Raw genomic sequence first — 72089 nt, 5'->3', positions numbered from 1 at the left:
CTTGAGTGAGTCTTGAACCAATTAACTTTGGGCTCAAGCTAACAATCATTTCAGGCTGGCTAGTCTAAAACTACTGAATAAAGAGCCAACTTTAGCATCTTTGATTTTCATTTTACTGGATCATAATGTAATAGTGCTGTGGTCTATAATTATCTTTTCACAGGGACGGGAAATATTGGGTGTGATCTTACCTGCCATTCACGCCACGATTGCGCTGCAGCGAGGTTGGAGAACTTGGCGGCCAGTCAAATCGCTGTTCACTGCAGCTGAATGAGAAAATCCCACTGGCGTGAACGGCCATTGTTTTAAAGAACAAGAATAATGGGTGGAATCTTCTGACCATTCATGTCAGAGGGATTTTTGAATGGTGGTTTGGCTGAGCGCCAAATTCTCCGTCCTGGCTTGCAGTGGCAGAATGGCACAAATGGCTCATCAGATCATGCCCTATGTATGGTCTGTATCTTAAACACATGCATATCTTCTGAGCTGTAAAATAGTGACAAAATAATGTCTCCCAGTAATCATTCCACCACAAATGTTTATCTAAAAAATACTCAAGTTAATCTCTGTTTATTTGTGTTTTTTTCTCTCTCCCTTTCAGTCTCTCTCAGTAAATAATCTTTACATTTTATCTCAGCTGGGATTTATTACAGATTCTTAGAGTTCGATGTCAAGACACTTTTTACCACACACTTTCCCTTGTGACAGCATGTGGGCTGTAAATCTGGGAACATCTGTTTTTCCTGACTTTTCGTAGAAGAGGGGGCTGGAGGGGGGCATTCCTTCGAGCTCCTGGTACTTGCATTTCCAGCTAATGACTGCTGAGACCACAGTACAGGAAAATGTCCCTCAAGGTCAACTGGACATCCTGCTGGCTCCTTGTTTGGTCCTGGATGTTTTCTGCATACTAACTTTTCCGAGTGAAAACTGCATGTTTTTTTAATATAAATATTTCAGTAAGGCAACAATGTCGTTGCCAGTAACAGCCTCATGAACACCTAGTGAGAATAAGCACTGCTCTGGATTCCAAACACAAATTACATAATTTAAGTCAGTTTAGTAAAACAAACAACCAAATGTGGCCCACGTTCTGGACATTTTCTGATGTGGCTGTCTAATTTTTACTCATTATATTAAAAAAATGCAAAGTTAAACATAATGCCCGAATGTTCATGAGAATATTTTTAGGTTATTACAATCCCTTTTGTGGGGTCGTAAACCAAAAAAATTAAATTTACCAAATGACCCCCAAAGAAACAATTGCCAACAGACTTCCACTTTCTGCAGTTTTTTCTTTAACACAAATCAGAAGCAACGCAAATTAGACATGAATAAATGGGTGAATCAATACAACAAAGTAACATCTTACGCAACCAGAAGCGACCACATCACTCCCTCACAAAAGTGGTACTATGCAGCTACACAGTTCCACAATATACCCTTCTTTATTCTCACGACTAGGTCCAGAGTCCCATATCTGACAACAGCTTTCACTTCCAGTTTCACAGATTATAATTATTGTCAGCGCGGCACACTTCTATAAACTCGCTCTCCCTTTGAGTCACCACAATCCTGATAGTATAGCTTTCCAGAGTTCAACTAACCAACCAATAAAGTGTTGGTTCATGGTCTGGCTGATTCTGAGAAAACACCCAGCAGCATCGCCAAGCTACTTTCATAGCTTTCCAAGTTTTAGACCTTTTTAGCCAGTTTGCATGGAACTTCTGGAGCCCGGCCTCCTTTTTTGCCAAGCAGAAAAGTTGATCTCTTCTTGAGAGTGATTTTCTTCTTCCCCTGAGAAGTATCCTTGGCTCCTCTTTCTGTCTCTATCCACTTTCTCTTTGTGTCTGCATCTGTGTACTGATCACCTATACCTTACTTCTTCTCTGTTTGTAGCTCTCCTTTGTGTCTGCAGCTCTCCCTTATATCTAGCTACACACCATCAGTATCTGAACTTTCTTCCTGTTAGCATTGTTTCCAGGTCAAGGATTATATGTCACATGGACCAATATTTCTTATTATCCTTTAGTAATTTATCCCTTTGCAACTGATACAAACCCTGCAAAAGTTCATTTTCAAACACACATAAAACAATTATAGATTCCACAGACAAAGAACAATACAGCACAGGAAACAGGCCCTTCGGCCCTACAGGACCACGCCGCCCATTTTAACATTCAGACATTGTAAAGAAATTACAATTTTTCCTTCCTGTTCTCTTTCTGGGTCAAAGATCATTACATCAGTTATGGTCATTTTAGTAACTGTTGTATACCCTATAAATGACAGAGGTAATAGCAGCACAGTGACACAATGGTTAACACCGCTGCCTCATAGCGCCAGGCACCAGGGTTCAACTCCTGGCTTGGGTCACTGTCGGTGTGGAGTTTGCACGTTCTTCCGATGTCAGCGTGGGTTTCCTCTGGATGCTCCAGTTTCCTCCCACAGTCCAAAGATGTGTTTGTTAGGTTCTCTGACCATGGTAAATTCTCCTTCAGTGTACCAGAACAAATGTCAGAGTTTGGCAACTAGGGGATTTTTACAGTAACTTCATTGCAGTGTTAATATAAGCCTACTTGTGACTAATAAATAAACTTTAAGAGTTAATAGTAGTTTGCTTAATTATAAGTTTTTTATTAAAAATAATGCAATTAGGGCATTATATGAATTTTATCTTAGTTTGAGAAAATGTTCTATTACTTGTTTTTATCCAACATGATGTAGCAAAGAGGTGGTTTTGTGGTGCAGTGGCAGTGTTCCTCTCTCTGAGCCAGATGTTTTGGATTCAAGTCCCATAACTGCTCTTGATGGCCAGAGAGGTTGTGTCCATAACGTGGTAAAACAGGCTGATTGTCAGTCTGTCAATCCTTCCAATAAGCCTGATGGCAACCAGGAAGAGTGAGGATGGTTTCCTGGTCAGCCAGACTGCAGAAAGCATAATCATTGACCAATCCAATGGAAGTCTATGGTTGCCAAGGGCATGGTACCTGGAGGAAGAGGAGTATCTCGAGAAGATGGAAGAGGTTTTCAATTTACCAGTGGTCTGGCAAAATATATGCACCCATTGTGGGTAGATCCCTGAGTCAACCAGCCTTCTATCCATTGACTCTGTCGACACTTCCCGCTGCTTCGAAAAAGCAGTCAACATAATCAAAGGCGCTTGCATACCACACATTCTCTCTTCCACCTTCTTCTGTTGGGAAAAAAATACAAGCCTGAGATCACGTACCAACTGACTCAAGAACAGCTTCTTCCCTTTGGCCATCAAATTTTTGAATGGACCCACCTTATATTAAGTTGGTTGTTTTCTACATCCTAGCTATGACTGTAACACTATCTTCTGCATCAATTCTTTCCCTCTCCCCTATGTACTCCATGGACTGTATGCTTTGTTTAGTGTAATGCGCAAGAAACAATACTCTTCACTGTATCCTAATACATGTGACAATAATAAATCAGATCAAAAATAAGGTTGGGGGTTTAAGTCCCACTTGAGGTCTTGAACACAAGTATCTAGGCTAGCACTCGCACTGTCCTGCAGGAATGCTACACTGTCAGAGGTGCTGTCCTTTTGATGAAATGTTAAGCCTAGGCCCTGTCTGCCTTCAATGGTGAGCGTAAAAAATCCCATAGTAATATTTTGAAGAAAAACTTGGCAGGTTTTGCCGGTGTCCTGGCCAATATTTGTCCCTCAAACAATAACATAAAGCATTGGTGGGGGGATTATCTGGACTCCCCACAATGTGTTTCTCACTGCGGGAGGCAGTGTGCCATTTGCTGGTAGTGGGATCTTCTGGTCCTTCCGCTGCTGCTGAGATTTCCCATTGACTGCACCCCATGTCACTGAGAAATCCATGGCGGAATTGTGTTGTCAGTGTGACCAGAAAATCACATCGGCATGAACAGCCGGAGAATTCCACCCATTTTCTATTCATTATCAGATTGTTGTTGGTGGAGACTTACTGTGCACAAATTGGTTGTCACATTTCCCATACCACAATAGTGGCTACACTTCAAAAAGTGCTTCATTGGATGTAAATTGCTATGGATTTCCAGTGATCATGCTGTAGAAATAGAAGCCTTTTTTTTAATAGTTGTGCGCTTGCATTCAGTACTCTATTCATCTAGTGTTGACTGCATGTTCAATGTTCTGGTAGTTTAGAGTTTCTGATGTTCCCTGTTTGACCTTACAATTTGACAACCTCCTCACGGCCCTCATTAATTACAATGGCAGAGTAAGGAAAATTAATCTGGATTTTCAATAAAAGTGTAAATGACATAAGATAGTGGACCTTTCATGCTTCCAAATTTAAACCTCATTGATCAATGCAACTTAAAGCTCTCAGCTGACAATTGTGATAGGGCTCCCTGATTTCACAACACTGTGGGATTCGGATAGCCTGAACAGAAATCAGGTTACAGGCAGATGCTTTTTTTGTGTTTTTTAATTCATTCATGGAATGTGGGTATCGTCGGCTGGGCCAGGATTTGTTGCCCATCCCTAATTGCCCTTGAACTGGATGGCTTGCTAGGCCATTTCTGAGGGCATTTAATAGTTAACTAAGAGTTAGTTATGTGGATCTGGAGTCACAGGTAGGCCAGACCAGGTAAGGGCGGCAGATTTCCTTCCCTAAAGGATCCAGATGGTGTAAGACTGTGAATATCTCTGGATAACAAAGCATGTCATTGTGACCAATATTATCCCAACTCCATTTCAGTAACATCAGGGATTCTCCGGCCACGTGCTTCCAAAAGCTGGAAACTCCAGCCCAAGGTCAATGGACCTTTACATGGTCTGCTGGATTTTTTGTTCTGCCCACTATGATGCCCGCGGCAGGTGGCTTGAGAGATTTGCGGCTGAGATCTTAGATTCTTATTGTATGGAAGCCTATTACCGTGCTGTCAGAGACAACATTTAAAGACTCTGTACCAGGCACAGTTTGAATTTGAATGAGAAATTGATCAACCCAGTTATTGTGCTTGACATAATGAGAAATGACTGCTGGGGAATTTAACTACTTTCCATCTTTTCAGTTTCGATATCCAATATCCTGAGGGGGGGGGGGGCGGTGAAATTAACTCAGATTAAATTAAGAGAAAATCTCCCTATGCACAACTGCAGTAATGTGTCTAAGTATTTCCGTTGTGCCAAAGGGACTTCTATTTTTCTTACTTCCCGCATCAGCAATATTTGTTTTCTCATCATGGTGAGTATGTTTCACAAACTGGGTGGTGCCTGACCAAATACATTTCACTGAGGATACAAAGCAGGTTTTCGTCCCAGCAGGCTGCATGTTGAATGCACATTGCCCAGATGAAAGGGTAACATTCTGGGGGATCGAGCAATGGGGGACATTCTTGCCTCCAGTGGCCTTGATGTCCTCCATTATATTAACTCAGTCCCTGAGAATAAAAACTAGGATGTTACTTGCATCAAAACTATAGCTTCCTGTCTGCTCTCTACTTTATCCAGGCTGATGATCAGGGTCATAATGTTACCAGGCATTTGCTGTGTCTCCTGAATAACAGCTACCCCATTGTTACTCTGATGCCTATGGTGCTCTGTGAACTATGGCTCACTAATTATTTACTTTGTGCAAATCAAATCACAAAATTCAGATGAGTTTGAATTCTGTTTTCTGTTCAACACACAGAAATTTTGAACTATTACGAACAGTGAGCCAACAAAACAAAGAACAACAAAGAACAAAGAACAACCCAGCATGGGAAACAGGCCCTTCGGCCCAACGAGCCCATGCCGCCGCATCATCCTACACCTATTCTACCCTGCGTGTCTACGAATGGAACCCCTGACTTAGCCAGATTCAGGGGAGAATAGTGTCAATTTGGTAAACCAATCAGCCTAAGAGCACATCTTTGGGGTGTGGGAGGAAACCGGAGCGCCCGGAGGAAACCCACGCAACCACAGGGAGAATGCACAAACTCCCACAGACACAGGCCCAAATCCATGTATCTGCACAGCTAGCTCTGCTAGTCACTGAGCTGTTGCGGCGCCCGTCTACCGGTCCAGGATCAAGCACACACACCGACACGAAGTACTAGGCCACTCCCGGAACCTCCAAGAGCAGCCCACGCACGACCCACCGTGTGCATGCCCCTCGTTTGACACGAGGTGGACCGACCCTGTGGAATAAAAAGACAAAAACGTTGACATACAAGTCTGCATTTCCGGTGTCTCCCGAGGCTCTGACCTTATTTAATAGCCCCTACTATAACCCTCCATCCTCGTTTCGCTCATGTGCCTATCTGAGTAAACCTTAAACGAGTCCAATGTTCCCACCTCCACCACCCTACTCGGTAGCGCGTTCCATACCCCCACGACCCTCTGCGTGAAGAACCTTCCTCTCACATCCAAATTATACCTCCCCCCGCTCACTCTTAGTTCATGACCTCTCGTAATTGTACCCAGTCTAGGGAGCAGTCTCTCACTATTGACTCTATCTATTCCCTTCAGTATCTTATATACCTCTATCATGTCTCCCCTCAATCTCCGACTTTCCAAGGAGAAATGTCCCAGTTTCTCCAACCTTTCCTCGTAACTCAGTCCCTCCATGCCAGGCAACATCCTGGTAAACCTCCTCTGCACCCTCTCTAGAGTCTCCACGTCCTTCCGGTAGTAAGGTGACCAGAACTGGATGCAGTACTCCAAATGCGGTCTAACCAACGTTCTGTACAACTGAAGCATTAGACGGCAGCTTTTATACTCTATACCCCTTCCTATAAAGGCTAGCATTCCATAAGCTTTCCTCACAACCTTCTCCACTTGTGTCGCAACCTTCATAGACTTGTGAACCTGCACTCCCAGGTCCCTCTGTATTTCTATACTCCTAATCGGTCTACCTTTTATCACATAGCTCCTCTCTGCATTATTCCTTCCAAAATGCATCACCTCACATTTGTCAGGATTAAACTCCATCTGCCACCTATCTGCCCAATGCACCAACCTATCTATATCCTGTTGTATCACCTGACATTCCACTTCAGTATCCGCCAACCCTGCCATCTTGGTGTCATCCTTAGGTATTCCAACTCCTATCAGAAATTTTGACTTGATTTGATTTATTATTGTCACGTGTATTAGCATACAGTGAAAAGTACTGTTTTTTGTGCACTATACAGACAAAGCGTACAGTTCATAAAGAAGAAAAGGAGAGAGGGCAAAACATAGTGTTACAGTCACAGCTAGGGTGTAGAGAAAGAACAGTTTACTGCGAGGTGGGTCCATTCAAAAATCTGGTGACAGCAGGGAACAAGCTATTCTTGAGTCGGCTGGTACATGACCTCAGATGCATTAGAAATCTCAATGTGTCATATTATAATTACAATCACAGAAGAATCATGGAATTCCTACAGCACAGAAGGAGGCCATTCAGCCCATTGAGCATGCACTGACAACAATCCCACCTAGTCCCTATACCCATAACCCCATGTATCTATCATTCTAATCCCGCTGACACTAACAAGCGCTTTACCATAGCCATTCAACCTAACCCACACATCTTTGGACTGTGGGAGGAAATTGGAGCACCAAGAGGAAACAAACACAGACGCAGGCAGAACATGCAAACTCCACATAGTCACCCGAGGCCAGAATTGAACCTGGATTCCTGGCACAGTGAGGCAGCAGCGCTAACCACTGCGCCACCGTGTTACCTACATTAGAAATAGAACCTTGACAGTAACTGTGGAATTGGGTAGCAGGAGGAGCTGAAATGGAGGTTGAGTTTTTGACGTGTATAATCAAACATTGAATTCTCAGCCGAGTACTAATTTCTATTGAAGGCAATTAAATAAAAACAAAGGCGAAGATACACTCTTTCATTTAGTGCTGATGATTTTACTGCAAAGTGCAAACAAGGCGAAGAGCTCTGCTTAGGGTTAAAGGACATCCAATGGTAACAGCATTGGTGTATCTAGGAAATTTGCCAATTGAATCAATGCAGTCACCACAGTCTCTTGTACCTGGCTGAAAATAATGAAAAAGATTCCTTGCAGGGCTACGGAGAGAAGGCAGGAAAGTTAACCATGATCTAATTGAATGGCAGAAAAGACTCAAAGGGCTAAATGACCTATTCCTGTTCCTATTTCTTATGGTCTTATAACTCTGTCAGCCAGAGCATTATAGTAAGCCCTCATTTTAAGGTGCTTCAATTTAAGTGGATTCACGGTAAAGTAGTGTTTGTTTCAGGTGCCATTTCCTTGTTCAATTGTAGATCTCCGTTATAATGTTTTCTCCTGTTTCGCATGTCATCATGTCTTATGCATCATCGCGTCTTGTGCACCATCAGGTCCCGCTGGGTTGGAAACATTTCATTGTAATGTGGTCCTGTATTTGAGGCAACATTGATTTCAAAAAGTAACAAAAGCATAAAGTTTCAGGTGAGAGGTAAATCACTTTTAAAGTTGGTTGTTCTTCAAACAAAAATTTGAAGGATTTAAATTTGACTTTTAAATCACTTTTAAACATGAGTGGTAATAGTATGGCTGCTGCTGCGAAGAAATCAAGGAAAGTCATCAGCCTCATAGTGAAATTGGATGTTTTAAAACATCTTGAGGCTGGGGAAGGATCAGTCAGATAGTTCCAGACTGCTTTGTTTCTTCCTAAGGTGCAACAACCAAGTCTTCTCCAAACCAACATGCCCAGTATAGACACTCTAAATCACTCAAAATCACCTCCAATGAAACATTTTAAGGATGTCCTCAAAGTATCCCCAATGAGGTAATGTTTCTCCCCATCCCATCGAGACAGAGTGGAAGCGAATCATCCTTGAACATGAGGCACTATCTGAAAGAGAGTGAGCGAGAGAGACTGCTCAGTGTTATCCAATTTGATTTTATACATTTATTTTATATTTAGTGACTGATCTTACTTTGCAAGTTATTTCAACTCAGAATGCACAGGTATGTTAGACCATTCTAACTTGTACGTCGTTTTTTTTCCAGGTGACAAATGTCAAGAAGGACCTAACTCCAGCTTTAGCATTGATTCCTATGATTCACTTAACATGCTGATTTTCAGGAATGTAACCATCATGAATAGTGAGGACCTACTGTGCACAATCAATTTACCGTTTACGTAAATTCTTCTAAATTCTTCTATTCTTCAGCTTTTCCTGAAGGTAGTGTTAATGGTAAGTGTGAAACAGCAAAATAAATGCCGGGACACCGTGCTGAGCTGCTCCTCTGCTACATTATTTATTTATTTGTGGGACATGAGCATCGCTGGCTGGCCAGCATTTATTGGCCATCCCTATTTGCCCTTGGAGGGTAGCTGAGAGTCAACCAAATTGCTGTGACTCTGGAGTCACATATAGGCCAGACCGGGTAAGGACAGCAGATTTCCTTCCCTAAAGCACAATAGTGAACCAGATGGGTTTTTCCAACAATCAACAATGCTTTCACGGTCATCAGTAGATTCCTAATTCCAGATTCTTTTTATTGAATTACAATTCCTCCATCTATCATGGCGGGATTCGAACTCGAGTCCCCAGGATATTGGCTGACTTTCTGGATTAACAATAATACCACTAGCCCATCACTTCCCCAGGATTTCGCAGTGGTGTTAGACCTAGCATTTTTTTTCCCCAAGCCTTCCTATTTCAAATCAAGTGAAAATCTTTGAATCCCGCACAGCGAAGACACGGGGGTGAACTTTCATTCTCAAGGTGGGTAATGTGAGTTGGGAGAATTCCCAGCTTAGTCCATCTGCCTCAGGAGAAAGTGACTACAAGGACTGGATTTTCATTGTGTGGGGAACAGGATGCATTCTGCATTCGGGCATGCTGATCCAGGAAAAAGTTCAGAGGCAGCCACAGGAGCTGCCAGCTGCTATTTGAAAGATCTGCCTCAGTGCTATGAGTCATTGTTCCAGTTATAATAAAAAGAGAATGGACTTTCAACCCTCATCCCTTATATCTCCTCACGCTCGACATACTCCCCATGTCACCTCATGCATATAGCAAGTCCCTATGTCACCCAATGGCCCCATGTAAAGTAATGACCCTCCAAACAATCCTTGGGGCCCCTCCTGCCCTCATTCCAAGCAACTGACCATCCATGCCCATTCTATGCCTAGTCTCAACCAAGAATACATAATGAGACTTGGCTGAGAGTCCAGAAATCCATTAGTTTGAAACACCTAAGCACCAGGGAAAACATTGCTTGATTAACAGTTCTGGCTCAGATAAATAATTGATACTTTCCACTTTCTTTAAGCAAAAAACCCTTTTTACGACAGCTCATTGAAAGTGTTAATCATCCACATCCTTTAAAATATCAATAATTGAAACCGCAAGCACATTCTACCTCAATAGAATGGAACATACCCCAGTGCAATGGAACATACCTTAGCATAAGGGATGGGGGATGTGGGGGGCATACTTTGTCATGGGAGAGGTGGCACAATGAGGACTTTTTGAACTTGCCATTCCAAAGTTTCCTTTTGCAGATTATGGTTTATGACATCTTTGAGGTGCAGTGAGCCTTTGAAAAGCTGGCCAACTCCATGCAAGTTGCAGAGGACTAGGACATGCTTGCCTGCAATAAAGCAGTGGGGTTGGATTGTGACCCATACCCGTCTACACTCTTCAATAGCACTATTGAAAATCAGAAATTCCAGGGAGAGGGCCAGGGAATCCTGAAATTGGAAACCTGGTAGCACTTTTAAAGTCATCCTGATGAAAATCAGCCTCATGCTTTCCCTAGATATGTAAAATGATACTTCTTAGGTAAGCCACCAGGGGTGACACAGTGGTACAGTGGTTAGTACTGTTGCCTCACAGCGGCAGGGACCCAAGTTCAATTCCTGGCTCAGGTCAATGTCTGTGTGGAGTCTGCACATTCTCCCCGTGTCTGCATGGGTTTCATCCCACAGTCCAAAAGATGCCTTGGTTAAGTGCATTGGTCATGCTAAATTCTCCCTCAGTGCACCCAAACAGGTGCTACAGTGTAGCCACTAGGGGATTTTCACTGCAAATTCATTGAAGTGTTAATGTAAGTCTACTTGCGACACTAATAAATAAGCATTTCAAACAAACCTGAACAGTGAATGCAAAATTGTTTTTCAATGCCGTTAGGGAGGGAATTCCAGGACTGCGAAGGAATGGCAATATATTTCTGCTTTGTCCTGTTTGGCGTCAAGCTACTTGAATATTGTTGAAGCTGCACCCATCCAGGCAAGTGGGGAGTATTCCACTCGCTACTTGTAGACCCCACGTGTTCTTGTTATTCTACATTATTCTACTATTAATTTGTACTGCAGCTTTCAGAGATGGATCAGTTTATTTTCTGACTTGATTTACTTAAGGACTGTATAATAGAGGCCAAGTAGCAATTGATCACCCGCAGGGATTGCACACCTATATGTAAATCATATGTTATATTGTCTTCTTTGTTAATTTTCATGCAAGATTTATATCATAGAATCCCTACAGTGCAGAAGGAGACCATTCAGCCCATCAAGCCTGCACCGACAACAATTCCACCAAGACCCTATCCCCCTATATTTATTCTGCTAATCCCCCTAGCACTAAAGGGCAATTTACCAGGGCCAATCAACCTAACCCTCACATCTGTGGATTGTGGAAGGAAACCGGAGCACCTGGAGGAAACCCACGCAGACACGGACAAAATGTGCAAACTCCACACACACAGTCACTCGTAGCTGGAATTGAACCCTGGTCCCTGGCGCTGTGAGGCAGCAGTGCTGACCACTGTGCCACCATGCCACCCATGCTCTTTTGTGAGGCTACTTACAAACATGGGTTATGGTTTATTGAGCAAATCTGTATTTTACAAAAGCATGTATAATTTCACTCTGTGGACAGTGAAAATCTTCCCTTTTGGTGTCAAATCCATTGGTGCAGTTACCCTGGTGATGCTTTACCTGCTGATGGAGCTGTTGTTAATTAGTCGTGTAAAAAAAAACACTGCGAATGAATCTCAATTTCCAGACCAATTGCTTTAGGCAAGAACCTTCCAGCTCAGCAGTGGCTCATTAAAACTGTGTGACAAGGGCATAAAGCCACAAGACTGGACATTTTACTGTGTGTGAAAGCCACATGAAATGAATGACAGGTGCATTACCACGAATCAAACACAGAAACGCACGCTAATTTAAGCTACATTTTTGTTTTATATTCTGCTCTGCATACTTACTGTGATAAAGGTCCATTATCCTTGCAACAGAATTACAAGGGCTAACCCAAACCTATACTAGTTCCCACTTCTGGAAATTTAGCACATAAGCTGAATTAACAGTCAGGCGCAAGTCAAGAGTCTGATGGAATACTTGTCTGGATGGGTGCAGCTTCAATAACACTCAAGAAGCTTAACACCACCCAGGACAAAGCAGAAATATATTGCCATTCTTTAGCAGTCCTGGAATTCCCTCCCTAACAGCATTGTGGATCAACCCCACAGCACATGGACTGCAGCGATTCAAGAAAGCAGCCCATCACCACCTTCTCGAGGGCAACTAGGGATGAGCAATAAATGCTGGCCAGCCAGTGACGCCCATGTCCCACGAATAAGTAAAAGAAACAGTCAAGGGTCAGTGTTCTAGGCCCCAGTTGGCTGATGACAGAAGAACATAAGAACATAAGAAATAGGAGCAGGAGTAGGCCATCTGGCCCTTCGAGCCTGCCCTGCCATTCAATAAGATCATGGCTGATCTGTCATGGCTCAGTTCCACTTTCCCGCTTTCTCCCCATTACCCTTAATCCCCTCTCTTATCAAAAACCCATCAACCCGCGTCTTAAAAATATTTAGCGAGGCAGCCTCCACCAAGCTGGTGAGATGCATAAATCTGTGCTGCCATGACCGTTTGTCAGCTTTACTCCACTCCGGAATTATTTTCCCTGAAAATTGTATGGGGGCAGGGGGAGGGGACAGCAGGATTACCCACCTGCAAGTGCCCAGGCAGGTTCTGAGGCCCTCTCCCACCCAAGGATGTAAACCCATCAATATAGGGGGAGAATATGGTGGGAAATTCAGAAATTGCTTTCTGCCGGTGTGAGATCTTCCACCGGTGCCCACCATGGCAGGTTGGAAAACCTACTGGAAGCTGGTATGGGTCTAATTTACGTTCCTGTTAATGGGATGCAGGTGAAGGCCCAGCCCTTCAATCTAGATTGTCCACATCGAGCACAACGAGATGAAACATGCTTGGAGCAAAGTGGCATTCGGGTATCAGGATCCAACTGAACAATGCCTGGGGCTGACTCTGGAGTTCAGGATGGAGGTCGCGGGAAGCATCTTCAATTGAGCCTTCCAGTCTTGGTGTCTTGGTGAAGGTTCACCTACCAGCCTCAAAATGTTCCTAGAGATCCATCTTCTGTTTCAGGAGGCCCCTCTCCCAACCCTAGGGTGCTCCCAAAGATCCATTTTTATTTTCAGATGGCCCATCTTCTTTCTTCAATAGTGGGTCAGTAATGTTGGGCACCTCCTCAATATGCCACCCAGAAAGAATGGTGGGCTACGTGCCATCAGGCTTGTCACGCCACGGAGTTCAGCACGAAAACACTCCGAACCCGCCACATGACTTAGTCCCAAAAATGGGAGAAATCCGCATAGTGACTTGAACTTTCACATCCTGGTTTATTGCAAACCCTACTCAGAAGAAAGTGGCCTGCATGGTCTGATTTTAGTTTCAGTGGTGGAGGGTGGGTTTTAATGGAGTCGAGCCCACCTACCCCACAAACAATGTGGAGGCAGCCAGAGGGGCTGTTGGATGTGGAGGCAGGTTGTCAGAAAGGCCAGCCTTTTATACTCCAACATTTTGTCCTAGCTCTTAAAAAGGGTCCCAGTTCACACCTCACACTCCCTCATTTCCACACACTCCCATGGTCAACTTGTATCCTCCCTAACCACACCCATGACCCCCCCCATTACTCCTGATATATGTCACTTTATCCACCCAAATGGCCCTTTATAGTCCCAATACCAACCTAAAGCTAAGTGATGCCAACCCATGTCCCCTCACCCACTACCCTTTGCCCTTATGTTCTCCATGCAAACACACCCAATATCCACCATTTTCAGGCCTCCCTATTCATTCTCAGATAAAAAAATAAAGTTCTAAGTTGCTATTGACAATGTCATTATTTAAAAGTGACTCTTTCACTGATAGAAACCCATTCACTACATATAATTTCCTTCAACTACTTAATCCGTCAGAAAAACAAGCAATTAAACTTATAACTCCATGTTAAAGAATTTATAATTACTTGGAGCTGTCACTCAAACTCTGAACTGACAGGCACCCCAGCGTGATAATGATAGGCTGTGGAATCAGTCATGCAGCACAAATCTTTTAACAATAACGCTCAGACTTATTTCAAGAGACAGTGAAATAGCAAGAGCTATTTTGTGTAAACTACAGGCTTTTTTTTAATTTAAAAGCAAAGAGATGTAAATGCCTTGTCAGCTTGGTAGTTTCAGTGAGTTTATCCACTTTTAATGCATATTCATACCTGCTTTTAACAATCCAAAAAGCACTTGACCTCTTCCAAAGGTGTTCATGAATTTATCCAAAGAGATATTTAACTCCTCAAATGGGAATCCAGCTCTCCAAGAAACTCTGGTAAATTTAGAACTTCTCTTGAAAAGTGTAAAGTGCACAAGTCATGTTTTGAACATCCCACTAATGGAAATTGGAGCTGTTTGAATGGAGCTGTGCTTTTGTATATGCAACTGTCTCTGTGAATGATGGTTGTGTAAATTGCCCCTGTTCCTCTTTGCTTGGCAAGCCTAGTGGATATTGGGTTTGGGGGCATGATCAGAGCTCCAGTGTCATTTTGGCTCAGCAGGAGGCCCCCGCACCAGTCTAAAAATTCAGGCCAATGTCTCATATTTGGATAGGTCCTGCAGACATCAGTGGACGTCTGCTACTTTTCTCAGGTGGCCATTCTTCACATGTTCCTCGGCTATGAGTGTGAGCAGGCTAGTCAACTATGCTAGCCAGATAGCTCAATTGATGCTCACAAGCATGCACTTTCCAGCAAGGATCGCTGACTCAGATCTGAAGAACTGCTTGATTTTAAACAAAGGTTGACATTTTCAAAGATTACAGCAAAACTGGTTTTGCATCTGTTTACAAGGAATATTACAACTCCCAAATTGAACGCTCAATTGTTCTTGATGGAACTATCACAAGTTGTGATGCAGGGCTGGGAACAGCCTTACAATCCATCTAGAAAAGCTCCAGGCGAACATTGAGACATATGAGAATTCATTCCTTTAAATGGGCTCTAACATTAACATTCTCTTTTAAATGATTCCAAAGACTTTCTAATTCTGAAACACTTCGCTATTATTCAGTTGAATGGAGGCATTGAAAACATTGTGGGGGCAGGGGGAAGGTTGATGGGGTGTTGTGGGGGGGATGCAGTTGTAGATTTCCTCTATGGGCACCAATTGGTCATGATATCAGCCTGATCAATGGAACAGTCAGGAGGGCAAACCATTTTGAGCTTCTGGCCTCACTAACACATTGTGAGTGTTAAGTTGAGATTACACTACAGCTCTCCCATTACCTGTGCTGGAGAATCATCTGGTTCTAGCATGCAACCAGCCAACAGATAAGGTTAATTGAGGTTGGGCAGGTTTTCTGCTCCTGGCCACGTGAAAATCACTTTAATGTTTATCCTTTAGGTTCCCAAGGGGAAAGTGCACTTGGCTATGGGTCTGTTCCTATATCACCACAAAAACTGCAATTGAATCATGCAACATATCTATGAAAACAATCCCTTGTTTTCTTGAATGGCAGACAATTAAATACGCAAGGTCTCCACCTTGATTTCCCTCCACCAATTGTCCATGTTTCGGTTGAGAAACAGGAGGCCAACAGTAGGATATTACAGCCACCACCCCCACAGCCACTCCACTCCATACCACATGTGCAGAACGGTAATACATTTGATCTTTGATAACTTATAATTACAATGTCAAACGAAAAATTGATCTGAAACAGCATTTTATGTAATTGGGTTAAATTAGTAGATTATAAATTAAATTGCAACAATTGCTTGTAAGAGGATTTAATTTAATGGAAATTGTTTTTAAAGGGCTTTTCTATTACATTAGGAATGCTTAGACTCAACATCATTGAGAGTAAAAGTAATGAACAAATATCTGCCCAAGTGCCAGCCATATGTTCCTCAGACTCCAGATACGTACCTTGTCTTCCAAAGGGTCTGTTTAACATATAAAAAATCCATAATTGTAGGAATGTTCCAACTCTGCAAAAACGTAGAAAGCAACAGGAAATGAAAAAGCAGTAGATATTGTGCAGACCCCTATCCCCCGGAGCTGATGCTGCCACCAAAGTGCTCTACGCTGCTGGCTGATTTACACCCACTCATATAGATTTTATAGCACACCCTCCATTCTCTGGAGAATGGATTTACTTATTATAGGCTTTTCAGACCCTCTGCTCTCCCATCTGCCTGCTGTAATTTGTACTTTTTTTTGTCTTTAGTAGAATCATAAAACACTCCAGTTTATTGGAAAGATTGTTTAGTAATAAAATTCAAACTACACTTTAATGTGAATTTCTACCCAAACTACCACTGCCCCCACTCTACCCCCTCCTCTTTTACTTCCCTGTGCATGTGTACTTAATTATCAACTGGTAATTAAATGTTAAAATTGTTTTTTGGTTATAAGGATATCAGCGTGCATTTTAGTGAAGTTGAATCTGATGAACACTTGCAAGTCCAACTGGTGTGTGATTTTCCTTCCTCCTGGTAACTCACTCTACCCCAAACGATTTCCTCCGAGGCCAGTGGTGTTACATTTCCCTAGGTACTCCAGCGGTCTTGCACGAGTTACCTCATCTTCTTCTTATTAAAGTTGTTTCCCCTCCATCATGTTGCAGACTACTAATTCCTGTTAAATCACAGTTTTCCAGTCGAGAGACATGCAAAGAGAGTGAAGAATCTGGAGGTAATCCCACAAAGTGACTTTGTTCTTGCGCAAGTCATTCTAACCATGACTTTTGAAAAAAATGAAAACAGTGCTTAGAAGAGAGAAATTTCCGTAAAGGTGATTTAAGAAAGATCAAATCTGAAGATGCTCATTATTGGTTTCCATGAACATTTTTAATATCAAGCATACAGCAATTTGGCAACTTGAGGCTTTAGCTAAGATACTTACTGTGCTCAACCACAATTTACATCTACATAATTCTTCTAATGTGGGAAAATGGTCCAAAGTGCTTCGGGAACATAAATCAGAGAAACATTGACACCATCCGACCCATAGGAAGAGTCATCAGGGCAGGTGATTGAAAGCATGATCAGAGGGTCAGTAAAATGAAAGAGATTGTCATCAACTTCAGGAAGCATAGTAGAAAACATGCCCCTGTGTACATCAACAGGAACAAAGTAGAAATGGTCGAGAGCTTCAAGTTTTTAGGTGTCCAGATCACCAACAACCTGTCCTGGTCCCCTCAGGCCGACTCTATAGCTAAGAAAGCCCCCCAACATCTCTACTTTCTCGGAAGACTAAGGAAGTTTGGCACATTAGCTACGACTCTCACAAACTTTTACAGATGCACCATTGAAAGCATTCTTTCTAGTTGTATCACAGCTTGGTATGGCTCTTGCTTTGCCCAAGACTGTGAGAAACTACAAAAGGTCATGAATGTAGCCCAATTCATCACACAAACCAGTTTCCCATCCACTGATTCTGTCTACACTTCCCACTGCCTCAGAAAAGCAGCCAGCATAATTAAGGATCCCACACACTCCAGACATACTCTCCTCCATCGTGAAAAAGATACAAAAGTCAGAGGTCACATACCAACCAACTCAAGAACAGCTTCTTCCCTGTTGCCATCAGACCTATCTCGCAATAAGTTGATCTTTCTCTACACCCTAGATATGACTGTAACACTCCATTCTGCACTCTCTCATCTCCCTCTCTATGAACGTAATGCTTTGTCTGTATAGCACGCAAGAAACAATACTTTTCACTGTATGCTAATTCATGTGATAATAAATCAAATCAAATCAAATCAGCATACTATAGAAGGTCTTAAAAGATGAGAGAGGCTGGAGAGACAGAGGTTTAAGAAAGGAACCCCAGAGCTTAAAGCTGAAGGTGTAGTCATCAATAGTGGGTGAAACATTGTTGGAAGAGCTTTTGGCAGCGCTTCCCCCAAACCTTTTCCTGATGTGATTTGATTTATATGCCTCAGAATTGGTTTAACCCCAGTGTGAAAATCTAGGGGGGCAAGAGAATTGGTCAACAGGGGATGATGTACCCTTCAGTTGTTGAGCAATCAGGGATTGGAGGAGGTGGAGGGGCAGCATCGAAACAAATCAAATCGGCAAGATAATATCCTTGACTATTTAATTATTAAAGTACAAATTATCTTTAAATCTTTAAAAACCATGGGCAGGATATTTCAGCCGCGATCGCCCCAAAAACCAGAAAATCCCGCCAAGGCCAACAGACCTTTCCATGGTCTGTCCCTCGCACGCTATGATTCCCGTGTGGGTGGAACGGAAAAATTAGTCCCCATGGGTTTTGAAATTTAAAATATTTTATGAAAATCTTATCTTACTCATTGAGACACATGGACATGCACAGTGTGATAGAGTTTCTCAAAGTCTTGCAAAATGGTTGATAGTGCAAGTCTAATCTCCAATGTAGCACCCATGCTCAATTAATACCTATATTTGATGTAGTGCTAAAAAGATTGGGCATATACAAGGCAGACACTAGGATATGTGTGTGAAGCTTGTTCATCTCCCACTCCTCACAGGGAAAGAAAATAGACTGCGTGCATCATGCGACCTCAGAGCAGGGCCAAGGACTTTCCCAACCAAGTCTACATTCCAAGGCTATCATAATGGCCTCAGTGCTCACAACACCAAACTCTCATCCCGCGACCCCCTTTGTGATCCACAACTGACCTTGATTACTTAAAGGGTTATGAGTTGGAGACACTTGATAGGGAACAGTGACATCAAGGAAATATTTGTGCACAAGAGTAAGAATTTGAATATTGAGTGTTCAGTGGGATGAGACCCTGTGCAGACCAACAAGCAAAGGCCAGCGATCAGATTTATACTGGGTGGAAATAGGCGGCATGGTGGTACAGTGGTTAGCACTGTTGCCTCACAGCACCAGGAAGCTGGGTTCGATTCCCGGCTTGGTTCACTGTTTGTGGAGTTTATACATTCTCCCCGTGTCTGTGTGAGTTTCCTCCAGGTGCTCCAGTTTTCTCCCATAGTCCAAAGGTGTGCAGGTTAGGTGAAGTGGCCATGCGAAGTTGACTCTAGGGTCAAGGGGACTAGCTAGGGTAAATGCATGGGATTATGGGGATAGGGCCTAGATGGAATTGTGGTCCATACAGACTTGAATGGCCTCCTTCTGCGCTGTAGGATTTTATGATTCTAAATGAGACGTTGACTAGTAGAGCATTGGAATAATCAAATCTTATTCAAAGGACAGGTAAAAATACCTTCACAAAGATTACACACTTCCCAATGGGACCACGTAGAGGAGAAACTATGATAAATAATCGACAAATAATAAAAGCATTATTTTGAAAACTATATGTTTCAGAAATATGCTGCAGATATGAGTGCATATTAGGCATAGTCAGTAACTGAATTGTGTGCAAGCAAGCCAATTCCAAATATTTCATCATAATTGGATCTGCCTGGGGGATATGTTTCATGTTTCTCATGTTTGTGACATATTTTCAGTTCATACAATATTTACAAGCTTGAAAGTAGCATTAAAAATCATTTTTAAAAACAATAAAGATTTGCCTTGAGGAGGCTATTTTTACTGTAGCCTCATAAACATCATTTTCCTTCTGAAGAAATGTTCAGAGCCCACATGACTAAGACTTTGAGCAGAAATGGGAAACTATCATCTTTGCTCACTCAGATTTTTCACTGGACCCGGCGAATTTCAATCATTTCCACCATCTCCCGGGAGAGTGTCAGGAAGTGGCGACACGCTCAGAGAAATACTGGATGCTGCAAGTAAAGACTGAAAGAGATACATTTCCACAGGCAGGAAATTCTCAGGTCAGTACAGAGTCTGCTGCCAGAACAAAGCAAGGGAATTAAGTGGAAGATGTAGCACCATTTAAAGCAAAACAATGGTGATTGGAAGGCAGCATTTTCCTAGCCAAATCCTGAGAGGTTACACTCTGTTGTTGCAGTATGAGATTGAGCTCCAATAACCAATCTTGACAAAATTAATTGTACTTGCTGGGTACATCATAGCCCTGCAAATTCCACCACCTGGAGTCCACGCAGGCAGCAGTCACTGGTTTCATGTAAGTTGTTGGTTTGTGATTGACAGCTTTAGTGAGGATTGGAACCAATCAGGTATGTGTAGTGTACGCTTTCTATGTATAACACTATGAAGTGAACCATTTTCCCATAGTTGGAATACATATCAGATATAGGGCCCGATTTTACCACTGCGTCACGCCAGTTTTCAAGCATGAAAACGTGGTAAAGTGGGTGTGAGGCCATTAACATGCTCCGCACCCACATCCGTGCAGATTGCTACTTTACCGAAACCCAGGAATGGCAGCGATCCGCTTTGCACCCAAAATGGGCGCAACGGCAATTTAAATGGCATTTGCATTCATTTAAATTGAATTAATGAACTGTCCCCCCAGCTTTATCAGAATTTCCCTCTTTATCATCGCGTTTGCTGATCTGGAACCGCACCGTGACGGACCTACTAGATAAAAGTCTGAATTGGGCACTCCAGTCGCTGAAGAGTGCATTCAGAGCTTCTAATGGATCAGTGGTGGAGGGGAAGGGAGGCGGGTCAGATCATTCTCTGGGGGGGAGGGAGGGAGGCCAGATCATTGTCTGGTTGGGGGGGGGGGGGGGGGGGGAGGTGAGGAGGAGGAGGAGGAGGCGGGTCAGATCATTCTCTGGTGGGGAGGGAGGGAGGCTCAATTGTAGTCTGTGGGGGAAGGGAGGTGGGGGTGGGGGGGAGGTGAGGAGGAGGAGGAGGCAGGTCAGATCATTCTCTGGTGGGGAGGGAGGGAGGCCAGATCATTGTCTGGTTGGGGGTGGGGGGGGGGCTGTGGGGGGGAGGTGAGGAGGAGGAGGAGGCAGGTCAGATCATTCTCTGGTGGGGAGGGAGGGAGGCCCGATTGTAGTCTGTGGGGGAAGGGAGGAGGAGACGGATCAGAAGTTCCTCTGGGGGGATGGTGAGTGAGGCCACACCATTCTCTGTGGGACGGTGAATGAGGCCAGATCGTTGTCTTGGAGGGTGGGGGGCTGTAGTGAGTGAGGCCAGATTGTTATCTGGGGAGGGGCGGGGAGCAGGGAGGCAGGTAAGATGTATCTCTGGTGGGAGGAGGTGGGGGGGCAGATGGGTCTCGGTGGTGGGGGGGGGATGGTGGTCAGATGGATCTCTAGTGGGGGAGGTCAGATGGATCTGTGATGGGGATGTGGGGGAGGTCAGGGGGGTTCCAATCTGTGGGGAGTAGAGAGGCAGGGATGGTGATCAGTCTGATTAGCGGGGGGGGAGGAGTGGATAAGGAGGACGGTGATGTGTGTGGGTAGTGGGGGGGTGGATAAGGAGGACAGCGATGTATGTGGGTAGTGGGGGGGTGGATAAGGAGGACAGCGATGTATGTGCGTAGTGAGGGGGTGGATAAGGAGGACAGCGATGTATGTGGGTAGTGGGGTGGGCGGATAAGGGGGACAGCAATGTATGTGGGGGCCATTGCTCCTGCTTTTCACTCCCGGGCTACTTTCTCTGCTTTCTGAAGCCCGGGAGCGATCTGACATGGGCGCACTTTTTCAATTTTTTGTCTAACTGCTCATGCACAGTTCAGAGCTCCAATTGTTTTGGATGTGCTAAGCCCTGCCCACAGCGTGAATGGGACTGGTGATTTTTTTCAGGCTAAATGTGTATGGGGCTACCTGAAAGCAGATTTCTAAGTCGGATCTGTATTACACCCTGATTCAGCACTTAGAATGAAAATGATAAAATCGGGCCCTTAGATTCTTAAACATACAGGCCAAGATTTTCAGCCACCCACCCATAACCACCATAATTTGCATAAGCCTGATTTACATACAGTTCAACATTTTTAACACGCCGTCCCTCCAAACAACCTTGTCAGATAGTAACTCACGTTAACATGGTTTACAGCAGGTTCACCCAGATGTGAACCTGTCGTTGAGATGGCCCTCAGGAACGCAAAGGTGTGTATAGCCCCCGGGGAAAATGGCAATGCCCCCTGGCGCTGCTCCATGGCAGAGATTGGCATGACCAGGTTGGCCCCATGCCCATGCCACCCTGGTGGTGCCAATGTATGCCAATGCAAATCTCATGGGGGGGGGGGTTCATTTATATGTGGTGATGAGGCAGAGGGGAGCAGGGGATGTCGGCGATGGGGGGTGTCGGGTGGAGGGGGGGGCAGAGTCGGGTGCTGGCTCCAACTGTGAAGGGGGAGAAAGGGGGGAAAGGGACCGATGGTCAGGGAGAAGGAGCCAATGGTGAGGGGCGGGGGTGAGGGGCTGATGCCGGGAGTGTGGGAAAGGGGCTGATGATCGGTGGGGGAGGGGGATTTCAGAGTTGAATGCCAGCTCCGATAGGAGTAGTGCGAGAGGGGAGCCCCTGAGACCTCAGTGGTGGGTTGGAGGGTGAAGGGGAGGTTACTTTTTGGCCTGATCAAAATGCCCTTTAAAGATGGCACCCTGTTGAGACCTCTCTGCAGCCAGCATGAAACATGTCCCCTTGATCTTTTTGGCAGAGTTTCATAAGATCTGGAGAGAAATAGGCCAGTTTCCTCGGCAGAAACAACATTGCCATGTTTTGGTAAGATTTCATCTCATCTCCCAACGGCTGGGAGGTTTGGAAAAGTCTACTGGCATCACATAAAGAGCAATTAAATGCATTCCACTTCTGCGCTTAAGATCTACTTCCATTATGAAGAGTCAGGACAAAATCCCTAACGTTGATTTTCTTGACTAGTGCCACATACCTGATACGCTGAGCATGCTCATTAGAGCTCGGCTTTGCTCGATCAGCAATGTGGTTCGGACAAAGCATTCCCGCGATCCAAAGGCGGCATTTTACAGCCAACTGAGCAGAGGGAGTTACATCACAGGGCGTCCAAAACATAGATACAAAGATGTTCTGAAAGTCAATCTCAGGGCCTGCAGACTGGACCCCACCACCCTAAGGAAAAAACAAAATGTTGAAGCCTCTCTCTCTCAGCATTCTCATCATTTCAGGAGAACAGAGTCAAGTGCCTATAGGACAAGCAAGAATACATTAATTCCCAAAACCACGGCCTTCACTCACCCCTCCAACAGTGATTTAAATGTAATATTTGCAATTGATTCTGCACACAAAGATTTGACTTGTGAGATGACGCCAAATAGATGGAGAACATACATCTGTCCAAGCAATGGGAGGATCCATCAAGCAGTAAATACATTTCCACATTTAATGTGTATCATTTCAATTGATGTTACACAATTGTAAAAGTGTAACGTATTAATGGTTTTTACTGTAAAACAAGTTAAATGCATTAAATATGGTTGCTAGTGTGTCACTGTAAATCATTTCTGTTAAGGGAAATCTCTCTAATATACCTCCTGACAGTTTAAGTTACAAACTGAGACCTCTCAGAGACATTGCTGTCCACAACCACCCTGCTGCTCTGGCAGTGAAGTCAAACAATAAATTTATGGCCATACATGAGTGCACCTTCTTTATAGAGAAAATATTGCTCTGATCATCTCTTATTCCACAACAGAAATTACAGGGATATTTCTGGAGCCTCCTCCTCCAGTGATGTATTATTGCCCACCACCTATCCTGACTGGATGTGGCAGGACTGCAAATCTCAGATCTCATCTGTTAGTTGTGCGATCACTTAGTGCTGCCTAGTGCTGCTTCCACTGTGTGCAAGTAGTCCTGTGCTGTAACTGCACCAAGATAGCACCTCAGTTTTCAGGTGTATCTGATGCTGCTCCTGGCATGCCCTCCTGCTCTCTCCGTTGAACCACAGCTGAACCACTGGCTGAATGGTTATAGTCGAGTGGGGGAATATGCCGGGCCATGAGGTTACAGATTGTGATTGAATACAATTCTGCTGCAGCTGATGGCCCACAGCGCCTCATGGATGCTAGATATGAGTTGCTAGGCAAGTTGGAAATCTATCCCATTTAACATGGTGGTAATGCCACACAACACAATGGAAGATAATCTCAATGTGAAGATAAGATTTTGTCTCCACAAGGTTTGTGTGATGGTCACTCCTACCGATACTGTTAAGGACTGAAGCATCGATGAGATGTAGATTGGTGAGGGTGAGGTCAAGTAGGTTTTCCCTCTTGGTTTCCTCACCACTTGCCACAGTCTCAGTCTAGCTGCTGTCTCATTTCAGATATTGCCAGCTGCTAGCATGCACCTGATGAAGCACTCACCCGATGAAGGAGCAGCGCTCTGAAAGCTTGTGATTCCTGTTGGACTTTAACCTGGTGTTGTGAGACTTCTTATTGTGCCCACCCCAGTCCAACACCGGCATGTCCACACCATCCTCTGTCCATTGCAGCACCGTCACTGCAAAGAGTGAAGAACTGTCGGATATCAGATTGTCCAGCAGCTCTCTAAAGCAGGATACCCTCCTGAGTGAGGGTCAAAAGTCCAGCCTGCAACTACTTAACATTCATTTTAAATATGTCAATGAGGTCACAAATTAACTTCTAAATTCAAGGGAATACAAGACTATGGAATAAATTTTAAATCAGTTATATTGTGATCAATGGCTTCTCTGCCTGTTGAACATTGTAAATGTTGTTACACCGGGTATTTGATGTTTTGTTCTGAACACTCCAATTCTGATAACTAACTGGTGCTTTTTTCTGAGTAACACACAGGAAAATGGCTGTTTACATCTGCTTACATTTCTGCTGATAATTACAAAGTTTGCTTGTAAATACATTACATTCCAGTTTTCAACAAGGTTTTCAGATGTGTAAATAGCTGACTAACTGTGATGCTGGATGCTTCCATGAAGGCATCCCAGTCACAATACGTCATGCTTTTGGTAATTTTGCCTGAAATTAAGTAGCAAAGGTGATGAAGCCTTGAAGGAGTGAAATGCATAGTAGGAATATTAAAGAATCATAGTCAGTAACTGGAGTAAAATGGATCCACCTGAAGTAGAAGACAAGTGATTGAATTAACATTTCCACCTGACAATCAAGTGACTGAAAATCTTGTGCTAGCAGTGTTCCGAAATTCATGATTCCAGATAAACCTGCTGGACTTTAACCTGATGTTGTGAGACTTCTTACTGGAAAAATGCAAACGGTGCCTGAGAACAAGCATGGGAACCAGAGGTCCAGACAACTTCAAGGATTCTCAGGGGACAGGGAGGGTGGGGACAGCCTGGGAGGTGGGAGGCGGATGTGAAAGGAGCGATCAGAATGTCAGGAGAAAGGCCTGGGAGACGAAGGTCTGAACACCTCTGGATCTTAAAGGGGATGGGTCTGACTTCAGAAGGAGGCTTCTGATGGAGGTCCCTACCACTCCCCACCCCATCCCCACTTCTTGCCCGAGATGTAACAACAGATTTTTGGCCTTCCCCCACACAAGTCCAAACCTCCTACCAGCCAATAAGTGACCTCTGACGGGCCTCAGCTGCGCAAACAGCGAGCTTCCTATCTGAGCCCCTGCCCATCCCAGTATAAAGTTGAAATGGGGAGAATCTGGGGGATTCCTTCAATTCCACGCTCCATTGCGCCCTCCCACACCGCCTAATACCCCACCAGTCAGGGAGCGTAGAATTCTGATCCTTATTTCCTTGTTTGGCTGAGGGTTGTGCACAGGAGTGGGGAGCGGGGACAATATATTGGAGTCATTTTGGAATAAGATGGCTTTAAGATGATACGCTTGACAATAAAAGAAACTTGAGCCAGAAGCCAATGACATTCCAGCGCACTGTTGATAATTGTTCAGCCAGCCCAGTTTACTAAATAAGTCTGGAGCTGCACGCTTGCCATTAGGAATGGCAATTCTCCCACTTAGCCCCAGATAACTCTAACTCAGGATAGCCTTAGCTGAACAAGCAGCAGGCAACTTACCAGCGAGCTGTATGTCCTTGTGGCTCATTTGGTAGCACTCTCACTTCTGAGCTGCAAGTTTCAAGTCCCACTCCAACACAGACATTTAGGCTGACACTCCACTGAAGGAGTGTCTCTTTACTGGAGATGCTACTTTTCAAATGAGGCATTTAAGACCTGAGGCCCACCTGACCTCAAGAGGAAAGCAGCAGCAGGTGTCCCGGGCAGTATTTATCATTCAACGAACATCACAAAAATAGATCATCTGGTCATTATCACAATTGTTATCTGTGATAGCTTGCTGTGTACAAATTTGCTGCCTGTTTCCTACACTCCAACAGTGACAGCACTTCAGAAAGTAGTCCATTGGCTGTGAAGATAATGAGTGATTGTGAAAAGCATTCCTCAATGCAAGCCTTTCTTTCTTTGCCAATCTGCATCAAAAAATTATTGATTTAGTTGTGTTTGGGCAGCAGTGATGAAATTCTAGCCTGTGTGGTTTTGTAACAGGTTGACTTGAAGAGTTTTTAAGATGGCGATGGAGTTACCTTTATTTCATACATTGGCTGAACAAAAAAAAATCATTATTTAAAAGCTCTACTTCCCCACAGAATGAAACCTGCATTCTTCTGCTTCCATCAGCCAGTATATTGGTTCTTGGTACTTCATAAATCTGTTTTGTTAATGATTCTTTCCTACTAACCTTGGTAATCTCTGTTGTGCATTGCAAGGCAGACAGGATGCTTGGTGTGGTAAAACAATTAGTAAAATGCCTGGGAGACCTCAAAGCATTCCTAATAGGGGCAATGAGAGCAGAAGCCAAAAGCTGGGCAACTGTTTTCTTAACTAACTGGCAAGTGCTGCCCCTGTGGTGGCCTGTTGTGAATCCCAGCATGATTCTGATGCTGGGTCATTCTGTTGACAAGTAGAAGCAAACAGCATGTGCACTCTGAATACGTTATCAGCATGAAGAGTGGTTTTGAACATCTGATGGAGCATGGGGGTCCACAAGCTAAACTTTAACCTCAGTCTTATTTTAATGATCACTTGACCAAGTGGTGCTGTTAAGCCTGCTTTCTAGCAAATGCATCAGGGTTACAGGTTGTGGATAATCAGATGCTTCAGTTTTGAAAGTCAGGGGTTTCTGCTTGCAGGCTAATGAGTTGTAAAGCCAATGTGAAATCCACGTCAATGAACCTGACTTGCCCCACCTTGAAAACTACACTTGAGTCATATGTTATTTTCATCAGGCTTTTCCCCTTTCAGAAATGTCCACCTAAAAGTAAAGTTTATTTATTAGTGTCACATGTAGACTTACATTAACACTATAATGAAGTTACTGTGAAAATCCCCTAATTGCCACACTCCGGCGCCTGTTCAGGTACACTGAGGGAGAATTTAACATGGCCAATGCGCCCAGCGTGCACACCTTTGGACTGTTGGAGGAAACCGGAGCACCCGGAGGAAACACAACAGACGTGCATCTGAATATTTCTCTGTAACTGGGAATATCAGATCTGACAGGAAAAGGGTAAATAGTTGGCAATTATTTCATCTAATTCTCAGAATCGCAACATGCTGACATGTTTGAAAGTATTTCAGTAATATCCATTACTTTCTCTCACTTGCATGCATTGTGCTCTCACCTTTGGAACATTGTGTACCTCCAGGATCCTATTGTGAGGGTGGGTGGGGGGGAGAGTTTGAAAACAACTCCTCTTTGAGTTTTGGAGGACAGGTTTAAGTTTTATTTACATCATTTAATTGGGAATGAAGCACATGAGTTAGGAGAAGGGGCAAAAGTAACTGGAGGAAAGATAGATTCTCTCAAAACCTGGGGGAAAAGGACCAGTGCAGAAAGTTCAGACATTAGCTATAAGCTTATTTCCAGGACTTCTGACCCCTGTAAGCAGTCACAGAAGTCATAGAATTGTAGAGTAGGGTCATAGGGTGCGATCTCACCAGCAGTTAATGCCACGTTCCCATTGCAGCAATGTCGGAGAACTTGGTGCCCAGCCAAATTTCTATTCACTGTGACAGGATGGGATAGTCATGCCAGCATGAACAGCCATAACATTCCAACCATAGAATGTTTACAGCACAAAAGAAGGCCTCTTGGCCTATTGGGCCTATGTCAGCTCTCTACAAAAGAAATTTAGCTAGTTTCATGCTCCACCCTTTACCGGCAGCCCTGAAAATGTTATCCCCTCGAATGCTTATCCAATTTCCTTTTGAAAGCTAAGATTTAATTTGCCTTCACCGCCCGTACAGGAAATGTGTTCCAGATCATAACCACTTGCTGCATTTAAATGATTTTCCCATTCCCACTTTTAATCCTTTTGCCAATTCTTTGAATCTGTGACTTCGTTCTTCTGCCATTGGAATTTTTTTTCTCTATCCTCTCTATCTAGTTCCTCATGATTCTGAACACCTCTCTCAAATCTCCGACTTATTCTGCTCTAACGACAGCACTCTAGCTCTTCCAATCTTTTCCATGTTATACTTTAATTTTGATCATGCAAAACGGAACTAAAAGGAACATGTTACACGTTTAGAAAGTGTTGAATAAATTTTGTGAAGCCCATACAAACAAGTTGGCAGAATTTTTCTGGCTATTCATGCCAGAAGAATTCTCTGGTCCCGCTGAAGTGAACGGAGATTTGGCTGAGTGCCAAATTCTCCGTCCTCATTTGCAGTGATGGAAGGGCATGAACAGCTGGAAAATTCCAGCTGTTAATTAATTTCAACTGTCGGTAGAGGCCTGAGTAAAACGTTAAGAAACATTATGCAACACTTCAAATAATAAAGATTTGTTTTCCACGGAGAAACGCAGAATAGAGTGGAACAATCACACTGAACTCTCTGCCAATTACAACTTTATAAGAGGTAGATCGCTCTCTGTTTAAGAAGTGGATTGAGGGAGTTTGTCTTTCCAATGTTCACTAGATATGTGAATGTACCTGGTCTTATTTCAACAACTCCAATCACATAAATCTCCTTATCACTTGGGTGGCTTTTCACTATGACCCTCTGAATGTCACTGATCTCTGTGAGTTTTATGCTTTGTGTATCATAACTTACCTTTACTTTGTCTTGCTTTTCTCTTATTTTGCTATTGATGTCAGGCCTAAGAAAACTAAACCTTGTTCAAATGTGTTTTTAAACACTAATCCATAAGATGAGGAAACTATTCTAGACTGCAAGTCTATGAAGGCAAGGTGGAACAGTGGTTGGCACTGCTGCCTCACAGTGCCACAGACCCGGGTTTCATTCCCGGCTTGGGTTATTGTCCATGAGGAGTCTGCACATCCTCCCCATGTCTACGTGGGTTTCCTCCAGTTTCCTCCCGCAGTCCAAAAAACATGCTGGCGATGTGCATTGGCCATGCTAAATTCTCCCTCAATTTACCTGTATAGGCAACAAGTGAATTTTCACGTCATTGCAGTGTTAATATAAGCCTACTTGTGACATGAATAAAAAAAAACCTTATTTTTTAGCCTTTGTTAAAGTGAAACATGGAAATTATTGCCTAGTGTCACTTAGCAAACACTTCTGTGAAGGCAGTTTCACAATCTGTACACTTCTCTCTACAACATTGTTCAACATTGAATGATCATGGTGATATTAGACTATGTCTGACTCAGCAATATTTCAAAGCCTTCTGATGTAAATGGTGGGACAATATCTGACACCAACACTTCTGGCAACAAATAAATTGCAAAACAACTTGTCAAAGCCTCAACAGTTTTAACACGTGTGCCATTGGACATAGACTCAGCATTTACTCACTTGTCAAAGTTATCGAACAAACCAAACTACTCTCTGCCCTTCAAAGGAATCAGCAAGTACTCATTTCCATAATTTTCTTGTGATTGGCCATGAAAGGAATCTTGATCAGGTTACTTCTCATTCTGAGACACACTTCACAGACTTTCACATTCTTAATTCCTGTTTTTTTTTAATCTACCTAGTTCTTTACTCACCACTTCTAACTTTGCATAACACATCTTACAAAACGTTTGGTGTACATTGTCCTTTATCTTGATTTTGGCCTTGTGATGCCTAATTTTATCATTTGGTCCTCCTTGCTCAAAGTCTACTTTTGGCTCTCTTAGCACTTGCTGAATGACACAGCGGATGCTCTGACTGATCCCTACTGTAAGTCACTTGACCAAGTTTAACAGTATCTTCTGAAGCCAATCCCTTTCCAAACTTTGTTCCCTCCTAATACCATCAATGACAAATAAAATGCTACAGCATCATACTGCAGCCTAAAGCGAACTTCACCGAGCACTGGAACATTGTTATTGGAATCGCCAATCAGTTTCACACCAGTTTTACATGAGGGAATGTGACTTAGTGACTTCTTGTAGCCACCTTCTGGGATAACAAACACAGCTGCAGCTTTATCAGATAATGGAAGTACATTGTGAATCTGACTTTCATTTCTACAGTGCGCGCTGGAATTTTATCTTCAGCCCTATTACTCTCATCTCCCATGTGGGGTTTTTCTTGCTTTCTGACTGAGTACAATTGATCTTCCTGCTTGATTACACCAACTTCTGTTTCCACATCAATTAAATGCACATTCAAGGATTTCTAGACTCCTAAACTAGCTTTAAATCAATCACAACCTTGACCTGGCTGCAACCTAGAGTTTCACCATGACCTGGAGCATTAATGTTTTGTCTATTGCTATGTGTTGTCTGGATATGATTAACTTTTTTCATTTTGAATAGAATTGGAGGCATTTAAATAGTTGATAGCAACCACGGCAACGGTAACATGTCCATTTCTGATTCTGAGACTGTGAACTTGGCTGCTGTGGTCCGGACCTCCATGAAATGCAGTGGCCTTCCCCTGCCATCTCAGGAAAAGAACCTCCCTTGAATCTGCAGCTATCTTTCTGCCATTTATATTGCTCTAGCTTTATCACAGACATCCTTCTACCCTGGTTTACTACCTTTGCTCAAAAGCTAGGCCAGCTGGATTTTATTTTTCTTTAGGCCACCTACAGACATATCCCTAAGTTCATGTCATACCCACAATGATGAGAGAGTTTCTTAAAATTTGAGAATGTATCCTGCAGCAGTCTCAATTGGCCACTGTTTACTTCTGCAATTCCCAGTGAAATCTCGTTCTTAGCCGTGCCATAATGAGTCTGAGGTAGGCTCCAGAAATCAATAGAGTCCAATTACAAGTAGGTAAAGTGGTTTTTGACCCACCGATGCCAATGGTGGCTTTTTCCATTGTATTGAGTGGGACTGCGATTAAAAGTTGCTGAGGCAGGAATTTCAGATTGGATTGCTGGCTTGTCCGATTTACCCACTCAGCCGTGACCTCAGGCCATCAGTAATCTGGGCATCATATTTAATGCTAGCACTCTGGAAGTGATAGGAAGCTCCCAGTGAGTTCTGGAAGACTAGTCTTCAGTTCGTTTGATGCCTGACCAATATAAAACCTATACCCACCTCACACCACATGATAGAGTGATGGCATCCTGTGCTCTCCGCACAAGGGCAGGCACTAGCCTAACCTGCACTCCCAGGCTGAGCTGTATGCTTGAACAGGGTTAATGTTCCATGCCTATATAGTTATACTGTTATAGTGCTCACAGCACAACCCTCAATGAATGATCCATGCCCACCTGTCACAAGAGGATGCTCAAACTTGTCCAGTTGCCCAATTGTTCTGTGACCCCATAAGACTTGGTTGACTATGACATCTGCATGCAGATGTTCCCAGTTAACACTGAAGGAGCAATTATTAGCACTGTTCAGTAATTAGTGTTTTTTGAGTGGGCATGATAACTTCGGAAATCAGACTCCAAGCAATGCAATGGAACGGATATTGGACTGTCTCAGCTGTGGAAGGATGCTCAATCTCAAAATGCTTTGCCAATTGCATGGTCAAATTGTCCTTCCTCGCACCCTCAGCCACCCACACCATAACTCCTGCCCTGGCAGCTCCAGCAGCAATGAAGAAACCGCTGAGCAGACTTATTCCTTAGCCTTCACACACTGAATCCATGGAGCTGCTTTCTTGCATTGGGATCTTTACAAGCACTGAACGAAGTTCCACACACTCACCTCTGCGTTCCCCTGGAAGTTCAGTTCACCAGGCATACACCTTTTGATGACAAGTGTGCATCAGGCCAATCTGAAATCCTGCTGAAGTGGGATTTAAATTTGACGTGGAAGAATGATTCTGACATATGGCCACAATAATGAGAGGCAATTCTTTTGTAATGAACGAATCAGTCAATGATCAGAATGGTAGGATGATTAGGCAGGTGAGGTAAGGAGTGAATGGGTAGGATGGGTGAGACAGTAGGCAGGTGAGTGCTAGGTGGCTAGGGTGGCCCTGGGCATATTTCCCAGTGGTCTAAATCCCAGACACGGGTTAGGCTTGGAGCTAGGGTTAGGATTAGGGTTAGAGTCCCCTAGCCCCATCAGTGATGAGAAATGCGGCCCCGCATTGATGGAGATGGGGGACAAATATGTCCGGGGTTCATACCACTGGGAAATATGTCCAGGGCCAGCTTAGCCACCAAGCACCCCACCTGCCTACTGTCTCACCCACCCAGCCATTCACTCCCTGACTTCATCCATCTATTCATCCTACCACCCTGATTATTCACTGATTCTTCCATTCATCCATTTATTATCATTATGACATTTAAGCTCAAATACTGTAGCCAAACCGTGAGAAAATTAGCTGAGTCCTCTCTCTTCTTCCTAAATTTACAGCTTTATGGAGGTTTCAGAGGGGTGCAGCATTTTGCAATTCCTGCAAAGCCAGGCTCACAAGACCCAGCCAGAAATGCAGAACGGGGTTGGGAGGGAGGCGGGGGTGGTGGGGAGGGGGGGAGGTGGGGGGGGCAGCAATCCAATGATAACAGCCACTCCACAAAGGTCTGGGCTAGTATCAAAAGCATCTGGCCCCATTATGGAGAAGAAAACATTTACTTTATCCTCATCTCCTATTTTATTTGCTTGCAACCAAATGTGCAACCTTCATTCCTAATTATACCAGTCCTCTTTGTTAGGGTTGAATTCCTTAGTTATTCCCAAATATGCGGTCAATGCTATTTTTTCAATCACATGCCGTGCTGACTCATTGTGTACCTGAACACAGTATGCACATGGAGCTATCTTTCAAATTGCTCAAACGTCCTCCAAATCAAGTTTAGGAGTTCCAAAAAAATGCCACAATGTGCTTCTGTCCTTATTGTCCCAAATGAAATGCAAAAGAAAATTGTGTCCCCGCCTCATCATCTTCTTCCAGTTGTGTATTGCACTGAGCAAAGATTAACATGTGGTCTCACAGCTGGCAGCCATTATTGAACTAACTTTATTTACACTTCCCCACAAAGACAGGGCAAAAGAACAAATTGCTCAGATCTTGCAAACACAACAATATTTACATTCCAATTCATGTCACTATCATACCCACCATCAACTTAACTCCCAGATGTTGAGAGGTGTTGAATGTGCTTTTCTTTAATTCACTCATGGGACATGAGCATTTGCAACATTTAATGCCTGTCCCTAGTTGAGAGTCAACACATTGTTTTGATTCTGAAGCCACAGGTAGGTCAGACCAGATAAGGACGGCAGATTTCCTTCCCTAAAGGACATTAGTGAACCAGGTGTGTTTTCCTGACAATGGTTTCATGGTCATCAGTAGATTCTTAATTTCAGATATTTTTTATGGAATTCAAATTCCATCATCTACTGTGGTGGGATTCGAAACGGATCCCCAGAACATTAGCTGAATTTCTGAGCTAATAGTCTACCAACAATGCCACTAGGCCACCGCCTTCCCCTTCTTGCTGCAGGTGAGTCAAAGGCCTAATACACAAAAATGGGGGTCCTACCATAATTGGGACCCAGTGAGATTTTGATTTGCAATGATGTGAGTCTTGCCAATGTTGTTTGGATTGGGCCAGAAGAGGCAATGAGAAGATAAGTTTTTAATGTTAAAGAAAAATTGTCTTCCGGGTCCCACGAGAAACCATGCAACTCTCTTCCCACTACTCTCTCCCATTTCCTATTTACGGTGCCTTCCCAAACTGCCACACTACCACTAACACCCCCTCCCTAATCCCCAACACTGCTCTACTGCTCACCTTGGGGTCCCTGACAGTGGTTTGGAGACTGCTCGCTCCCAACCACCACTCAGGCAGTGATTCCTGTCAGTTTTGAATGGGATACTCTCCTCCGACATTGAAATAAGTCACAAGAGTCAAAGTCTTTCCAGACTTCTCTTAGCACTAGATGTGGCCTTCGGCATCTTGCAATGAATTAAAACTGGAGAACAAAAAAAAAACTTGAGGTTTACTGAATTATAATTTCATCGCAAACAAATCCTTGAATCTGGATTGTTTCTACTTTTCTATAATCTGCGTATTTTGTAACATCTTTGCTGCTATCATTGTGAGATTGACAAAGCAACAATGAAAGCAACACTAAACTCAAGCTGTATGCCTTTTATTCCCACTTAAACGAAAGCAAGTTCATTGGTGCACCTCTGAATTTAGCCCAACATAATATTCAACATGCAAAAAATACACTGGGGCACTTGCATGCAGATTTGAGATCGCCAGCTTGAAGGTTCCAATGACTGTGAATTTGCAAGCCAGTACTTTAAACAAGAGAATAATAAGCTGGTCTATTTCCTGTGTTTTAATGCTAAGAAATTGTTAAATTTTGATGCTAAACAAATGATGGTGCTACATTTGCTGCTCAGACAGTTCGCAATTGGAAGAATATCTACAACAGTGAAGATGAAGAAAACACTCTGTTGGACGTGAGTAAACATCCGAGAAGACTCTTGAAATCATCTTTTTAGGCAGGCCCTGAGTTCAAATAATTTCCGATTGCTAACCTTGAGCTGTAAGGGTATAGCTTTATAATTGTAACCAAGGGGATACGGGGAGCAAACAGAGCAGCTAATGAAGTTATCATTCACTCATGCAAGGCAGTAAATCTTGGCCATTAGACAAACTTGAGTACACACAAGCACAGCATAGCCTTCTCCCCTGCCAGAATTATCAGCAGGACAGCAGGGAGGGCATTGGGAAGGATGAACCTTTCAATCACACTGTATCTAGGTCTGAAACTCTCCCGTTTTCATGTTCGTTCAGCACTTAGAATTTTTTTGGTAAGATCACCCCCTGGATATTTGATTCTGATTCGTCAAAAGGTATCCAATGAATGTTACTGTTCCAACCCTACAACAAGCTCTATTTGTGGATTATGCATCCATACTTGCATCACATACTTCAAACAAAACAAGTGAAAAACTGTAAATAATTTAAAACAGTTACAAATTTAATTAAGTGTTTCAGAATGTAGACCATTGACCCAGTAACGTTCCATGATACAAATACAAGCCATTATCACACAAGTTATAAAATCTAAGAGTGTTTCAATGCTACAGCAATAACATTAATGCAGTACCTCACGTACAGAGTATTGTGTTTGGTGATGGCATGAATCAAATGAAAGTAGAACTGAAAATCTGTTGAAGGTAAGTGCTGACAGATCCATTGATTTGATTTGATTTAATTTGATTTATTATTGTCACATGTATTGGTATATAATGAAAAGTATTGTTTCTTGAGTGCTACACAGACAAAACATAGAGAAAGAAATGAGAGAGTGCAGAATGTAGTATTACAGTCATAGCTAGGGTATAGAGAAAGATCAACTTACTGCAAGATAGGTCCATTCAAAGGTCAGATGGCAACAGGGAAGAAGCTGTTCATCAGTACGTGTCCTCAGACTTTTGTATTTCTTCCCAAATTTCTGTAGTCTTTTATTAGTTTGAGATGTTTCATTTCTAACTCCTTGGAACTTTTACATGTAGGTATACAAATACTGCAGAAAATTGAATAGTACATGAATGAAAGACTGGCAGATTTTGCTGAAAAACTAATTATGTCTGAAAAATTAACATCACAATGAGTGTTATGAAAGCAAAATACTGCAGATCTGAAACAAAAATAGAAATACTCAGCAGGTCTATCAGCATCTGTTGAGAAAGAAACAGAATTAACATTTTAAGTCGAATATGATACTTCTTCAGAAGTATAATTAATGCACAAGTCCAGCAAGGAAAATATATCTTGTTCATTGTGTAAGTCACTGACCAATTTGTACTGCTCTCCTATTAACTTTGTGAAAACTACATCTTAAGCACCCCAGGAATTTCTCGATGTTGCTGTATTTGCACCTCAGTTACCCATCAAATTAAATTAAGTCTAGTAATTAACAATGTAAGTATCCTTTTAATAGCCTCATAATTTCTTCATTATTGATTATCAACCCCCTTGCCCAGAAAGTAAGCAACCACAAGAATGGAAATTCCTTCAAGTTGTGAATTGCTTTTGGAGAATTTAGCTATGTAAAATTTTTACATTAAAAGCAAATTTTTACTTTTCCTTTCTACCTCTTATTTATCTCCCTCTAAGAATCCAGTCTTCTCTCCCTGAGGGGAGATTTGATAGAGATGTTCAAAATCATGAGGGGCTGGGTCGACCAGGTAGACAGAAATTGTTTCCTCTCAGAGAAGGATCGAGATCAAGGGCACAGATTTAGGGTAATTTGCAAAAGAAACAAATGTGGTGTTCACACAATGAGTGCTTCAGGACTGGAATGCACTGCCTGGAGATGTTGTAGTGGCAGGTTCAATGGAGGCATTCAAGAGGGCATTAGATGATTACTGGAATAGAACCAATAGGTACGGGTATTGGGAAAAAGCAAGAGAATGACACTATGCCATAATGCTCGTTTGGAGAGCACATGCAGACATGGTGAACCAAATGGCCTCCTTCAGCGCTGTGATTCTGTTTATTTCTTTTTGTACCTGATTTACAATGGAATTCATCTATTCTAATTCACTGTCCTCTTCAATCATTCCTGTTGATTTCTCAATCTTTTAATCTCATCAGCTAAGAAGATATATTATTAGTTCCATTGTTCAGCAAGGTCGCACAAGTCCTACAGTCTTCAGTGCATCATTATTAACTATCACTATCCAGCTACATTGTGAATAAGAAATTGTAAAACCTAAACATGGATGAACAAGTCAAATTACAGACACACTCGAGCAAAATTGGCTCAGTGGCACTGTGGTTAGCACTGCTGCCTCACAGTATCAGGCACCTGTGTGCGAGTCCCAGCTTGGGTCACTGTCTGTGCAGAGTTTGCACTTTCTCCCCATGTCTGCATTAGCTTCCTCTGGGTGCTCTGGTTTCCTCACACAGTTCAAAAGATGTGTTTATTAGGTGCATTGCCCATGCTAAATTCTTCCTCGTGTACCCAAAGAGTGTGGCGACTGAAGGATTTTCAAAATAACTTCATTGCAGTGTTAAGTACTTGTGACACTAATACATCAACTTTAAAATCAGGCCTTTTTTTGGTATTATTTAAATAAAATCTATCAGACACTAGAGGGCAGCAGGCAGGAAGAAGACAGGCGAAGTAGTAAAATAGCTCCATGCAAGGTCCCTCACCAATTCCCACCATTGGCCGATTTTTTTCAAAGATGGTCAGTGAGGTAGATTGATGATAGGCTGAAAACAAGCGGGAAGGAATTTCACATAATGAAGGAGGTAATAAACCAAGTTTTTAGCAGGGAATTGCAATCTAACCAGGGGCGTACAGGAAGCAGGGAGGCTGGCCAAGGGAAACCAGGCAGAAAATCAGCCAGTGGTAAGAGGATGGTTAAAGGTTAGGTCTTCTAACCTGTTGGCAAACAGTCTGTGGTCTCAACCAAACCTTGCTATCAGGTTTGGTGGCTCCACAGAGGGAAGGCCAAAGACAGTTGCTGCTGTTGGGACAGGACATACCTCCTTTCATAGGCGGCTTGTGCAAGGACCTCAAAAGAGGTATCACTGAAATGTGGGGCAATCCTTGTGTCTCTTGCTGCCATCTCAGCACCCGGCCAACCTCCACTTTCTTGCTTCTGGATCGCAGCTTCCTAAATGCTTCACAGGTGCCTGGGAAAATTGCAACTGTGTGCCAGTACAAAGACTGACCTGCTATCCTTAACTGGACAACTTCACTCCAGAGCCCATTAATTCTCTGCTTGTTGGAATACACTGAGGGAGTTCCTGCGGCCCACCACACCCTTTACATGTTTCTGACATGTCATCAGGACCTGATGCCCAATCTCCTGACAGCTTTGGATTAGTGGCCTCTGATTCAGAACATTGTGGATTCAAATCCCACTCAAGGGGGAAAATATTACAGTGGGGAAGATGGATCTGCCCCCTCCCCCCTCCCAGAAGCAATGTTGGCATGGAGGTGTCTCACTCCATGTCAGTCTGTCCTACAGCTGTAACATGCTGTGGGTGGGCTAAATTAGGTTAGAGTGGGGATGGGTTAATAAGCTCAATTACCTGTCAATCACCCTTTTAAAACTGACAGGCAGGCAGCCAGTTCCAGCACCTGCCCATCTACAGCATTATGGGAAATGCTCAGGGATGGATGGGAATGAAGTGGGCTAGCCACCGTCATGTTTTATGTGCTGCCCCCACCAAAAACATGCCCAATGGGGTGGGAGTTGTAAAATCCAGCCCCATGTCACCATTTTGAAGAGCAGCAGGTGAGTTATCCATAGTGCCATGGCCAATATTTATCCCTCAATCAACAACGCAAAAACATCATCTGGTCATTATCAAATTGATGGTTGTTGGAGCTTGCTGGGCATAACTGCTACATTTCCGACATTACAGAAGTGGCTACATATAAAAAAACGCAATTCATTGGCTACAAAGCACTTTGGAACATCATATGGTGTGAAAGGTGGTCTGTACATCAAGTCCTTTTCCTTCTTCGGAGCTTTGGTGTGCTTTCCTTGGACAACTGTATCAATGATCGTGACAGACTTTCTCAATATGACAACAGCATCTTCAGGAACAAAGACCAAGTACATGGATAAAGACAAGTCAACTGTAGAGATAGAAAAGGATTTCTATTGATTGACTCTAAACTGACCATGAGCTGAACATGTTTTACAAAATTGTTCAAAAAAACATAAAAATAAAAATGTATTTACTTCATACACAGCTATTAACTTTTCTTAGTTAACATTGTACATCCATAGGAGAGTAAATAGTCTTAAATGCCCTAAGGCAATGAAGCAAGTAATATTTATCCACTTATCCTGCTTGCAAGACAATCTTGAAATTCCTCTGCAGCCCAGAAATTATGTCCTGGAGTATATTTGACCATTAGAGTTGGCACTTCTCCCTCGCACTAATCCCACTCCCTGTAAAATATTTATCCAGCTGTTTCTTAGTGGAGCTTTTCATCTGATGAAAGGCTTGCTAATTTTTAATCTTCGGTGACCATTTCCGTACTCAAATCAGATAGCCTGCTTATATCCATACCTTTTGGCATTTTAAACTCTGAGTCCTGCCACTCCACAAACTCCATTTTGCCAATTAAATTCACTGAAATGAATTTATCAGTTTCAGTTCTAAATTACAGAGTTAACTTTGTGACTCTCTCAACCTGCCCCAACTTGTCCTTTTGAAGGCTGGACATCTGCAACTGCCAATGTTATTTTGAATGCATCATTATCAGTCCAAGGCTAGACTAACTTTTTGGGTTTATGGTAAATGTCCTCGAGATGGATTCTAATATTTAATAAAGAATGTAAAGCATTATATTGTATGCATATATATCAGATTCTATGATTACCATTAAAATAAGTTAAACAATTTGCTTACCAGAATTTGAAGTGTGGGGATTGGTGTTGGTTTCCTTGCAGAGAAAGTGAGAGAGTTTCAAGATGTTTTGTTTGGCAAACATGTTATCAACAGTACATTGCCACATAAACATAAGGATGTTTATATGGCAATCTTTCAACTATGCAGCAAGTGTACAGCTTTCATATGATCTACACACTTAAGAACATAAGAACATAAGAAATAGGAGCAGGAGTAGGCCATCTAGCCCTTCGAGCCTGCCCCGCCATTCAATAAGATCATGGCTGATCTGTCGTGGCTCAGTTCCACATTCCCGCCCTCTCCCCATAACCCTTAATCCCCTCTCCTATCAAAAACCCATCAACCCATGCCTTAAAAATATTTAGCGAGGTAGCCTCCACCACTTCAACGGGCAGAGAATTCCAGAGATTCACCACCCTTTGAGTGAAGAAGTTCTTCCTCAACTCCGTTCTAAACCGCCCCCCCTTTATCTTGAGGCTGTGCCCCCTAGTCCTACTGTCCTTTCTGAGCGGGAAGAGTCTCCCCACCTCTATCCTATCCATCCCATTCATCATCTTATATGTCTCAATGAGATCTCCCCTCATTCTTCTAAACTCTAACGAGTACAAGCCTAGTTTATTCAGCCTCTCCTCATAGCTCAACCCCCTCAACTCCGGCATCAGCCTAGTAAACCTCCTCTGCACTCCCTCCAAGGCCAAAATATCCTTGCGTAAGTACGGCGCCCAAAACTGCACACAGTACTCCAGCTGCGGCCTCACCAATGCCCTATACAGCCGCAGCAAGACCTCCCTACTTTTATATTCAATCCCCCTCGCTATGAAGGCCAGCATCCCATTCGCCTTCCTGACCACCTGCTGCACCTGCAAGCTGGGTTTTTGCGACTCATGCACAAGGACCCCGAGGTCCCTCTGCACCGTCGCCTGCTGCAGTTTTTCGCCACGTAAGTAACAATCCTTCCTACCATTCTTCCTACCAAAGTGGACCACCTCGCACTTGCCAACATTAAATTCCATTTGCCAGTTCCTGGCCCATTCGCCCAGCCTATCTAGATCCTTCTGTAGACTCTCCACACCCTCCGCGCAATTTGCCGTTCCACCAATCTTGGTGTCATCAGCAAATTTCGACACCATACACTCGGTTCCCTCCTCCAGGTCATCTATATAAATGGTAAATAGCTGAGGCCCCAGCACCGACCCCTGGGGCACTCCACTGGTCACCAACCACCAATCCGAATAGCACCCGTTGAGCCCCACTCTCTGCCTCCTATTTGACAACCAATCCTCTATCCACGCTAACACCCTACCCCCAACTCCATGTCCCCTAACCTTCTGCAATAACCTCTTGTGAGGTACCTTGTCAAACGCCTTCTGAAAATCAAGAAAGACCACATCCACCGGCTTTCCTCTATCCACCGCCCTAGACACATCCTCATAGAACTCCAGTAAATTTGTCAAACACGACTTCCCCTTAACGAAACCGTGCTGCGTCTGCTCTATCAAGCAATTCCCCTCAAGATGCCTCGCTATTTCCTCCTTGATGACGGATTCTAACATTTTACCTACAACAGACGTTAAACTAACTGGCCTATAATTCCCTGCCTTTTGCCTGGCACCCTTCTTAAACAACGGCGTAACATTAGCCGCTTTCTAATCTTCCGGCACTTCCCCGGAATCCAGCGATGTCTGGAAAATAACCACCAAGGCATCCACTATCACCTCCGCCATTTCTTTCAGAACCCTCGGATGCATTCCACCCGGTCCTGGGGACTTGTCCACAATCAGTCCCTCCAGTCTGTCGAGCACCGCCTCTCTAGTAACAATAATGTCATTGAGACCCTCCAGTCCTACCACCTTTCCATCGCTAACACCCGACAAATTATTCACGTCCTCCTCCATGAAGACCGAAACAAAAAAGTTATTCAAGACCTCAGCCATTTCCCCATCCCCTACCACTAAGTCCCCCTTCTCATCCTCTAAGGGTCCAACGTTCACCCTAGCCAGCCTCTTCCTTTTTATACATTTATAAAAGACTGTTGATGTTGGTCATCACATGACTACCCGATGGTGTGGTTACAATGTGTGCACAATTGTTAGCACTGCTGCCTCACAGTGGCAGAACCGGGTGTGATTCTCAGCTTGGGTGATTGTCAGTCTGGAATTTGGACCCATGTCTGCATGGGTTTCATCCAGGTGTCCGGTTCCCTCAAGCACTCCGAAAGACATGCTTGATAGATGAATTGGCTACACTAAATTCTCCATCGGTGTACCCGAACAGGCATCGAAGTGTGGCTACTAGGGGATTTTCACAGTAACTTCATTGCAGTATTAATGTAAGCCTACTTATGACACTAATAAATAAACTTAACATGGTAGGAGCGCACCAGATCTCTCTGGGATCTCGGGCAGTGTTTTCTTACAGCTGCAGAGTTGGTTAAATAAACTTACTGTTACTACCGTCCTTGTTGCAGTCAGTGTTACAGCACACCATAAAAAACTACAATGTGGCTTCTTAACTCACATCATCCCAAACAAGTTGTAAAGTGTGAGCACCTGTCATCTTACATTGAACGTATTCAAGAGACGACTAGCTACAACACTCAGGGTGAATGGAATCAGGGTTATGGGGAGAAAGCAGGATTAGACTATTGAATTGGATGATCAGCCATGATCGTGATGAATGGTGGAGCTGGTTCAAAGGGCCAAATGGCCTCTTCCTGCTCCTACCTTCTTTGTTTCTATATTTCTATGTTTCTTGTTCACAGTGCTATCAGCACGAATGCCAATACGTGAAGTTTAAAGATGGTTAGAATGAAAGATACTGGTATATTTCATCCATTGCAGGAACAGGGATTCTAAAAAGCAGGGCAAACACAAGGATATGAACGACATAGACCTGGTGATGAACAAATCATTTCAAAGTTCACTGAGCATGTGGTTTGTATTTATATTGCCAAAATAATAATTGTACTTCTTTCCTGTGAGAAATTAGAGTTTCCTAACATTTCTAAAGCTATTGTACCATCTACAGATGGATTCTTTGTCCATTAAAATCACCACTAAAATGTTACATTAGAGAGGGAATGACAGCTATAAAGTATCATCTGAGAAATGTTTTCAGCAAGATTTTACATTTCCAACATTAGAAAGGATATCGGGGGTTTTTCTTCCCGTTCCAAATTGCTTGTCTAGTGTGAGTAATCTGAAACATTTATGAACAGTATTTGACATATTCCTTATCAGTAGGAAACCTTTCAGCTGTGATATCCCAAAAATCATTGGGGCACAAGGATGTCAAAACTTCAAGGATGTCAGTTTAACACTGGCGGCATGGTAACACAGTGGTTAGCACTGCTGCTGCACAGCACCAAGGATTAAGTTCAACTCCGGCCTTGGATGGCTATCTGTATGGAGTTTGCACGTTCTCCTCTTCTCTGTGTGGGTTTCCTCCAGAGGCTCCAGTTTCCTCCCGCAGTCCAAAGATGTGCAGGTTAGATTGATTGACCATGCTAAATTGTCGTTTGTTGTGTGTTGTTACAGGGATAGAGCCTGGGTGGGATCATTGTTTGTGCAGAATCGATGAGCTAAATGGCCTCTTCCTGCACTGTAATGATTGTATGAACAGAGATTTAGAAAGACACTGAAGATAAAGGTACATGTTTAGGCAAACCCAAAAATAAGGTTAAAGATTCTCAAGTTTATTCATGGAAGTGTAACCTTTGAGCACTGCTGTTCCTTTGGAAAGATGTACATGTCTTTAAATTATTGTCTGAAAAATGTTTATATTCAATTACTGAGATTAAGTTTTGCAGAGTTGCATCATTGTTTGTATTTAAGCCAAGAATATTTCAGAAATCCAAGCCTGTTTGAAGCAAAATGGGGATTAAAGTGTTTGCTTATTTTTGTTCAGATGTTCATTTTAAAATGCTGCAGCAAATGCCAAAGAGTTCATGCAGCAAAAGCCCCCAGTTATTCCTTACAGAATTTATTAGTGTACTTCAGGTTTCCATCTTGTATCTCTCTGGACTTAGCACTATACCCTTGCCGTGAGCAAACCAATGTAGCTTAGTTTCCTTTGCCTTGCCTGCATTAGCTGTAACTCATACTTCAATGTTCTCCTCCAGTATTGCGGTATTAGTTTCTTCCTTTGTTAAATGGAATTCATGCTGTTCTGAGGAAATCCCTTTGGTCAATTTCTTGCTCTTTTCCTCAAAGTCAGCCTCAGTTGCTCCAGAAGTGATTGATTGAGCAAATACTCTGCAGGATGTCTTTTTGCTCCATGATGGATTTTCTCAAAACTAAGATATTCTCAGAAATTGAAATATATTTAATTAGCGAAATAATCTGTTATGTATCTGGAATCCTATCTCTTCTGTATTATCTTATATTGTTTAAAGCTGGTTTAAAATAAGACAGAATTGGAGAATTTCTACAGTACATAAGCAGGCCAATTGGCCCATTGAGTCTGTACCAACCACAATCCCATCCAAGCCCTATTCCCATAACCCCACGCATTTACTGTCTATGACACTAAGCTCAATTTAGTATGGCCAATCAACCTAACCCACACATCTTTGAACTGTGAGAGGAAACCCGAGCACCTGGAGGAAACCCATGCAGACATGGAGAGAAAGCGTACACTTCACACAAACAGTGACCTGAACCAGTGCTAACCACTTGCCACCATGCCGACAGTAGATAAGTCTGCTGAGTTAAGTCTTGTATTTCTGTAGCCAAACATCACTACTATGCCAGCTCTATACAGTCCATTGAAAGCATCGGATTTGCTGAAAATCTCCAACAGAAGAACACAGAATTATCAAGGAATAAAATATGATATGGGGAGATGGCTTAGTGGTACTATTGCTAGACTATTAATCCAGAAACTCAGCAAATATTCTGGGGACCCGGGTTCAAATCCTACCACGGTAGATGGTGGTATTTGAACTCAATTAAAAATAAAATTGGAATTAAGAATTGACTGATGACCATGAACCCATTGTCAATTGTTGGACAAACCCATCTGGTTCACTACTACACTTTAGGGAAGGAAATATGCCATCCTTACTCTAGCCTACATTTGATCCAGAGCCATAGCAATGTTATTGACTCTCAACTGCCCTGTGAACTGGGAAACTAGGGACAATAAATGTCGTCAGCTAGTGATGCCCATGTCCACAAATGAATAAAAAAACCCAGCATTTTATAATGGCCCCTTCTCGTAAGAATACTTTATATTGTACTAGCTTGATGGTTTTAGTTGTTAACTCACTGCAGAGCAAGAGAGCACAAATATACAAATATACAGAAAGGCATTATCAAATCAAATAAAGAAATTCAAAGGAGCTGCTTCACAGAGCGCGGTAAGAATGTCAGACTCAGTAGGTCACATTGATGCATTTAAGGGACACTTGTATGACGGTAAGAGAATAATAGCATATTAGGGCAGGGTGGGAAGAAGTAATTAGAATGAAAGGAGTCTTGTGTGCGGTATAAACTGCCTGGCCCGGTCTCTGTGCTGTGAAACCTATTTAAAGAACTAATTCCTTGGTGGCTCCTGGCTATCCCTTTGTTGTTTGGATTCACTGTAATTCAGTCTAGAATTCTTAAGCCATGTTACACGGGACCCTTACAATTAACAGACTGCATTAACAGTATATATCCAGCAATCTGGATTGGATTTTACTAGATGCTAGATGTGAACAAGCATTTAGGTTTTTCTGCTAACTGCCTAGTCCCCAACACTCTGGCCCTGATTTTAATTGCCCTTCCCGGCAGAAACTGGACAGGGGGGCATCTAAGCTAAGGGAAGCCTCTTCCCCCCATTCCTCCACTACGTCCTCTGCGCCCCCAGATCCCACTACCTTCCTGCCATGTCTTAATCTTTATCTGCTCTTTTGAGCAGAAAAGGACAGCCACAAGAAGGAAGGGACATTCTACTCTGGTGTGCAGATTTTGTCCAAGATGTGACCTGCAATTTGAGTTGAAGTCCTGAGTAAGACATCAGTCTGTGTCAGTTTCCATGACAGAAAAATCACACACGGGAACTCAGTTGTGGATCAGAAGAGGCCCAGAACTAACTTTTAGAATTCCCTTTTATGTTGCCCAGTGGACCGGAAGGCAGGAAGCCCTGAGCCTCAGAAGGAAGCTTTGGGCCTCCCTTGCACCAGATTACCCCTCCCTCGATCTTTTGTAGTAACCCTCCCTATTCTCTGCTCTCTAAACAAGGGTCTTCCCCGTCCCCTTCCTCCCCCTCCACACAATGATGTTTGATAGAAACTACCTCTGCCATCATTCTCCTATCCTGCAATCTTTAATAGAGAATCCCACTCCACTGATCTTTGAGGTCTATTCCGACAAGTTCCTGACTGCAACCTGCTGCCCAGATTTGGCCTTGCACGCCAACCAATCAAGTGGTCAATCTGGTGGGATGTTGAGGGGGGGCTATACAGAAATGAGGCCCTGTCATTAAGTTCGGCAGGGTATGCAGGTTTCTGACCTTGCCTGATCCATTGTTTGTTACTAGGCTCCCATGCACCCTTCACAAGATTGTATAAAAATCAAGAACTATGTTAAAGGAGAAATACTTCCAAAAGTGAATGACAGAAGTCAATGGAAGAGACAGAAGATCCAATAAAACAGACACACAAAATCATTTGATATATTAATGAAAGGATGCTTGATGTATAAATTTTTAAAAACATTTCAAAAATGAGAGAAAATTATACCCAAATGTGCTGATTAAGCCAAGTATATTTTAAAGTAATGATCAGTTTTTATACAATACACTGGGGGCAGTCCTCAAGTACTGGCCTGTTGCTCAGATTGTGTTTGTATAATTTTGTCATTTTTAGCTGAGCACTATTTTCTCTGTAAAATAAACAGTTAGAAAATGATAACAACTCTCAAAGGGCTTGCCAAGAGGATGTGACTGCATGAGTTATTGGCTGGAATGTTACCACTGTTCACGACGATGGGATTTTCCCATCCCACTGCTGTGAATGGAGGAGATTTGACTGGGCACCAAATTCTCTGACCTCACTGCAGCAGGAGCATGGTGTGAACACCCAGTAAAATCATGCCCAATGGCTTTTTTTAATGATATTTAGAAAAATTTTATTACAATTGTTCATATATAAAACAATGCAACTTTATTTTTGAGTTACAAGTTGAATTAAATACTTAAATTGTAATTTAGGGACTATTCCCTGGATGTAATATATACTTGACTTAAATAAAATGTATTGTAAATGCAATGAAATCCTATTATACACAATGGACTGGAACATCAAACTATTTAGCAGACTTGCACGTTACAGACATGCAAACATAAATTCTTATTAACCTCAAATTAATTATACTAACTATACAAAATGATGTAAAGCAATTTATTCACGTGTGTTCATTTTGTGCCGTGTAAAGTATTACATATTGAACTATAATCATTCTGACAATGCAACAGCTATGCCATTATCCATATCATATTGATAAACATGCCAAGTCACTGGCAGGAATTTGCACTTTTACAAATTGTATGCAGCATTCATGAATGAATGTGTTATTATGAATTAGGTAATTCCCAAATATTTATCTTTTCGTTGTATTATTTGTCCTTAGACAATTGTGGGCAGCGGGGAGGTGGGAGTCTATGTTGATTTCCTTGGGTGGTAGAGAAAATCAGTTTGAGCTGTAATAGAAAGCTGCCCTGATCCTTATTATTGTATTTTTGAAAGGTTCACAATTGGAAACTTCATTGGTCAGCTTGATTAATGGAAATTAAAGGTTCAACACCACTTTTTAATGCAAAGATCATTTGCAGTTCACCAATTTATTTAAAACAATAAATTTTGATTTGTAAGTTTGCAAGTTGTGACATTGCTACAGAGGACCCAGAATGTTATATGATATTCTTTGTGTGCCGCAGAATAAAAGTATCCCAATTAAATTTGTACAGTGCTTCTTAAAACGGCACTGCGCAAATGGGGAAGTGAATGTGATTAGTGCAGTAAATGTTATGGCTATCGTCCTATATTTATTACAACGTTGTGAGTGCCTTTCCACTTTAATAATTCATTGAAGTGTCAAGTTCAATCATCTGCAAAGCATAACCTCCAAGAACATTACGAGACGCAAAAATCTTCCACGTTAAGATGCTATATTAAAGGGGCAGATGGAGCAATTTCCTCAACAATGTTGCTGCTTGAAAGGAATGATTTGGTTGTATGGGGAGGTATGGGATTTGCATCGACAGCACAAAACACCAGTGAGCTGTAATCCTGCACTGCTCATGACACAAGGTAAAGTAGTCGTCAAAGTTTTCTCTTGACCACCAAGTTAAAGGGGGCCAATTGTATTGTTTTCAGGATTTTATTAGTCCTGAATACCAAACAGAAGAAATATAACTTTGATATAGTTCACTATAATTCAATAGACTGCTCGTGATTTTATCGGAGATAATACATCATCCTATCAACCTACTTTAATTAATTTCAAGACTTAGGCTAAATTTCAGAATCAATTGAAAAGTTAGATAAAGTTTATTTATTAGTGTCACAGTTAGGATTACATTACAATGAAGTTACTATGTAAATGCCCTAGTTGCTACACTCCGATGCCTGTTCGTGTACACTGAGGAAGAATTTAGCATGGCTGATGCACCTAACCAGCACATCTTTCGGACTGTGGGAGGAAATCGGAGCACCCGGAGGAAACCCACGCAAACACAGAGAGAATGTACAGACTCCACACAGACAGTGACCCAAATCGGGAATTGAATCTGGGTCCCTGGCACTGTGAGGCAGCAGTGCTAATCACTGTGCCTCCATGCCACCCATTAGAACACGAGTAGATAGAGAAGGATCACTTGACCCTTCCCCACAAAGAATCCAGGCCGTAAAACTGGGCCTTGTTGCATTGCTAGTTGCAGCATGATGAGACCCAGTGTTGTAAAAAAGTAGGGCAGGATGTTGATCCCAATCATTTTGGCAGCCATGTTGTAAAGAGCAGGCATCTAGTGTGTGTGTTGGAAATATATCGCAGGGGTAGATGGTGACATCACTGATCATAGAATCATGGAATCCTACAGTGCAGAAAGAGGCCCTTCGGCCCATCAAGTCTGCACTGAACACAATCCCACCCAGGCCCTACCCCCATATTCCTACATATTATACCCACTAATCCCTCTAACCCAAACATCCCTGGACACTAAGGGGCACTTTCTTAGCATGGCCAATCAACCTACCCACACATCTTTGGACTGTGGGAGGAAACCGGAATACCCGGAGGACTGAGCCACGACAGATCAGCCATGATCTTATTGAATGGCGGGGCAGGCTCGAAGGGCCAGATGGCCTACTCCTGCTCCTATTTCTTATGTTCTTATGTTCTTATGTAAACCCACGCAGACACGAGGAGAATGTGCAAACTTCAGTATTGAAGAAGAGGAGAGGAGGAAAGGGAAGGGGAGCTGTGGTATCATCACATGGAAAGGGCTGTCGATGAGTATTTCATCATAGTACATACAGTTCCTTCGAAAAAAATTCCCCAGATCACCTGCTGCTTCACAATTCCCCACATTCCCAAACTTCTGCTCTGATTCATCACAGCATCCCTGCAGTATAAGGGTTTGATATATACAGGGTTAATGTGGGACTATGTACAATACTCCCATACGGTGTTGTAAGAAGGCACATGATCTGGAGCTAGGGTCTTTGTAGTGTTAGCCAGAGATATCTTAAAACTTAGACACAGAGAGAGCTCTTTACCTGTACCCTTTATTGTATGTATGTATGTATTTTTCAGTGGTTAATAAAGACTTGCTGTTAACTTACTGAAGACTACAAAAACTTTCTTAATAGACATGTACTGTAACCAACACCCTTGGCTACAATACTGAAATAAAAGACATCATGGAAAACATTATTCAAAAATATTTCAGATCCTCCACGGAAAATTCAACAATTCACCCCTGTGCTTTCCTCTGCCTGTCATGTGAGTGCCTTCACCTGGTCAATGCAGTACTATTCCACTGGCTGCAGCATGGTCGACAGAAATCTGCTAATGGTCCCTGGGGAAGATTGTAAATCATCTTGCAGGGTGCCCTCAAGCAGCTCTGAGCTTTGAGAGTGCAGTTGAAGAGCGCACCACCTCAGAGTAGCCATCAGCAGTCCGATCTGGTTCGCTGACAATAGCAGGGGTACTGGTGGAATTGCAGCAGTGACAGCACAGACCCTGTCATCTTGAGAGAGAAAGGATAGCAGGTCCATGCATCCTGATGCCACTGCCAACTCCCCAGGGGTGTCATCTCAACAATCCTGCTAATGTCCTGGAATACAGATTGCTCGGCTGCTGTGAGAGCCTGTAAGACTCTTTCAGCATTGGCATCTGCCAACAGTATTAATCTGAGCCTGCATGGTACCACACCAGGCAAGCAAAGATTTCACAACCTCTGTCTGCACTTCCACTGCCACATTCACCATTGCATGTCCTCTCCTTGTGCTGCAATGGAAGCTGGAACATTAGCCATCAGACACTGCATCCCAGCTATGTTTGTATCTGCCCTTATGGAGTCGGCCACCTCTTCCATGTGGAAGCGAATGGGCTCCAAGCTCTGTGTAAAGTCTTGTACCATGTCAGAGGCAGATTCCTCCATGTTCTGATTTGATTTGATTTGATTTATTATCGTCACATGTATTGAGATACAGTGAAAAGTATTGTTTCTTGTGTGCTGTACAGGCAAAGCATACTAACATAGAGAAGGAAAGGAAAATGTGCACAATGTGGTATTATAGTCATAGCTATGGCATAGAGAAAGATCAACTTAATATGAGATAGGTCCATTCAAAAGTCTGATGACAGAAGGGGAGAAGTTGTCTTGAGTCAGTTGTTACGTGTCCTCAAACTTTTATATCTTTTTCCCAATGGAAGAAGGTGGAAGAGAGTATATTTAGGGTACGTGGGGTCCCTGATAACGCTGGCTACTTTTCCAAGGCAGTGAGAAGTGCAGACAGAGTCAATGGATGGGAGGCTGGTTTGCATGATGGACTAGGCTTTGGCCATAACCCTTTGTTGTCCTGGACAGAGCAGGAGACATATCGAGCTTCGATACAATCAGAAAAAATGCTTTCTATGATGTACCTGTAAAAGTTGGTTTGATTTGATTTATTATTGTCACATGTATTGGGATACGATTAAAAGTATTGTTTCTTGTGTGCTATATGGATGAGGCATACTGAACATAGAGAAGGAAAGGAAAGAGTACGGAATGTAGTGTTACAATCATAGCTACACTCAGGGGCAATTCAGCACAGCCAATCGACCTACCCCACACACCTTTGGATTGTGGAAGGAAACCGGACCAGCTGGAGGAAACCCACGCAGACATGGAGAAAACATACAAACTTCATACAGTCATCTGAGGCTAATATCGCTGGACCATTGGTGCTGTGAGGCAGCAGTGCTAAACAATGTTCCACCACACCACCCATGTTTACCCCTCTCTAATGTATTATATCCATAGGAAGCTATTGTATGAAGAGGTCGCAAGTTTTTCTAAGAGATGCCTGAACTTCACATACTCAGATTGTCTGCAAGAACCTGAGAGGGTGCAAGAACAGAGAGATGGGGGCAGCCAGTCACTATTGTTCGGCACAAAGAATGAAGCTGGGAGTTAATGCTCAGATTGGAGAAAACAAGCTTATGCAGATTTAAACAAGGCTGGAAGATTTGCCTAGTTTTGTGTAGAGGTATGGATCTCCAGGGTAATCTTCATCATGAAAGTCAGTTTGGAGCTCAGAAGTTATCCAACTGGAAAAGGGAAAAAGAAGAAAGCTGTTAGCAGTTGAGAATTTGTTCCTGGAGTATGAAAGATCCACTTAAGTAAAGTATAACCATGGAGGGAGAATTTTAAATGGAGAAACCTTTCTGTTGCTGAGAGTATAAGTTGCCTACAGAAAGTGTTTAGTCAATATTTCTTCTAGTTTGTTTGTTATAGTAAAAGTCATTAAACTTGAAGTCTCCTCAAGTGATTCTTACAATTAGTCACTGGAAGTTCTTTTCAGAAGTAATCAGATCATAGCAGCATTAAAGAAACCTACTGTGAAAGCAATTAAGCCAAGCTGCTGTAAACTCAAAACTGAAGTATGAAGATGTAAAGGATAACACATCATTTATGTCTCTTCATTCAAATCTAGACTATTGAGCTCCCTAATGAGGTTGCCATATGTGGGATTCCCATTCACAGCTGGATATATTGTACAGGAAAAACAAATAGAAATAGTCAATTATGTCTGGTTCCATGATTCTGTAACATGTTCAGCTATGTATGGTTGAACTTTGACAAACTTTGAAGATGATGTGCAACAAACATTGCCAATTTTTCAGTATTACAAACAGGTTTTGTTAATCTTGTGTTTCATCAACCTTGTGTCCTGCTATGTGCCTTTAGATTGTTTCATACAAAGGCATTTATATTGTTTTCTCTGAATATGTCACATGTTTAAAATAGCAAATGTCTTTAATATTTAATGAGATGGAGATGCCAGCGTTGGACTGGGGTGGCCACAATAAGAAGTCTCACAACACCAAGTTAAAGTCGAATAGGTTTATTTGGAATCACAAGCTTTCGGAGTGCCGCTCCTTCATCAGGTGAGTCTCCATCTTTGATTTTGGATATTTAAGACCTAACAAATTACAGGAGGGGATAAAATGGAGCCCACAAGAGCAGGAAATGTGGTGTCTGAAGTACCATTCATTGAGGTGGGATGCAAATTTTCAATTTTCCGATGGGGGGTTGAGATACAGAGACAAAATCAGCGACACGCTTGTGACATGTCGAGCATTATGTCAGCTTGTGCAGGAGGGTGCGGGTTCCCACTTGTAAAGTATTTGCATGTCATGAATGCTCATTAGCATAAAATAGTTTTTAATAAAGTCCTAGCCTCAGGTTGAAGCCTGTGACACAGTCAATGTTATGCACCCTCGTAAGTAAATTCTTTCAGTTTGCTTAGTTGTATATTCGTCCTTCAGCTTAATTAAAATGTTGTTTTGTGGTGAATCTCTGAGTTTTACCAGCACGCCTGCCCCAATTCTGGGGGTGGGCGAGGCTCAGAGAACAACATTCTCTGTTGGTCTCAGGCGGAATTGTATGAACCTCAGGCAGACATGCTGGTAAAATACCACCCCTGACTTTCCATCTTTGATGTTACCAAACCGACCCTGCACTATCGATATCAGAATCTGTACATTTATGCAGTGAAGGATGTTATCCTGGCAACATGCTGTCTGGATCACTGTTGACTTTGAAGTTTTTGATTGCCTGAATTTTTAGGGTGGGGAGGATCTGGAGACACATTGCTGCCAACTCCAGCAGACCCGCTGCCAGTTCACACCCCAACAAACATTGATTGGCAGAAGACGGGGCTTCCATTCTCAGTTGGATGGAAACCCCACCTTGGTGAGCTGCTGGCCAATCAGATTGATAGTGAGCGCAGGGGATAAGATAAAGGCAAAATACTGCGGATGGTGGAATCTGAAACAAAAAACAGAAAATGCTGGAAAATCTCAGCAGGTCTGACAGCATCTGTGGAGAGAGAATTGAGCCAATGTTTCAAATAAGGATGACCCTTTGTCAGAGCTAAAGACAAAGGAAATAGGACAAGATTTATACTATGAGGGTGGGGGGGGTGGTGTTGCTATGGAGAGGCTGTAAAGGGAATATAAAGGCTGATGATAAAGGCTGAGAAAGGTGCTAAGAGTACCCATTAAGAGATCGGAATGTGTGAAGGGCAGAACAAAAGTACAGATTGTCAAAGGATAGCCTGAGGATAGCCCAAGGCAGTTGGCCTTGAGATGGGGGGATGGTTTGAAGATAAATTGGAGAGCGAGTGCTGGTAATTGTCTGGCAAGAATTGTGGTCATCCAGGAGGCTGCAGGGTGATGCATATTTGTGAAGGAGCTAGGGAATTCTAGGAAGTTGAGGTGATTGCCAAGATCAGAGAGTAGGGTTTGTACAAAATTTGAAAGTTGGTTGGGATCAGTGCTGTGGTCATAGAACAACACAGCAACTGTGCAGAGGTGATACACTTGTCCAAGTTTGTGCAAAGCATTGAAGAGAAATTTAGGTCAAGGAATAGACTGAAGAGCAGTTCAAGTTCTGAATGGAGGCTGGAGGTTAATCCAGAGTCTGAGTGAAGGTTGAAGGCCAATGATCTATGCAATGGTTGGATTTACTGTGGTTGTTGGATAACCCAGAGTAGTGACAGCAGGAGGTACAGGGCAGGCTGTTCACTTTATAGTGTTCTGTGAATCTTGGACAGTTGGCGTAATATTGGGTATTTACTACTTTAGTTCTTCAACCCAAACAATCCAGCTTCCTTACATGATTAGTAGCATAGTATGGACATTCTATAAGGTTCACTACCAGTTTGTCTAGCAGGAAAATGACAGGTGTACCTGAATAACAGGGTGTACCGAAGACATGGCCATTTCTCGGGGGAATGTAGGCTATGATCTATGAGTTTACCCTTATCACTTTCTCCTTGCTAAGGTATCATCTAAGCAGCATCTCAACACATAGATTCTGCAATTTCAAAGCAGCTCTGTCATCTATCCTGATGGATATATATCTGCTGACAAAGTGCTTAGTAGTAGGGGCATAGCAGGAGGAGACCCTAAGCTGTGGGTGCTGGTTACCCACATGCATTTGCTTGCCAGTGGGAGCTGCAGAATGACAGTCCGTCAAATATTTTGCCTCATATGAACTTCTTCAGATTTTGCGGTCAAATGCTCCTCTGGATTTCATAAGGAAAGTCAGGTCCGCCTGCCCTGGACTCCCTTTTCCCTCCTTTATATGAGACCCTCCTGAAAGTCTCTCCTCTGCATCCACTTTCAAGTTGGCAGGTGCCCATTGCCCATGTCAGTTTCTGGAGGCCGGCAGCTACTTCCTACTTGCCACATTATAATGAAGCTCAGGAGTTTGAAAGGCCCACAACACACATTTACTTTGGTAAATGCATTTCACACTTGCTCGATCTTCACCCAAAACCCATCCCAAATTAAAACTAATCTCTATATTCATGAAAGAATTATACAAGAAATGTGCAAATGCTTTAAGTTTTGAAATTATAAATTAGCTCTTGGCAAGAGAAAAAGACAGGGTGACATTAGGACCAAAGTAGTTTTCAGAATACGAGCACAGTTGAAATGAACATGTATAAATGTAATGAATAACTACAGTGATTAAAGTGCAGATGTGATTCAGGAATGTAGCCCCTGAATAGTTCAGCCTGTCATTTGCCTTTAATAGCATTCTAGAAAATTAAGCTTAAAATCCCAGCACCATGTAAAAAGTTGGAATATTGACTTCTGATGGGATTTTTGACATTCACCTTCCCTTTCCCATTCAGCATCTGAAATCTGACAACAGTCATTAGTAATTTCACTCAGCACATGGCCTATCGGATTCAGCTGTTTAGGCTAATTACTCGACATTTCCAAACTGCTTTCCTCACAGCTCAGATTTCACTTAATGATTAGTTTCTTGAGTATATCAGTCAACAGAGAGCGGACATGAAAACCACAGAGCAGGAGGCAGCGTATAGGTCAGGCTCTCTGACTGGGAACTAACTCAAAATACAACCTGACAGTACCATATAATAGTATGCTTGTCAACTTTTATAATGCTGAAAAATCTGCAGCCAGGCATGCTATTCTGAAGCATTGCTTAATGCAGCATGTGATGTTTATTACGTTAATGTTTACACCGTCACTGTTAACTTGTTTCACTCACTTCTTAAATGTATAAGTTGTGCTAACTTTTTTTTTCCCCTAATTGGTAACTAAATTTTTGCTGACTTGCAAAGATCGTACATGTGATATACAGGGGTTCACCAATAGAAGGTATTGAAAAATCAGTTACTGGCTATGTAGAGGAGGAATGCAATGATAAGGGGTTCCACAACATTGAGCCATGCAGATGTTAGTTATTATTTACTAGTCACAAGTAAGGCTTACATTAACACTGCAATGAAGTTACCATGAAATTCCCCTAGTCACCACACTCCGGCACCTGTTCAGGTCAATGCACGTCTTTCAGAATGTGGGAGGAAACTGAAGTACCCATAGGAAACCCATTCAGACACAGGGAGGACATGCAAACTCCACACAGACAGCGATCCAAGCAGGGAATCAAACCCAGGTCCTTGGCGCTGTGAAGCAGCAGTACTAACCATTGTGCCACCACGTCGCCCGTTGTAATGCTGTGCATTTGCAGCCACAATCACTTGTAGGGCAAGTGGCTAACCTGAGCTATCTTTCTGACAAAATAGCAATTGATTACCAAGTCCTTTCCTACAATGAAAGTTAGATTCAGCCAAGAACCAATCTTCCACATCTCAAAGAATCTAGTTCAAGCACAAAGGGTGGAAAGAATTCATTTGCACTTTCTCGCGACCACTGACTGGCATAAGGGGCACAAAATGATAAATTAAGTTGCAGGTGAGAGAAGAAACAATAATTGTTTTGACTAATATCTCCCAGGAATTCTCAATACCACAGTGGTCCATGATCCAGTTATGATCAAGTATTGCAGTTCTTCAAATGGCTCTATAAATGCCATTCCTTAACAGATTTTTCACTGTTCATTTCCAAGCACTTTAACATTAGAATTATAAAGGTTTAATATAATGTGAATCTTCAGAATAAATGTTTTAATGTTCTGAAAAAGACATTTTGCCAAAGCTTTTCATCTTGTGCTCATCAGGACAATCATAAGAATGCCAATATCAGAGAAATGACAACTTTATATTGTATGAAAAGAAAGTGCTAATTGGTTGGCAAGTGCACTTTGATTGGTAGAGGTGTTGCCATGGTGAATGCACCAGTTCTCAGTGACTGACAGTTAACTGCCAAGCATGGAATTCAACAAAGATGTTTAGGAGAGCTAGACATATCAGGGATCCAATGGCAACTCCATATATTTAGGCTTACGTGGCATACAATATCTTAAGCGATATCAAATTCTGTACTACCTCATGACTATATTTAATTTTAATTGTGGAGAAGCATTGAACTGGCAGTGATAGGCTTACAAACTTGGCCTTTTGATGATTTATTTTCTATCTTTATTTACTTACATTAGAACAAAGATTCCAATTCTAGCATAAATATTCATATTAAAAGTAATCCTTGTCTTGACACATGTCCATCTCTAGAATAAATGTTCTTTGCAAGACAACAAATATCTAAAGCCCAGAATAATCCCATTGATATATAATAGTTCCCAATTTGTATTCCTGTCAGAATGATGTCCTGAATCCAGAGTAAATATCAAAACAATAAACATAATTATAGAAAATATTTATACACATTGTCATTCACAGCATCTGATATAAATAATCAGGCTCAGTTTTACAATAATCTGACTGAAGGATCACCTTGCAGCAAACTATGCCTGACACTCTAGTAAAGCAAATCTGTTTGAACACTCTTGTGCAATGATGCTGTTTATTTAATGCCACATAATCCTGCATTAACATTGTTGCTGTAATGAAATCCTCAACACTGATTGTTACAGAACCAATGAAGTTCAGAAACTTGACATTTGGATTTCAGCACCAAAAAAATTAAATTTATCACGTCTCTTTCTAAAGACTAGTTGGATTTCAGATCCCCACACACTTATTGTCCTCTCTGCTCATTTTTGGGTCAGACTCCTCATGCAAACCCAAAACAGCTAGTGATCCGCATGTGCTAGAATAGCAAACCCTCCGGAGGCTAATTGTTTAAAGTGCGTTTGTATCATTGAAGAACCAAGATTGAAAGCTAAGGTCACAATATACCGAGAAGAGCAGGGGATAAGATAAAACAGAAGATGACCCCAGCTTTGGGTTATAAAATTCTAAAGACTGAAGGAGGTAAAAAATTTAATTTCAAGCCGCTGTGAAAAAATACGTCAAAGGAAAATAATGAAATGAGCATTTATTTCAACAAATTGAGGACCTACTGAGGACAGTCATTTCAACTTGAAATTAGATTTTGATCCATCATCTATGCAGATTACTTCTTCATTAATTCGAAGAATTGAATTTAAATGGCTACAATTAAAGGAATACATAGGACAACAAAATATTTTAAGATTTAATTACACATATTGAATACATCTCGAGGCTTCCTAAAAATATTTTATATATAAACATACGAGTAATATCTATTTAAAAAGACTAAGTGGGTTTATTTTTCTATCACATTTTGATCTACCTCAATAAAATCCAGGCAACTATCACAGCCATGCAGTGTACAAATCACACTGCCTGTAGGATGCATCTCAGTGAGAAGGATATTCAGCCGTGTGAAGGCCGTAGACCATTTGTATCACTGTTAGAAAATGCTTCCAGTAGACAGCAAGCCATCTGATTTCAGTTATGAATGTATTATCTTTCTGGTTCAGCATTTCCCTGACTCACAAGCTACTAAATGCTGCAGCTCAGAACACAGTCCTTTTCAGATTTGAATTGGTTTACATTCATTAAGGGCCCCAGTACCCCATTCCAGGCAATGCCAAATTGGGCTCATTTTTGATATTGATGCCCATTCTGCCATTGTGCCGCTCGCTCTGATGTTTGATTCTGGGTGCAGCAAGCATCTAATGTCCAACACAGTGATCTATTTCATAGCTCTTTTACTTGCCCAGTTACCCTCTGAGCAGTCCCTGTATGGAGAAAAGAGCACGTCTATATATACACACCAACATGTGCCATTTATTTATGTGAACTCCATGTCAGTTCTCTGTCCCACTCCTGCTGTGATTGAAGTATCATTTTTCGGCCTAGGTACAGTTCAGGTACATTCCTGTATCCTGACACTGGTGCAGATTAGTAATATTTTCCAAGCTCATATTTTGCCCTATCATAGTAATTATACCCAGTGAGTCAGACTTGAAAGGAAAGAGAGTTTCAATCCTCTTTTATACTGGTGTTTGCCGGAATTAAGCCGGTTAGTGCTTTCTCTAGCATGAGATCAATTCTGTAGTGGTCTGACTCACAGACATGCACAAGCAGGTGGAAAAGGGCACTGCACACCATTACTCACTTTCAAAGAGAAGCCAGGTTATTTCAAAACAAATGCTTGCGCTGGAGGAAACAATGAATGGGGATTTGATGAAGAAATCTCTGCTTACTGCTTCTATTAGTCATTAATGAGTGTCTCAAGATTGGAATGCAGGATATCTAATGAGTATCATATTTTCTGCCCATGGTCTTTGAAGACAGTTCAAGAAATCAGCACAAACTAGGTGAGTGGGGGAAAGATTGAATGCAGATTTAGCAACAGTGAATGAGATCAGTGCTAACACTCACATCCTATGTTCTGTGCATCCACACTTTTAACATTTAATTATTAATGTCACAAGTAGGCTTACATTAACACAGTAATGAAGTTACTATGAAATCCCCTAGTCGCCACACTCCGGTGCCTGTTTATGTACACTGAGGGAGAATTTAGCATGGCCAATGGACCTAACCAGCACATCCTTCTTAGGATCATAGAATCCCTACAGGGCCATTCAGCCCATCGAGTCTGCACCGGCCACAATACCACCCAGGCCCTATTCCCATAACCCCACTTATTTACCCTGCTAATCCCCCTGACACTACAGTCGATTTAGCATAGCTAATCAACCTAACCTGCACATCTTTGGACTGTGGGAGGAAACCGGAAGAAACCCACACAGACACGGGGAGAACGTGCAGACTCCACACAGTGACACAAGCTGAGAATCGAACCCAGGTCCCTGGCACTGTGAGGCAGCAGTGCTAACAATTGTGCCACTGTGCCGCCCTAATCCATCATGAGATTTAAAAACTGTAGGGCTCCCAGGGATGCTTTATGAGATTTATTAATTTTTACTTACCTGTTTCTGGTCTTGAATTGCCAGCTCCACCTGGCATGATTCTTCCTTCAGCAGAGAGTGCGATGCAACCCATTTCGGTGGAGCACAATTAATGCCGCCAATGGTTCCCTCCCTCTTGGGAGGAGGTATTTTACATCTTCAGTACTCCACACACTCTGGACAAGAATGGGTAAAACCTGCCAGTAAAGGCAAATAAATGGAACTATCAGGCAAGATTGAGAATGGAACTGGCATCTCTCTGGACTAAGAGTCCGAATATTATAGCGACTAGATAATAGTTTTCATTTTAAATTCCCTCTGTTCCTTTCCATTCTGCTGTCCAAATATTCCATCTCCATCCACTTAGATCTAACCACTCTGAATATATTTCTTTCTACAATTTAACAGTCTATTGACTGTTCACGTTTGAACTACGAACGCAGATTTATTTCTGCCCATTTGTTTTTGGTTTTTACGTGCCTCTCCTCCAGCTCATTTTCCACAGGATAGAGAAAGCAAAATATTTGGGTCTCAGGTCTACAGACTACAGCCTGGCTACATCATCAGTATTGAGTATTCCCCATGGGTGCCAGTTGTTGAGAAAGATTGTCAACACAGATGAAATGAACACAGATTACAGTGACTAATTACATGGCTTGAAAAGGATACAAAACTACACTTGAAGGAGTTGTGTTCTTGAAATTCTTGCACTTGTACAAGACAGCTGGGTGTGAAAGGTACATAGTTGCAGTTCTTTCGAGTTGTATCAATGATACAATGTAGAATGTCAATGCTGTCACTGGGACATGCTAATGAGCTGAGCATCTGTAATTCCAGATCCTCTCAATACACTTCAAAGGGAATATTACTGATTCAAGAGCTGCTCCGGTAAAGGCCTGGATTATAGATTGCCTGCTCCCCTTGCCCACATCCAAACCAAAGAATGTTGCCGGAATTCACCAGCCATGCATGCCAGCGGGATTCTCTGGTCCCACCGGCAGCAGACCCCCACCCACAGGTTTTTTTCCAGGTGTGGTGACATCAATGGGGATTCCCACTGAGAGGGGTGGAACCAGGCAATCCCACTGACGGGAAACACTCGGCTGGAAGGCTGGAGAATCCTGCCCGTTACGTGCCACAGATGGAGCCGGATGGGTGAATACCAAATCAAAGAGGGGATATTCTGAAATATTAGGTGGGATTTTCTGGTCACGCGCACCGCAAGATCTGCCCAAGGTCAACAGACCTTTAAATGGTCCGCCAAATTTGCTGTCTCACCCACCATGATTCCTGCAGTTTTGTGAAACAGGAGAATTTACCCCATTGTCTATCTGATGGTTTTATATCTAAGTGTCAGCTCTGATGTTGCTGATTAATTGTTTGTTCCGAGCAAGGATGACACCTTAAAATGGAGATCCAACCACTTCTGTTATATTAAAGAGATCTCTAAACTGTTGCAAAAGTGCACCTTCCAGACAAGATCTTTGGCATGGCCATTAAAGGAGATGACGATAGTCTAATTCGATCAGAATTCTTGGGAGAGAAATCATTGAAATTGATTAGCGTGTACACAGCTCATTGCTGTAATTCTCATGGTGATCTCCTTTGTATTGCACTGAACAGAACTAATTCAAGACCCCAAGACTGGTCTGTATGCTAGAGCAGGCCATTAAAGTTTATTTAGTTATTAGTGTCACAAGTAGGGTCACATTAACACTGCAATGAAGTTACTGTGAAAATTCCCTAGTCTTGTTTGTAAATAGATGCACGGTTTAGTTAAAACTAAAGCATGGTAAAGAGAGTAACTTCAAACAGCAGTGCCTTTTGAATATTTTGTGCCTTTTAAATATTTTGTCATTCGGTATATTGACCTTACAGCCTCATTGTATTTTAAGTTAAAAAGGTGCCCCTGAGGATATCCTGCAATAGGAGATGTCATTCCTTAGAAAACATCTTACTTTGCCCTGAATAATTGTTTTATTCAGAGGTCAGGCAGTTAATATTATGTCAGGATTGTTGCCCACTTCACGGTTGCCCAACCACAGCTGGTCAGACCTGTCTGTCAATAAAACTATTACAGTCTGCTGCCCAGCCTGAGAAACACATGTCCTTGACCTGAAACTCACCACATAACATTTTCTTTTCCACGTTAAAGCACAAAGCCTGCATCTGACATAGGAATGGAATGGCACTCAAATATTTCAGATGTCCCCAGCAACTCTAAATAAAATTATATTCATTAATAAGTTACGTAGAGGACCTTTCATTTCCCTGTAGTGCACTGCTAGGAAACAAAATGATGCAATAATGAGTCACATTATGCATTCCTGTCACACAAGTTCAGGCCCCTCTATTACTGTTGTCTGTATTAGCCCTAATGTTCATGTCACCTGCACTCCGCTCAATGCCTTCTGCATAAGTATAAGAAAAATATTAAAAATGTTTCATAAGTTATATTGCGCGTAGGTAACAAAAAACTGGCGATTAGTTTAAGGCAGTAATATGATCTCGGGCTTAAGCTGACATTCATAAAACAGCCAGATGTCAGTCTTGTGGTTTATGATGTGATTAGACTGTTGCACTGAATTGCTGTTTTGTTAGTCAATGCACTAGCCATTAACCTATGTTTATTGAACATATAATATTGTTATATTCACAACCCGAACCCAGGTGTGGATCAGTGAAAAGCAGAAAGAGTTTCACACATGTTTGAGATTAGGTGCTAACGCTGGCTGCTGGACACAGCCCTTCACTGATAACATGTGACCACTCGGAAGCAAATCCGAGAGATGAAAGTCATTCACAGGAACTAGAACGTACTCCATACATAATAAACATATATTCATTTGCTGCCAGGATATGTGTACCTTGATCATTTCTGTATAACCAAGGTGATGTAACTTGTGGTTTCCCATGTCCATTTGTGTGCAATTCTTGTCATACTCATGTCCATCTCTTCAATTTCCTCATTTTTCCTTCTTTTCTGTTTACCTTTTCTAGATACCTATGACTGTAACACTACATTCTGCACTCTCTCATTTCCTTCTCTGTGAATGGTATGCTTTGTCTGTGTAGCATGCAAGAAACAATACTTCTCACTGTATATTAATACATGTGACAATAATAAATCAAATCAAATCAAATACTTCTCTCTTGTCATTATGTCTCCTTTAATTTCATTCCTCTAGGGCACTCTGTCTTCCCAAATCTCTACCCAAACACTTCAACATTACTCGATCATCCAATTCTCCTGCCACCGACCGAGGTTTGACCCCCTTAGATAAGTTTGCAGCTTCCCTTTGTGCTTCTCTTGACATTATCTGAAAGACCTAATGAGGTATTTGTGATTGCCTCTTTTTGAGTACCAACCCCTAATTGCCCCATCCCACTATCTCACTGACCCTTCTGCCCAGTGTCCCCAGAGGGCTGATCTTTTGAAGCTACTCCTCACCAGTCCAAAAGACGTGCTGGTTAGGAACATTGGCCATGATAAATTCTCCCTCAGTATACCCGAACAGGTGCTAGAGTGTGGTGGCTAGGGGATTTTCACAGTAACTTCATTGCAGTGTTAATGTAAGCCTTCTTATGACACTAATAAATAAAATAAACTTAAATGATTACATCAATCTCTTATAGATAATTGATTTTTATAGGCCATCTGTTAGGTGATGTGTTTGGAATGAGCTATTTAACTTTTAAAACAAATTGAAAATTTACTGATAAATCTGAGCAAAACAACATCAAACTAGTATAGGGGATTACCCAGAAGGTAATACTTACAACCTATATACTGTGCATAAAATTTTTGCATTGCAGTTATAAGTGATGAGAAGATGAGGGAGTGAGATATCCTTATACATTCTGTTAATACAGTCATGAGGAGCAATAATCAATATAATCAACAGATTACAGATTCAAAGTTGAACAATTGCAAGTCTCTCACTGATGCAGCAGCATCCTGCAATTAACTCTGTCTGCTTGTAAAATAGTAGTCATGTGATACTAAAGGACTGAAGTTTAATGCACTTTGTATGATTGTAACAAAACTGATCATTAAACATCACTTTCCCTATAAATCGCACTGGCTAAATATCAGGCCTTTGACCTTCTATTCATCATGACATTTTTGCAGCTCAACCATAGCCTCACTTCCACTTTGATGCCCAAGTAACCTTAACTCTGTCTCTCACCCTGGCAGTTGGTGGCACAGTGGTTAGCACTGCTGCCTCCCAGTGACAGGGACCTGGGTTCGATTCCTGGCTTGGGTCACTGTCTGCACAGACTCTGCATGTTCTCCCCGTGTTTGCCTGAGTTTCCTCTGGATGTTCTGGTTTCCTCCTATAGTCCAAAAGACATGCTGGTTAGGCGCATTGGCCAAGCGAAATTTTCCCTCAGTGTACACGAACAGGTACCAGAGTGTGGGATGAGGGAATTTTCACAATAATTTAAATGCAGCGTTAATGTTTGCCTATTTATGAGGCTGATAAATGAACTTAAAAAGCTTCTCTGGCGTAGATCTTCATCTTCACTCTCTTAAATCCAAGGGACACAGGCTTGAATGGACATGACGAAGAACTGGTTCAGTTAATCACTGTCAAATATTGTCGGACCTCATAAAGTATTATCAAGTCGTGCTCTGAGCTGCCAGAACTTCCCACTATTCCAGGAGTATCCTGGATAAAAATAATCCTTGGCTACTTTTTTTCCTCCGCTACCTATTTATAATTCTCTCCTTAAACTACCAAGCCTTCCTTCCTTCTTCCCTCCGTTAGGACACTCCTTAAAACCTGCCAATTCAAGCCATCTTCCTTCAGAGTTCTTTGTACCATTCTGTCAGATTTTGTTTGATAAGGCAGCTGTGGAATGCCTCAGAACATTTAAAATGACTGTGAATGCAAGTTGTTGTTAAGTTAAATGGTAATAAGTAGATTGTGAGTTTGTTCGCAGTGTTAAGTTTACAATGTTAATAAATACTGATGAGATCTAATTGTATGAACTGACAAAGAACACTGAGGCTAAACGGGCTGATGGTTATGGATTTGGGTTCATGCCAGATCTTCCACTAGTGAGTGTACCTCTAGTGCTCCCTGCTGACTTTGTTCTATAATACAAGATAAGCACACAAGAATGAATACACAGTCCCCCTGGCAAACAGTACATGGCACATCGGCAATGGCAAAGGGACAGGAAGGGGTTTATCAGCGCCACCAGCTTTTCTTGAAGCCACTCTTAAGGAATCACTGGCTGCTTTCAAAGAATGTCCTGCAAACAAACAACAAAACGCGAGAGGCAGACACAGGGTTTGGGGGGGTGGTGAGGGAGAACTGCACCTTTCTACTGCAGCAGGTCATTGGAATTGAGGGTGCTGGGTTAGTACAGTAGGATACAGGGGGCAGAACAAGCAAATAAAGCAAGTACTGTTCCACCTGAGGTCTAGCTGAACTCAGGAGCAGGTGAAGACAAAGTTTGCTGTTATACAAGTTTGTTGAAGTTAATGTTCTTAATTGTTCATTGTTGGCTTCCAGTGTGAATTTAAGAGTGGAAGAATTGGACTATAAGAAGAATGCACTACAACTTGTTAACTGTTAACAGCTCGGTGGAGGACTGATTAGCACTGCCGCCTCACAGCGCCAGGAACCCAAGTTCGATTCCCGGCTTGAGTGACTGTGTGGAGTCTGCATGTTCTCCCTGTGTCTGCGTGGGTTTCCTTCAGTGCTCCGGTTTCCTCCCACAGTCTGAAAGGTGTGTGGTTGGGTGCATTGGCCGTGCTAAATTCTCCCTCAATAGGGGAACAGGCACCAGAGTGTGGCGACTATGGGGCTTTCACAGTAACGTCATTGCAACATTAATGTAAGCCTACTTGTGGCACTAACTAATAAACTTAAACTTCCCCAAAATACACAGCCACATATTTCTCTAGGAACTGTGTAATTTTACCAAGTTGATGTGTTGGTGCTGTGGTTCTTTCAACGTGAAAAATGACAAGTACGAACCATGCACAAGGAACTGGAATACTGTACATTTGCACCAGGCGGTTCCGTGGCCTGGGGAATTGGAGGATGAGCCAGAATTTTCTATGAAATCGGTACAGAGGAGAAAACAGGACTGGAAGTGGTTGGCACAGTACCATTTTCTCAGTGGAATCACGTGCCAAACCAGCCAATTAACAAGCAGCAGGCAGGGTGGCCAATTATCCACCTGTTGGAGGCAAGATCAGGATTTCCTGCTGCTGGTTTTTTTTGATGAGTTTGGAGATGGCAGTGGAAAATCTTGCGAGAGGCCCAAATTGCATTTCATACCGACAAAAAAGCGAGACATGTTTGTCCCCAATCACCTCCAATGATATAATGGGATTCCCAATGTTCAATGTCGGGAATACGATTTCCATACGTTGACATCTCATTATCAAGCCTCCATGCCGGAATCATCACCGTCTGTAAGAAAGTCCATTTACATTAGCGTGAGGGCAGATCAACTTGAATCACAACTCATCTCACAAGGCTTACATCTGGTGAAAAGATCTCCCATAGGAGCTCAGGTAAGTGCATCACTCGGGGGGTAGACGGTCAATGCCCAGGCACTGCCCCCACATTACCCAGGCATTGCCAATGGGCAGTGCCATGGGAGGGATGTGTGGGGTGGCTGGGTGTACGTGGCTGGGTGGGGGTGATTTCCTTGCTAAATTCTGTGCACTGGGGCAGCCTTTGAGGCACTACAGCTAGGAATCCAACAAACAAAATTATTAATTTGAGCTAAACTTTTATTATCAATGTTTAATTTTTTAAATTTTTTTGTGTATTAATCTTTGAATCCCCTTCATATACTTGAAATTAAAAGCACATCAGTTCTACATTTTTGTGGAGTTAATGGTACAACCTTCAGATTCGGGCTAAAAATGTTTCCAACTGCGTTACATAAGAAAACCAGCAAACAAGAATGAAAATGGAAAGAAAACTTGGAAAATATAAACGCTGGCAAAAAGCATGGATTATAATTGGAAACATTTAGCCTTCCTCCCTCTTACTTTATTTATTAGTGTCACAAGTAGGCTTACATTAACACTGCAATGAAGTCACTGTGAAAATCCCATAGTCACCACACTCTGGCGTCTGTCGGATACACTGAGGAAGAATTTAGCATGGCCAATGCATCCAATCAGCACATCTTTTGGACTGTGAGAGGAAACTGAAGAACCTAGAGGAAACCCACGCAGACATGTGAAGAATGTGCTGACTCCACACAGTGACCAAAGCCAGGAATCAAACCGGGTCCCTGGCACTATGAGGCAGCAGTGCCAACCACTGTGCCACTGTGCCAGCTCTCCTCGTTGGATGACCCGTCTCCTGAATGGATAATGGCACTTCTACAGGCCTGAAGGACCAGCCTGCCAGTGGTCTCTCCCCCTCCCACCCTCTGGATTGATCTTCATGTCAGGAACCTAATGGTATGATGGAGCCTGAAACCAAAATCCCTGCCTGGTAACTCCGCCTCCTCAATGCAAATCACCCTGGCTGCACTGCCACAACTTGCTGCCTTTAAATACCTGCTGAAACTCTGCTCCTCTCTCCCTGTGGAATAAAATTCCAACTGGGCCCATAAAATGCAATTTAGTTGGATATTTAATCAGTTTAACAATCTCTCAGTTGTTGCTTTCTGAAAACACTGCCATTCGCAATTGGTTTGCTGTTCATCACTGGTTAAGTGTGAACCTAGCATCATGGTGTTGGGGTCCATGTAGATGCCACTCCATGTGATTTTTACTTCCCTCTCCATGTCTCAAAAGCCCTCACTACAGAACCGGAAAATCCCAGCTCTACAGTCTTCTTTGCAACAATTGTCCCTTTTCTCAGAAGGCTGCATGCAAACCTGTATGTGACTCTTGTATCTTTGTGAAGAGAAGGTCATATGAGTTTCTGAGTCTGAATCAATAAGAAGCTGGAGAAGGGATGGGAGAAGATCTCAAAGGGTAACCCTAAGTCTTTACTTGTATCCTTTGCTTCTTCATTCTTTCTCTCCTGAGGCGTTCCCTTACACATTCTGGAATCCTGTCAACACTGGCTTCTCTGTGAAAACTTTTTGACCATCGCAGGAGTGTTCCTTGGGAACTAAAAACCACCCTCAAAACCCAAAAGTGACAGTGCTGCTAATTCAAAGAATTGGGTTAGGGATAAAACCCAATCACAGAAAGGTTGAAGCAGCCATGACCTTCAGCTAACCACGCATTTCCTGATTTATCAAGATGGTATGTCCCAGGCTCAGCACTATCAGCAGGTGACCAGCTCATAGCGCTTTCACAGCTGCTGCCCACTGCTGAACAGCCAAACTCTCACTTTCACATTTTATCCCAGCTATAACCTCAGCTCAACCATGGAGCTGGCTTCACTCAGGCTATCCAATCTCACTACCTGGAATTCAAGAGACGATAGCGTTACAACGACATATCCCCTTCGAGTTTCAGGAATTTACGTCCATTGGTGCCGGGGATGATATTTCTGACTGCGTTTATGTGTTGGCGCCCTGGTGTGAAGAGTTTGCCATCAACTGCATATTAATCTTGTCAACATTTTCTGCCAGTAATTTACGGTCTCATCAGCTTTTAAGAGCAAACTCCGAATTGGCACCAGAGGCCCTTGCTGCACTAAACCTTTTGCACCCTGAATAGTCATCCGAAATTTCACACATTCAAATTATATTTAAACACGGCATGTTAGCTTTTGAGATGGTAGAAGGCTTATGGTCATCTGAATTTTTAATTACAGTGAGCTTCTATTTAAAAGTTCACCCTGTTCTGTGATCAACCTGCTGCGCTAAAATGTCAGCCAAGGTTCAGCGATAAACAAAGATTCATGTCAGACATAGGCCTGGCATAATAAAGACATACTGGCATATCAAAAATCACTGAATAGATCGGGAACCATGTCTGACTTTAGGCTACATTTCTCTGAAACGTGTCAAATAAACACCCCCTCTGTTCCCCACTGCCTGCCTCTACCCCCCCATCCCGTTTCCTCGATTAGAGGCACAGATTTAATTGACAGTCACTTGTTGCTACAAAGTCAGACCTGTCACATTCTTTTCATGACACACAAAAATGTGTATGATTAAAAAGATGACCCTGACTCGAAGCATTGGCTGTATTCTCTCTTCCCAGGTACTGTCAGACCTGTTGAGTTTTTCGAGTATTTTGTTTCAGATTCCAGCAATCACAATATTTTGCCTTTGTATCATTGCATTCTTTTTTGTTTCCTTTCTCACTGACGTTATCCCAGTTATTAATCATATGTTTTTTCCTTCCATTGTGCTAATCATTTCTTTACTCAATATCTCCATCAGTTGTTTCTTCATCTCCTTCTCATTATTTTCCTCTATTTCTTTTTTTCCTGTTCATTACCTTAAATGTTTCCAATGTTTCTTTGCCAGCATTTGCTTTTTTTCCAAACTTGACTTTCCATTTTCAGTCTCATTTGCTGTTTTTCTTGTGACTCAGTTGGTAACACTTTTAGCGCAAGTCCCAAGTTTGTACCATTAATAAAATGCAGAACTAAGTTTAAAGTTTATCTATTAGTCATAAGTAGGTGTACATTAACACTGCAATGAAGTTACTGTGAAAATCCCCTAGTTGCCACACTCCGATGCTTGTTCAGGTTCACTGAGACGGAATTTAGCATGGCCAATGCATCTAACCAGCATGTCATTCAGACTGTGGGAGGAAACCAGAGTACCCGGAGGAAACCCACACAGACACAGAGAGAATGTGCAGATTCCACACAGACAGTAACCCAAGCCAGGGATGGAACCCAGGTTCTTGGCACTGTGAGGCAGCTGTGCTAACCACTGTGCCATCATGCCACCCCTGCTTTTCATTTCAACAATGTGGAAGGGGATTTAGAGAAAAATATGCAAAAAGCTAAAAGAAAAGAAAATTAAAAATTGACAATAATATTTTAGTGCAAATTAGCAATTCAAAAAAGGAACAAACTGCAAATTTCAAACAGTAAGATTTTATTGTGTTGTCCAAATTCTCAAAATATCCAAAATGCTCTAGAACAGAACATTGGTAACATGGTGGGTTAGAGAACTGGCCTTTCTTTTCTGGGTTCCAGGTATGAATCTGATCCAAGTTGATGTGTTCCTCTCTCTGACACTACAATCTTTTCAATATTTAAGAATCTATTATTTAGAACATAAGAACATAAGAAATAGGAGCAGGAGTAGGCCATCCAGCCCTTCGAGCCTGCCCCGCCATTCAATAAGATCATGGCTGATCTGTCGTGGCTCAGTTCCACTTTCCCGCCCTCTCCCCATAACCCTTAATCCCCTCGCTTATCAAGAACCCATCAACCCGCTTCTTAAATATATTTAGCGAGGCAGCCTCCACCACTTCAACGGGCAGAGAATTCCAGAGATTCTTCTTGAGTGATTCTTCTTCTTCCTCCTCAACTCCGTTCTAAACTGCCCCCCCTTTATCTTGAGGCTGTGCCCTCTAGTCCTACTGTCCTTTCTGAGCAGGAAGAGTGTCTCCACCTCTATCCTATCCATCCCATTCATCATCTTATACGTCTCAATGAGATCTCCCCTCATTCTTCTAAACTCTAACGAGTACAAGCCTAGTTTATTCAGCCTCTCCTCATAGCTCAACCCCCTCAACTCCGGTATCAGCCTAGTAAACCTCCTCTGCACTCCCTCCAAGGCCAAAATATCCTTGCGTAAGTACGGCGACCAAAACTGCACACAGTACTCCAGCTGCGGCCTCACCAATGCCCTATACAGCCACAGCAAGACCTCCCTACTTTTATATTCAATCCCCCTCACTATGAAGGCCAGCATCCCATTCGCCTTCCTGACCACCTGCTGCACCTGCAGGCTGGGTTTTTGCAACTCATGCACAAGGACCCCGAGGTCCCTCTGCACCGTCGCCTGCTGCAGTTTTTCGCCACGTAAGTAATAGCCCTTCCTACCATTATTCCTACCAAAGTGGACCACCTCGCACTTGCCAACATTAAATTCCATTTGCCATTTCCTGGCCCATTCGCCCAGCCTATCTAGATCCTTCTGCAGACTCTCCACACCCTCCGCACAATTTGCCGTTCCCCCAATCTTGGTGTCATCAGCAAATTTTGACACCAAACACTCGGTTCCCTCCTCCAGATCATCTATATAAATGGTAAAAAGCTGAGGCCCCAGCACCGACCCCTGGGGCACTCCACTAGTCACCATCCGCCAATCCGAATAGCACCCATTGACCCCCACTCTCTGCCTCCTATTTGACAACCAATCCTCTATCCACGCTAACACCCTACCCCCAACTCCATGCCCCCCTTACCTTCTGCAATAACCTCTTGTGAGGTACCTCGTCAAACGCCTTCTGAAAATCTAGAAAGACCACATCCACCGGCTCTCCTCTATCCACCGCCCTAGACACATCCTCATAGAACTCCAGTAAATTCGTCAGACACGACTTCCCCTTAACGGAACCGTGCTGTGTCTGCTCTATCAAGCAATTCCCTTCAAGATGCCTCGCTATTTCCTCCTTGATGACGGATTCTAACATTTTACCTACAACAGACATTAAACTAACCGGCCTATAATTCCCTGCCTTTTGCCTGCCACCCTTCTTAAACATTAAGCCACAGAGGCTTACAATGCTTAACGTGGCTGCAAAATGAAAACCTGCTGGGTACCTCTGATCTGTGCAGTAGATTAAAGAGGGAAACATGAATTGGGATTTTCCAGCTGCAGTGGCCCCAAGGCCGGCCAAGGTCAATGGACCTTTGCATAGTCTGTGTCCCACCCGTTACAATTCCCATGGCAGTCAGATCAGGAAAACTCCCCACTAAGTGTTGCATCCCTTCCCATTATTACTTGTCGTAACTCACATTGTTGAAAACTCAAAATCCACACATATTAATTCTGGATCTAGTTATATTGTAATGTTAATGTTGAGAATAACACGGCCAAGGCCCATAGTGCTGAACACCACAATGTGAAATGAGATTAATAGTTCCCAACTCGTACAAGTCCAGAGAACACAATCCATAATTCAGAGCAAGTTGGCAGCCAAAAGTTACTCTTAAAGCTCAGGATGAGATGGCTGACCTTCCCAACACTTCCATTGTCTTTGCTACATTTCTAAAAGCTAAGTACAGAAACATGATGTGTTTTTTTTTCCCTGACATGTGCTTTCGACACTTCTCCTGCCCTGCTGTTTGGCTGAAAACAATGAGAAGCAGCTGCCTAAAGACTTGCTATGTTTCAACACCTGCAAAAGATGGCAAGTCTGATCAAGGGTACCTCCTGTTAAATTTTAAAACAGTTTCAAAGTAATTTTTTTTCGCATGCATCAAATGGAGTTTATGTAAAAT

This window comes from Carcharhinus amblyrhynchos, chromosome 15 (assembly GCF_965287045.1).
Source record: "Carcharhinus amblyrhynchos chromosome 15, sCarAmb.v2.hapA, whole genome shotgun sequence".
In the NCBI taxonomy this organism is placed as follows: Eukaryota; Metazoa; Chordata; class Chondrichthyes; order Carcharhiniformes; family Carcharhinidae; genus Carcharhinus; species Carcharhinus amblyrhynchos.
This window is presented reverse-complemented; position numbering follows the sequence as displayed.